The following is a 72,089-nucleotide window of genomic DNA, read 5'->3' on the forward strand; positions in this document are numbered from 1 at the left end:
GAGTCCGTTTGATCCATTTAGGAGTTACAGATAGCCCAGGGGAGGCTGCCCCTCTCCTCTTTTTATTTTCACTGTAGATGTCCTAACCATCTTTAACATCTCAAGTACCTCTGATGTCTAATCTGGGAAGTCATATTAACTGTCTACCATTCTCTCTGTGAAGTAGTGTATTCTAATGGCTAGGTTAAATTGGGTTCCCTTAATTTGGTAGATATTCATAGATTCATTGTTTATTAATAAGCTAATGACCCAGGGGGCCTTTCTAAGCCTAGTCAAGTTTTCCCAAAATAGTAATGATGTCCTGTATGCAGATAGAACACTGAGGTCCAGGTATTTATAAGCTACCTTTGTCCATAAGGGGCATGGGTGCCAGGCCCAGTGTAAATTTCCTACTCCCCATCCACTAGTCAAGGTTGTGCTTAAACTGGGTAATAGGCAAACTCAGCTTCATATGGATAGGAAGACTGTCCCATAGGAGGGGCAGTCTCTTAAACACATATCTGTCACTCCAGCACGTTATGTTTAAGTCACAAGCAAAATTCAGGTCCCTAAACCTTGTGTTTCTGGTGCTGTTTGACTTAACAAATATGCAGGAGATTCATAAGTGTGGGGTTTGCTGATGCCCTGCAAGCCAGCTATAGCTTACCCCTCAGCAGTGAGTTGGAGACTGAGTAGAGGGAAAGGGCTTTAAGGTGCTCTGCATATGGCAGGCTTGTTATGCCTTGTTTTGTAAGGAACCACTGAGGTTGCTCTAGTTGCTGCATATGCCTGGTCAGGTTCATACTGAAAGGAGCATTTTACTCTATGATTGGTCAGACAAGGGTGGAGTACAGTAGGTTAATGACCTCTTTAGACCTAGATGCCATGCCCTTATGTATATGCTGCACAACATAAAAGGATTTCCACACCAATGTTGCCATGTTGTAGTTGAATGTAAGGCTACTGTTTATGTGCGTACCCATATCCTTGACAACTGGGTTGACTCTTAGGGGCGTATTACCAACATAGTATTTAGCCAGGATGGTTGACTTCCCAAAGGGTACAATTATGCATTTCCTACCATTGAGTTTAAGACCATGGCTTTGGCATCATTTGTTAGTCAGGGATAGACCTTTTTGAAGAATGCTAGTGACTGTAGGGGAGTTGATGATAATTCCCACCTTGTAATCATCTGCAAACTTAGTCAGCCATAAACCTTCAGCATTTGTTTCCATTTCAGAAAAATAGATACTAAAAAGGAGAGAGCCAAGTACTGAGCCCTGAAGGACTTTGTTAGTGACTGGCCGCTTGGTGGAGGTGGCCTTACCTGTTTTGACCTCTTGGGTCATATCATTGAGTCAGTTGGCTATCTAGGGGGTGAAAAATGGGTTTATACCTAAATTAGTGAGCTTGTCTATAATGCTTGAATGGGGTATTGTATCAAAATCCTTGGCCAGGTTAAGGTAAGCTGTGTGCACAGTCTTGCCTTCATCCAACGCTTTGCTGACCCTTTCAAGAAAGTCCACCAGATTTAATAGGCATGACCTCCCTTTAACAAAGCCGAACTGTCATGAGTCCAGCATTAGCAGATTACCTATGTCCTCATTTAACATGTCCATAATGATTTTTTCCATGGTCTTACATATGAGGCTGGTCAGACTTATGAGTCTGTAGTTACCTGAATCAGTGGTTGGACCTCTTTTGTCAAGGGGAATGACTGTAGCCATCTCCCATTCCTTGGGCACAAAATCTGACTGTAGACTCCAGCTGAAAAGTGATTCAAATGGACCAAAGAGGTCATGTTTCATGCTATTTATTAAGTATCCCAGGATGTTATTGGGGCCCATCAATGCATTGTTTTTGGCCTTGGAAAGTGCATTGATGACCTGTTCCCTAGTAATGGTTGGGGGTATTGTGGTATGCAGTATTTCCTTTGGACTATTAAGGGGGAGTGCAGGCAGAAATTTAAACTGAACTTGTCAGCCAAAAGGTTGGCAATGACCTCCAGTTTAGTGTAGGTGATGCCATTTACACTAAGTCCTGCATATTGTTGTGTATTTCCCCCTGAGATTATGGACATAGCTGTACAAAGTTAGGTGGTTGCCGTTTGCTTCAGAAGCTATTTTTTCTTCAAATTTAGCCTTTGAAGTATTAATTAACTCTCTTAGCTGCCTGTTTAGATTGGTCAGGGGACTTTTCTTTGTTCCTCCTATACTTGTCCAAGATATTTGTTTCTTTTGTTGTATAACTGATTGATACTGGGATTCCACCTTGGCGACTTGTCATTTGGGTTTGTCTTATTCGTAATATGAGTGGGCATAACTTCCTCTATGCAGCTATCAATATGGCTGTACAGAGATTTTGTGAATAGTTTAGCATATGCTATGGATTTTACTGGATTTGGGGTGCTTGGAATTTAGCCAAGGTGTTGCTTATTAGACAGAGGTTAGCCTTGGAATAGTTCCTAAAGGTTTTTGGTTTCACTGGATCTCTGTATTTAATTTTTATTTAAAAAAAATACTGCTTTATGTTCAGATCTAATGAGCGAAGACATTACATGGTGTGAGAAACACCCCATGTTCATTCATGTACAAGGTCAAGGATTTTTTGTACCTGGTAGGAAGAATGGATCAACTGTTCCAAGATGTTAACAACAAAAAAAAAAGCAGGCTTTTGGGCTTGCATATTAAGTAGTAGTGCAGGATTCCCAATATAGGGGAAGTTGACATCCCCTTGGAATTAGTCCCCTCCTGTGCAGTAGCTGGTCTAAAGGTGTGAAAGGCATTATAACCTTACATTGCTTGTGTAGTCTCCACGACTTTAAACTATTTCACCATTACTACATAGATGTCGACATTCTCCAGGGACAGGAAGATTTGCAGGGAGTGGAGTTTCTTGTTAAGATTTTTTGCATTGAGCAGTACCATCTTCAGATATTCCTTCATAGGGGGTTATCAATTTGGTATTACCTAAAAAAGCACTATGGGAGTAAAGATCTTTACCAATATCTGAAAGCCTAGAGAGGATAAGTGCAGACCATCCGTGGCAAAGCAGCGTGGTCTGTTAACTGTGCCTCCCAGATCATCAAATATTGTACTTCCTTGAACTAACATCAGAAGCTAAGCCAACTGTTAAAATCTTTTGGCAGCATGGCATCATCCTTGGAGAAGGTAGTATGCTGCTCAGTGCTAGGCTAATACCTGCCTGAGTCACATAATCAGTAAGCTCAATCATGTCTCGCATCATATAGTCAAGGGAGGTATGTCTCCTGTTATTAACACCCACATGGACTATGACAGACTCATACTGGTACTTGTGGTTCAATGACCTGACTGCCTGTGTGACTTGATGGATCCTAGCCCTGGAAAGGCAGCTAACAGTGACTCTCTCCTTACTTACTCTGGTGAGAGGGACAGTGGTGTGCCTTACTATAGAATCACCAGTGACCAGGAAATTTGGCTGTGCACTGGTTTGCCTTAAGGACTTAGCAGTAGAGTCAGTGGATATAGTGTTACTATGTGTAGCTGTGGGTGGTGTTTTAACAGAGTGTTAATGTGATGGCTGAGGACCAATTATTTGATTGTGCTGTGCAGGAGGTCATTGTGTTTTGGGTAGGTTACCTGTAGGTGCCTCAGCACAAGTAGTTTTATGTGTAGGGTCTTTAACCTGTGCAGCAGGCATGATGCAAGTGCCACTGACAACCTCTATAGGATTAGTTTTGGTTTTCTGAGAGAGTTTTGCCTCCAGCATTAAAGTGTATTTACACCTTTTGCATACTTTATCTGTTTTATTAAGAATAAGTGTACATGAAGCAATTGCTACAATGCTTCAGAATACCCATTTCAACCAGACTGACCACAGAGAGAGTCAGGAAGTGCATATCAATGGCTACTAATCTACTAGGGAGGAGTGAGGGAAATTTAAATATTGTATAGGTCAATAAGACAAGGAACTTGATGAGCAATGCTCATCTATGAGCAAACTAGATGCACTAGTAGTTAAAAAAAATCAGTCTAGACAGTAAGAGTATTTTAAAGGAAGCTTGCACTGCGAGAGTTCAGCATCTACAGAGATTAAAAGAACTAAGACACTTTTAGAATAACAGACACAATAAGGCTTCAACCAACAATTCAAAGCTATCCTGTCCTGCCACAAGAGTTTAGACAACCTTCCTAAAATAAAATAACTGGTTTGGAGCCCTGGTGCTTAAACCAGAACAAAGACACTTAGAATAACAGGCACAATAGCCTTTACCAGCAATTTCCAGTTCAGAAGGGTGGAGGCTACCCTCTCCTCCCACAACCAAGAGTGTAGACACAAACCTTCTTAATGTAAAATATCTGGTTTGGAGCCCAAGTGCTTAAATCAGAACTAAGACACTTTTATAATAACAGACACAATAAGCCTTCAACTAGCAGTTCTCTGTTTAGAAGGGAATAGGCTATCATCTCCTGCCTCAAGATTGTAGACCACAAACCTTCTTTATTTAAGACAACTAGTTTGCAGCTCAAGTGCTTATTTTTTTAGTAAGTGGGAAAGTAGGTAACAGAAGATAATTCCAGTTTAAGAAACTAAGGTGAGGCCTTCCCAGTTGATCTGTCTGTTTTCAGTAGAATAAGTTGATGAGATGAGACTGAGTGGATTGTACAAAATCAGATTTATAGTAGGGGTGGGCAACTCAAAAACACCAAGTTTAAAAGCACAACAGCAACAGGGCAGGCAAGTGGGAAGAATAAATGCAGACAGAGATCAGCAATAGTCAGGCAGAGATCAGCAAGTCAAACAAGCACTACAGCTAAATAAAGACACCATTAAATACTTGTACCACCTCTTATCTGCCTTTCCTACTCATGCATCCCCTTTGATGCCTTTTATGCCCACATTTACCCTCCCATCTCTCATCTTGTCTAGCAAAAAAGTCAAGCTCCGTAAGGTTCTCTTCATATTCCATTCCTTCCATTCCCCACACTGTCCTAGCTGCCTTTCTTTGCACCACATCCTAGCAATGAGACCTGTTTTTCCCCCACAGGAATTTCAGAACTGTATGTAGTGTTCCAGCTTTGGTTCTACAGGAGTCTTGTAAAGGAACATCATTGCCTTGCTGTCCTATTACAAAACTTGATCAAGTTAGTCTGACAGGACCTTCCTACTCTGACTCCCTGCTTCAGTTCATTAAGTTCAGGGAAGCTCATCAGCCTTGACTTAAGGACTGTCCACATTGTTTTGCATGCTACTGAAAGTCAAGCTCAATGGTCTTTAGGCCTCTGTGCAGTTTCTTGTTCTACCTTTACAGATGGGCACCATAATTGTTTGCTTCTAGTTGCCAAAGCCACTCCATTCCTAAACATCTTGTTGAAAAGCTTTGTCAGAAGTTGGTAGTAGCATAGCAGTCCTTTTGAGGCTGATCGGTAAAGTATTTGAACCTTGTCTTCCCTTAGTCCCCCTAATATGTTTCATCAGCTCACACCTTATTTATCCATCAACCCCTTCCTCTGGCATAACCTCCCCAGAGTTGTATCTTACCTTTACCTTTCCTGAGGAGCAATGACAAGAAGTAGTCAATTAAATTATTAGCTGCTTATTGACCTGTTTAGATCACTGGCCTTCCCAAGCTAATTCACATTTTTTGCCTGCATTTTTTCTGTCTCTTATATATCAAAACAAGGCCATTTTTCTCTTACTCTTACAGCAAGCTACCAGGCTGTCTTCTAGCTCTTTTGTGGCTCTCATGCACTTTTCTGCCTTGTTTCTTGTCTCCACATCACAGCTAGCCAGCTAGTCCTCTCCTTACGCTTCCATTCTTTGTAATTTGTTTCTTTTTCTCTTGTCACTGTCTTGACTTCCCTAGGGAATTATATGGTTCCCCTAGTCTCTTTGTCTTTGCAGCCATTCTCCCTTCTTTTTTTACCTTCCAAATATCTGTCTTTATTATACTCCAGAGCTATTTTACTTTGCTATCCTTCCATATTCCCAGACCCTTGCTCATTAACTTCCCTATCCTCTCATATAATCAGTAATTCCAGACACTTTTCCTTGTCTATTGTGCATGGCACAGTTCCACTGTAATCTTAATATTTAGCATTTTCTTCTTTGAATTCCATCTGCTTTGTGGAGTGCTTTACCATAAAGCACCACAATAAAAGTTCAGGTGAACTGAGCTTGTCATTAGAACTCTAATAGTGGATCACATCATTTTTGCAGAAAATGACTTCATGGGCTCATACAATCCTGATTCCAGACATTGCCTATTGTCTGAACCTTTCTAAGTTGAATACCTCATGTAGTATGTTTTCTCTACCCACCTTGATAATGAAATGCTTTAATCTTCCTCAAGCAGTGGAGATCCCCACAAGCATAACCATCTTGTTCATTCCTGCCTATCCATTAATCGTGTAACTAACCAACTCATCATCCCTGAACCTTGGACAGCCTGTACGGGGTACATTATTCCATCCATCCCCTTTTGCCTCTAGCACATCTCCTCCATTGTTTCATACCCTATCATTTGTAAATTCCCTGTATCCTAGGATCACAGTATCCCATCCTCACTGATCTTTGGTTACACTTTAGTTGTTTTGACAATTTCAGTTTCCCTATCAGGTACCAGTTATTCTGGTCAGCCATATTCCTGCTTAGGCTTCAGATATTCCTGAGTACAACCCTGTCCCTACTACAAGTACATACCTTCTTCAGTTTGTCCTCCCCTCTTCATTCTACTATTTAGTCATGGCTCGTATTGTGTGGCGCACTCACTGCCCATTTCCTTATTCCCGATATGCCTTCTCTGTTTGCTCCATTACTTTTCTTTCTTACCCCTTACTCTCCCTTTATTGTTATTATTGTCCCTGGTGTCTTTTTCTCACCTTGTTACTTTCTTTGGCAGTTTGTGTCACTTCTTATCCTCTGTACCTAGTTCCCATCACAGTTTTTCTAGCTTACTCTATTTACTGCCCCCCTCAGTTGCTTCCTCATTCCTTTTGTAGCCTCCAGCTTAATGTATTTTAAAGCATATTCGTATTCATGCACATTTCCATCCATTTTGGCAGTGTTGTGTCCTGATGGCTGAAACTGATCTTGCTCTTGCAAAATAGCCACTTGTCCTTCCATTCCCCAGTCTTTCCCCCACTATCAGAATCCCTGGCACACCTTACTCTTCTCCCAAAGCCAAAAATTAAACTGCTTGTCCACAAGAAGGTAAGGTGGGGAAGGAGGAAAGAAAACTTGGAGGAAGGTAAGAGAGTTAGGGTAGGCAGCAATGGCACACAAACATAGAAGACAGACAATACTGACAGAGGAGGTGCTGATACACTGAGGGAGGGGGGAGCAGAGTGGAATGTAAGACATCAGACAAACAAAAACAATGGTAATAGGGAGGATTGGGCAACAAACAAATGAAGGCATGGACACAGAAGTGGACACTGGGATAGGGTTGGTATTACTAGCAGTACCACCCTGCAGAACTTCCTAGCAATATTCCATTGCCCATGCATGTGCAATGTGCCTCATAGGTGCTCAGGCACGTGTACAACATGGTGTAGATTTTTCCATGAGAATCTGCTCATGGGCATGACATGTAGAATAAAAAATTCAAAGACATTCATGATCTGAATTGTTATTTGTATAACCATTATACTAAGAGACCTGAATCAGTGTCATACAAACCCTTGTAGTGGCAGACACCCTCATTTGCAGTACAGAAAAAGATGTAAAGCTACAGGTTCACAACAAGCTTCAGCTGTTGAGGATAATCAACACTGTGGAAAGCTGAATGTCTACTTGCTGAATGTATGTGCAGCATTTTCCTGAGTACTACTTAGCTGTAGATGTAAATGTGTGTTTCTCAGTAGAAATTTTTGACGAGGGGAAGGTGTAAGATTTGTTAAGTGTTTTAACAACAGAAAAGTATTTATTGAAGCAGAGATATAAGGGTTGCACAAAAGCTACCAAGATTCATGGCAGGCACACACAAAAGCAGTTGTGAAGTGTAACTCTTAAACTGTGTATAACAATAAGATAGTACCACCACATCAAGGTTATATCACTACAGTGACATCCTACACAGTAATGCGCATGTGGATGTCTGTGTGTGTGTTTGTCAAAGGTGACCGCATCATGTATTACACTGTAATGATGTTCCTGTGGAAGGGAGAGTGTTAAACTGTGCACCAGAAAGTACTGTAACATGAAGGGAGGAAGTCTTAGCACTGTTGATTGTTTACCTATTAGTGACAGAAGGTGATGAAATAAATTCCTGTATTGACTATTAACACTTCCAATGTAGTGAACAGAAAAGGACCTTTAGTGTGCATAGAGTAGGAGGACAAGCAGCCCATAAAGGCATACTTATCTATGCAACAATACGTCTGGAAATAGGAAGAGTAGAAAGAGCAAGGTCTCTAAAAAGGGAAGATTGGGAAAACCAACTTCTTGGATGCGGAGAGTGAGGTGTTGTTATAGGCACTCCATCTCCATGGCCAATGGTTCTTCGGCAGGAGACTGCTGACTGGCCCTATCATGAACAAACTCGACAGGATCATGTGGTTGGCATCACTGCTTTCAGTTACAAGGTCTGCAACTATAAGCAGGTCAGATGTAGGGCCAGCAACATTACATATGATGCAGAAAAATGGGCTTCTGCTTTGCATGGAAGATAAGGCAATGGGAAGGGGGACATCAGTGGGCCACCTTTGGCAGAGATGAAGGAATTTTTGGCCTTGCTGACATGGGGAACAGAGCTCTCACAGTCCCACTTTATGGTGTTGGACCTCAGAAATGAGCTACAGCATCCTTCAAGAGTATGTGTTGGAGATGCACTATATGGGTATTTCTATACTTGATATCACACAAGGATTATATGATTGCTCACTTTATTACTGCATATTCACTGTCATACTCGCTGACCCTGATGCTATAACAATATCAGGGATACGATCTCTATGAACACCTGCATGAGGTAAGATATATAATCCAGTACTGTTGGTAAGCACTATAGTATTAAATCTGCACTGGGAGTAAAGCAAAAACACAGAACCCATATACTGAGAGTTATGGGTACCTTATCAGAAAGTATGAAAGTGACCATCAGTATTTCTCAGGGCTCAGTGGTAGAACCTCTCCTTTTTAGTGTTTATCTCTCAGCTCTCCAAGCAGAGTCAAGACCTCTGCAAACAAAGTCTGCAGACAGCTGCAAACTTGACAAGTCACCCTATGATACCCCAACCTCCATAATGAACTCTCCTTAATAAATTTGTGGTGTACTAAAAATGTGCTCAAGTTAGATGCTAAAATGTGTAGTATCATCACTTTTGGTAGAACCCCCCTCCCCGCATCATTCTGCACACCACTACAAAATGAAAATGTAGACAGGGACCTAGGTACTTGGGTTGATAGCTCCCTGTCATTTGACCTTCATGTGATAATGGTTGTCAGGAAATCCTGTTATTTAGCCCAGCTAATTGCTAAAGGAATTTAATCAAGATGTAATCACTTCCTTATACTCAGCTTTGATCAGGCCAATTATTCAATACAACTTAGGATGTTTTCACTAAACATATCAAACAATTAGGAAAAAAAGATCTCTAACCCAAAATATCACAGGTCTAAAGTCCCTCAGCTACCATGACAGGCTAGAAGCTTTATCCCTTTATTGAATGTCTTATAGACTTTTCAGGGTAGATCTCTGTCTCACTTACCATGCCATTGGAGACCTGATTGTCCTGGACCTCTTGTTTCCCCATGGGTCCAATATCTCCATCAGTACCAGAACCAACAACCTAAATCTTCACCAACAGATAAATAAAACATGGTGGAAGGACAGGTTTATAAGCCAGTGTCTCCCAAGCCTCTGGAATAAGCTTCCCCTGCATGTTAAGCAATGTAACTCACTATCTTCCTTTACACAAACTAGATTATTGCATGGTTGCCCATAAATTTACTCTGGAATTGACTGGTATGGCCCTAAGGAGAAAGGAAATGAAAAGTGAGGCAGGGTACTTCAAGACATAAATAGTCTTATGGCTCAGTTCTCTTGGAATATCTATACAGCTATGACTCTATGACAGTGGCCCATCACAAATCCTTTTGCAGTAATCCATTCCAGCTCCACATCATACACATACTGCAGAAATACATCTCCATTTTCTACAGCACTCATACATTTCCCTGTGGAAGAAACTGCACACTTGTGCTCCTTTCACCACCCATGCAAATTATGATAACTGTTCCCTGCCCTTTGTACTTTTGTTATTTGGGTTGCATATGTCTGATATACAGTGTAGCCAGCCTATGCATGGGTAAGCACATTCTGATGTTGGTTTTGCATGCATCCTTTTACTGTAATGTATATGATTTACTAGGGGTCAGAGATATGTGTCAGTTGCTACCCTTTGGACACTGCCATAACATACTGCACTTGCCTTCGTCTATCATCTTTATCCTTTGTTGCTGGTTCCTCCATTGACTCTTCATCTGGATCAACATCCATTACCTGGTGTACTGAAAGATGTTCATCCTACAACTGACCTACATTACAAAACTGTCTTCTAAGTATCTTATTTTGTACACATTGAAAATACTTCAGTACATATGCCAGGGTCATATTTAAGGTGCCACGTGATATATCCAGGCATTGAAACTGTCTTCAGCAGCTCAAACATACACTGTACAATGACACTAGTTTGTGATTGGACCTAATTAGATCCATGGTTTGTAACACTCTATGAATTTCTGATGGGGTTTATCAGTCAGGGCTCCAGGGTATATCTAGCATCACCAATAAGATGCTCCTGGGGGAAGTTACATCATACAAACCACTGAGACAGGTTACACTCATGTCATATCTGGCTGGGTGTCTTAGTAACTGCCTGGATGACCTGCAGAAACACAGTAGATGATATACTGTGCATTGCAGATCACCTGGCAGTTAATGGAGTGATAACCTCTATAGTTCATACACCTTTGTCCCAGGTCACTGGATTGGGGCATTTATTTCTTTTTGGATAAAGTCTAAGGCCCCCAGTACCACAGGAAACCACATATTATCTCCCATATACTGCAGCATGATATTAAGGAACTGTTAGAGCACCCTTGACGCAGATGCCTGTGATACTCTCCACTGTGTTCCCTTTTGGCTGCTGAAAGGTCCCTGCAGTTAGTATATGTAAAGCCATACACATTTGTATACACCAGGATGAGAAATCCATGACTTCTATGGACCTGCAGATGAGACTGACATATGTCTACCACTCCAATATGGTGTCTCTGTCTGCACTGTAACACTCTACAATGCTGGTGCCATGAAGGCCACACAGCATCTCCAAGGTCAATGACGTATATTACAGTGGCTTATAGCAGTTGTAATAATAGCCTGTTGCATATACGTATTCACTAATGCTGTGAAAACTCTTAGCATTTTTCTGTGATTCCCCTTGCATGTACACAAGAATTTTGCTGTGGTCATTAACACTAGTGGTAGAGAGCACCACTGTACTCTTTATATGTTTCTGAATCACACTGCCATATTGTTTTACTTCATTGGCATGCACAGACCCCTTCATTATAATACTGTTACTCACTGCCAGCTCATTATCTCGCCATTAACATATACCTTGAACAGTAATGCTGCTAGGCCTCCACCACTTACTCTGAATGCATTCCTGAATCACATATACCCTATACATAGCTGCTCATCACACAACATTGTTCACCTCAGTGGCGCAAATGTTTCTGAATCCCAGAAAGTATGTTCAGAAGGTTTACCATCATTTGAATGTAACATAAATGTGCAAATGTTTGTTTATTCGACTGTATAAATTGAAAACTACAGGGCGAACGCATTAAAATGTTGAAAATCATAATAATAATCAGCGGAAGTTTTTTTCAAGATTTTTTCACACACCACCACATTTCCTTACTTTTATTGCTTCCAGAGACACTCTGTGTAACTAAACTTGTGCCCGCAACCAGTAATCCAGTCAGTGTATGCAATAACGTGATTACAGTGTCATATTATGCATTTATGCATTAAATAGAGTGTTTTCCAAGCATAGCAGCTAGTAACAAAAGAACTGGTATGTGTTTACAGGGCATTTCCAAACCTATGACAGTACTTGTAGTGAATGCAACCATGATGCATTTCTAATAAAAGAAAGTCACCACAATTACGTTACTAAAATGACCAATACTTTGCTACTAACTTTACAAATCCTCTGCGAGTAAATTCATTCCTCTTACTTAATAGGTTTTCAAATGCAGCTTCCATTAAACTGTTCCTTTTAGGTGAAGAAGGTAAACATAATAAATGCCTACTTCTAAGATTCTCAACATGATTCTGTTCAAGCTGTATGGCATGTAGAATGTCAAGCAAATATAGAGTTTTTTCCCCCATCAAATTACGTAGTCTCCGATACCATCCCTCCATGGCATTTTGAATATGAGGGTATCCCATTCCACATATGTCATGCTGGTTCCAAAAAGAACTATCAAACATTGGTGGTAATCTTTCTGATGTTATTCCATGCATGCCATACCTACGTGGCCTACCATAAATATACGTTTCTTTAAAAAATGTACACAATGCCATCTGGCATGTCATTCTCTATTTCTGCAAATGTACTAGCAATATCAAAAGGTGTAATGAATGCTAATGCAGGTATTTCCTTGCATAACATAGAGAAAGATACATTACTGCCAAATTCTGACACCAAGTGCAATTTTTGAATATGCCTCCACACAATCTGGCAGAAATGGAGCCAGCAGCCTTTAGTAGTGGTATTACTCAAATGCCTCTTAATTGAATTAACAGCTGCTCATTCAAAGTCTGTCAGAACCATATTAGACAATAGTCACAAATCATGTAATGTGCACAGTTCAAGTATTAAACTCCAAAACATATCATAACGTTCTTCTGATTTACAGGGTAATATCCCATACACTACTGGAACAACTTTCTTAATATCACTGTTGTCCAAAGCACAATGTATACTATAAATCTGTCAACATTCCGTGGTATTTATTGGAAATATACCATCTGCCAAAGTGTACTCGGAAGCACACAACATTTGCAAATTATCAACATTGGTGATAATAACTACATTGCTGTTATGTTGCATATCAGCGCTATGCTTTATTAAGAAAGACCCAGTCTTAATAGGTAGCATTTCTGGTGTTAACTCTCTCAGGGAACGGAGCTCCTTAAAGGTGGCTAATTTCTTTTTGTACCTATATCTGCCAACGCTCTGTTTTTAGGCTGACATGTTAGGTAATTCATTGACAACAGCCATTGAAGTGCTAGCTAGCAGTTCTGCAATAATTTTGCAAGGGTCCTCTATAGACTGTTCTGCACAACGTTTCTGCTGATGTCTTACTTTTAATACCTCACCTTGTAACACTTCGGGAGCATGATAATGTGGATTACTTTTTAGTAACTTATAACCCTCAGTATCAGTTTCAGTTACACATCTCCCTTTACGTCTATTACTGTTTTTACGTATGCAGCACCAGTATTGTTTTAGCTGTACACATTTTTCCAGGTAGAACTGATAGCCATCAATAACTAGTAACTAATGTCCTTTTGTATCCTTAGCGTACTATAGACATTATTCAATGTGCCAGGCGCATATTCCACATACCAGCTTCCTCAATTTGTAATGATATGGTTATATTTTCAAAGACCACAATCCAAGGCACTCAGGACAATGGATTAAGTAGATTAAACACCTTTAATGTCCAGTAAAATGATAAAAAACAGTAATGTAAAGTAAGGTATTAATTCTGCAGGAACTAGTAGGAATGTGCCTTCCTCGCACCAGCATTTTCTTGCAGCGTTTTTGTTACTACAGCACCCTGTCCCTAACCAGTTTATTAACTGGTCTAGGCAGAAATATTTCAGTTCTTTACTGATTTGAATATAAAAGATAGCGGTGGTGGTGCTGCGGTAGCATTGTCACCTCACAGTAAGACGTTTTCCTGTTCGATTCTCAGCTAAAGCGTTTTCTGTGTGGAGAAATGTGTGAATGGGCGTGCCTTCACTGAAGGTTGTGCGTCAGGGCTGGCAACTCGGCACGTAAAAATCTACTGCCAGTCATTAGCGGACCAGATTTCCGCTGTGGCGACCCCTAACCGGGAAAAGCCGAAAGACACAACAACTGATTTGAATATAAAAGAGCTCACAGTTTGATTTTCAGTATTTAGGTTGTATTTTTTCCTGTTCTAATATTTATTTACTTCACTCCTGACATCATTTTCAATACAATTTGGCAGTGGTTTCCAAAGGTAGAGACCCTTGTCAGAAGCAAATTCTAATGGCAGGCAAACACAATCCCAATGGCAGTCAAGAACATCCACAGTGTCATCTGCATTTGGCATGACAACTGAATTGTTTCATATCCCATTGCACAAATTTAATGACTCCACTAAGAGGATGTAGAAAAATACCCTAAAGATACAACTCATGGTGGAGGAGCAGGTGTTCATCCAACACTATTCCTCCTTAGAAAAAAGGCCACAAGCATTTTGAAAGAAAGAAGAGAGTCTGAGTACTTTTTCCTGTGCTAGACCAACAAATCAAATGTTGGGTCCATCGAATAACATTTTAAAAGTTCTTTATTTTTTTAATAACATAACCTGTTTTATGTTGTTGCCTTTTTTACTAGTTTTTTTAAACAAGAAAGATCTTTATTAAATTATCATATATGGCATAGGCTGTGACGACCCTCCACTGGACCAGTAATCAAGGAGCCTCAATCCTCGCCACTGGCATCAATGGGGAACATACACTGGAAGGATGACAAGTACACACACAGTATTTCCATATCAGCTCTCTGCATTAAGTGCAATTTCCCTTAAGAGTACACAGAGAACACAGTCAGTCTGGGGCTGGTTTCTCACTCTTTCTCCAACTCCCTAGTAAGACTCCCCACTGGCACAACTATAGAGTTGAGATCTCAGCTGAGTGACCAAGTCAAACCCTCCAGCACCCTCTTTGTCCCAACAGTGCTTTGTGTCCTGCCCAAGTAGCTGATACACACACTCTTTGAGGTTTAATTTACACACAAACACACACACACACACACACACACACACACACACACACACACACACACACACACATGGGAAAGGTTGGAACAGATTTACTAGCTATGCCCCCTTCTGCCCAGACTATAAGTTGTTTTCTACTGTCACCAGTCACTCCTGTCAGCTACTTTAAGGCCATTAAGAAAGGGTGTCCAACCTTACTATGTAATATTAATATTAACACAAATGGTAGTTTAACCAAGAGCAAGGCTTTTAGGAGTGGCCCACACAGTGTCACCAAATAAATATGCAAGTACTCTCAAAACTTAATTATCTCTACACAGATCAGCCACAATGAAAGGTTTACATATATTTAGTAATAATCAATAAAAGAACAAGACAATCATATATATATATATATATATATATATATATATATATATATATATATTCACAGTGACATCAGAGTTCAAAACTACAGGAAATATTTAAAACAACATTCCAGGACAGTTTCAAATAAATAAAAAAAATCTAAACTAAGCTTTACTATATTCCTGACTGACTCTAAGAGAATTATACTATAGTCTAAGAACTTACTAATAGAGCAAGGCAGATGTGGTGAATGTATCTTCTAGTTGTTGTCAGGTCCAAGACATAATGCAGAATGCTCTGTCTCAGTAACAGACTTCTCAAATTAATATCTCAAATATTACTGCTGGGATAACTTGCAGAATGACATAATTTCTTGTCATCTGACTGCTAGTTCCCAAGCCAAAGAACCACTGATGAAGCTGGCAGCATTTAGCATCTACATGTACAATATACAGACAAGGACTTTTCCTCAGATCTCTAGCAGATGCTGAAAGTCATAAAACAATTGCATTCCTTCATGCTTTCAAGACTAGTAATAACTTCACCCTAAAAACAATACAGAAAGTTTCCTAGTACAGACATTGTGTCTTTTGCTGTATTGAAAATTGAAAGATACCATATTTTATGGCCTAGCCATAAAGTAATTTAATTTCAGTAATTTTTCTGAAGTTAGCCAGCCTCCTGTATTCCAGTTTCCACTGTTAAAATATGTACAGTTAAACAGTTACAATAGAGCATGTACATTTCCATTCTCTTCCGGTAGAGCACACTGTGGCTACATTTCAAACAGCACTCTGCAAATACCCTTTTCAACACACACGTCTGTACAAGCAGTTTGATATACATATGACATATAGTTCTTATATATTTTTAACACAAGCATCTTGTATAAATCCTTTCGATATTCACCAATGACATATAATTATTTATAAAATTCCACCAAGCTGGGTTGGCAGTATCTCCTTTCGTCATATAGGCCATGTTAAATTTATATAAATGAAAATAAATCATAGTGACACAGTCTCAGTTGGAATCATTATACATTCCAAACCGTGCCAGCAGAACTGTAACTGCAAACATTATACATCACTTTTAACATATGTCATTTTTAGATACATTACATAGCTCATTCAAATCCTGCCTTCTTTTAAACCTCGTTCCTCCTCTGCATGTATTGATCCCATATTTCGCATTTTTGCTACGTAATTAGCTCTTTTCTAGACATCCCAATTCCAGTTGTTTTATCTTTGTTACTATCTTCGCTACTTCTAGTATAGATGGTTTAGATTTTGATTTCCATTTTCTGGTAAGTGCTTTTTTGGCAGCCATCATAATTAGACTCAGCAAGACCTTACTATAAGTCTAGGCAATTCCAATTCTGTATCATAGCTCAAAAACATCATTTCCCTAGGTACTCTAATTTGCTCACCCAGCATCTCCAACAGAGCAATCTGCAGAGAATCATTAAAGTCTGGCAACTCATTACACTCCCAGAAAATATGCTCCCAGTTACCTCTTTCTTCCCTATCACACTTCCAACATTTGCAGTCTGCCTGAGGAAAAATTCTTTGAAGTCTGTTTGGGGTATAAAAAACTATGTAAACACTTCCAGGCAAAGATCTTTAATCTTCTAGATTTTGTTGTATATTTGGGAGACATACATATATCCCCCATTGTTTCTTTTTGAATTGCTTATCTAATCTCTCTTCCCAATCCTTTCAAACCTCCTCTGATTGATTTTTATAGTTATCATGCAATATTTTATATGCTCTACTAATTATTCCTTTTTATAATAGAAACCTCTGTTCTACATTCTACTAAAAACTCTACCAGTGCTGGTCTTTCATTTAGGACCTCCCCCTATTTCTTTCTCTTTGCCTATACTCTGATATCAGTCCTTGATATGGAAGGCAGTCTCTAGGCTGCAGTCCAAATAATTTCTTGGCGTCTTCCCATTCTATTCCCTTTCCCTCTCTAGTTATTTGCACCTAGTACCTTGGTTCCTTTGCCAGTTTTCTCCAATAAATTCCCACCCCCTCTTGCCTATTGACTGTATCCCCAATTGTATTCATCCCTATCAGCAAAATCTCCTTTCTCCATTCCTGTATTCGCTTAGTTCTAAGAAGACCTTCTGCTACTTTATGAATATAATATTCTGTGTGATTATTGTTGTTCACTTTAAAGGTCTGCATCCAAAATCCAAGTCTCTCCCTGTTACTTAAGCTTAGCCCTGGTTTCATCATCATTTCTTTCCACTTTAAATTATAGTTTTCTGCTTGTGCTATGTATAGGAGCCTTAACTGTGTTACTCTGAAATACCCCTTCAACTCGGGTAATCCCAAGCTGCCTTATTCTATTGGAAGAATAAGCTTTTCCCACTTGACTGTTGCTGTCTTCCCCTCTCAGATAAAATCCTTCAGCTCTTTATTAATTGCTATCCACAACTTCTCCTCTGGTTGATAAAAATATGTGTGACCAGTGTATAACACTAAAGGGACTAAAAACATTTTAACTGCTTGCATCTTACTATCGATATCCTTATAACAGAGCTTCCATTTTCTTAGTTTATGTCACATCTTTTGTTTAATCTCTTCCCACATATTCTTACCTGCCACACCAGTATAACTTTTAATCCATACTGTTCAATACTTTATTTTATCATGTCCCCATAAATATGGATGTTGCTGAACCAATTCTTATGCAAATACATAATTTGCCATTATTGCTTTTGTTTTAGCTTCATTAATTTTGTATGCAGAAAATGTTTGAAACTGTCTCAATATGTTCCACAGCACTGTAATGTCCCTTTCTGGTTTTGTCAGATATAAAATAATGTCATCTGCAAATAGAGACTACCATATCAATTATATCCTTGCATTTCTGCGTTCCTTATTTTCTTTGTCAATGGTTCTAAATATAATGTAAATAACAAAGGGGAAGGAGGACATCCCTGCCTGGTTCCTCTGCTCAAGCAGAGATTATCAGAGAGAACCCCACCCACTTTAATTTTTGCCTCCTACTTTATAATTTTATCATGGAATGCAAATACTTCCATTGCTCTGCTCATAAAAGCTTACCTTACTCTGTCAAATACTTTCTCTGCAGCAATACCCACCAGCAACAGTGGTATTTTCTTACATTATGCTTCCCTCTGTATCATCACTGTTCTGTTTATGTTCTCAAATGTTTGCCTTCCCTCCACGAAGCCACATTGATTCATATCTATCAATTTTGGCATCACCTTTGCCATTCTTTTACTCATTATAGACATAAACACTTTATAATCATGATTTAGTATTGAAATGGGTCTGTATGAAGCTGGATCTGATGGATTTTTACCCTCTTTAGGTATTACAGCTACTACCGCTTTCTTCAAGGATGTTGGTATTCCTCCTCTTAAAATACTGTTAAACAAAACCTTCCAGATCTTTATCAGTTTTTTCCCTCCTTCTAAACTTCCGCAGGAATACCATCTATTCCTGGGGACTTTCCTGTAGATTGGTTATACATCATTTTTATCTCATCTCCTCCTATCCTGTTCGTAATTGAACCTCCTCTCCCTCTAGCCTTGGCATATTTAATTCTGCCATAAACATTTCCATCTGTTCCTTTTCTTGATTTCCATATTTCTCTGCTTTATATAGACTTTCATAGAATTTCCAAAACACTTCTACTACTTCTACAGGATCCCTTGTTATAGGCTCCCTAAGCTTGGTGACAGCCCTTTCTACTTTATGTTGTCTGAGTCATTGTGCTAATTTTTTTGTGCTCTAAAGTTATTATAAAAAAACAGTTGCTTAAGTGGACTTTCAAGATAGCTGCACACTGAGTAACAGCTTGTTTCTAGCTCTCCATGTGTGAAAACAGAAACTCAGCAGAGAAAGCCAGCAGACTTGTGTTTATGAGTACATTTCAGTAACTGGCTAGTAAGTACACTGCCTGGATGCCAGGAATAAAGAAATACAGAAGACCTGGAAAAATCAGCTACAAAAAGTGAGGGAGAAACACTGACTGGGGAAAGTTCTGCAGCTGTTCAGCAAAAAGCAATGCAACCTTCAGACATGACTTCCAATAACCTACAGGAAGAGATAAGATAATTACATACAGACCTGGCTAAAATAAACAAAACAGTAATGGAGTATATCAACACAAACAACAAAAGGCTGGAAAAAATGGAAGAAGCTTTAAACAGATATTTAGATGAGATGATAAAGCTGAAAAAATCTGAGGTCGAAATGAAGAAAAAGCTGCCTGAATATGAGACTGCTCAGGAAGAGATGTTTCAAAAAATAATAGAATTAGAGAACAGGGCACATAAGGAAAACCTGAGATTTTCAGCTATGCCAGAGAAGCTGGAAGGAACAGACTCCATTAATTTTATGAGAGCACAAATAAGTAACTGGACTGGTATTCCACAGCAAGATTTGTTAGTTGAAAGGACACATCATGTGTATACTCCAAAACTAGCTATAAGAAACCAACTTAGACCTTTAATAGTAAAAATGCAATCCTACCAGCAGAAGAAGTTGATTCTGACAAAACTGTGGCAGAAGGACAAAATATTAAAAGTGGGAGACAGCAGAGTGTTTGTGGAGAATGATTACTCATTGAACAACAGACAGAAGAATAACTTCATTTCACTATTCAGAGAATGTCGGGACATAGGTGTGAGATTCAAACTGCTGTGTCCAGCTGTCTTTAAGGTATTTTCCCTGGAGGGACAAAATAATTTTTTGATTGAAGTGCATGCTAAGGAGGAAATGCAAAAGTTTGTCCAACAGAAAGTGAGCTGTGAAACAGAAGGAGATTCTGCTTTTTGTTCCTCTGGTAATAAAGACCACAGACAGACTGTACCTGTCAAACCTTTTCCAGTATTTCTATGTAAAATGTTGGAGAGAAGGAAGGGAGCACGACAGTTGACTAGAACAATTTAGAGTACATTGGAAATGAAGCAGAGACAGGATTTGGGCAATAGGGAAGAACAGTAATACCCCTAGGATCCCACCTGTATCCCTGCTGGATAGCAAAAACAGGTGCTGACTTTGTGGGAACATGGGTGAAATTTTGACTAGGCTTATAAGGGCCTCCAGGCCAATAGCCTAGTATCATCCTATGAACCTATAAACTAGTAACTTAATGTGGGATTACAATACAATAATTATATTTGTGAAATATGACAGAACAAGAAAATCTTGAAATATTGGACTTTTTCAAAATTTGTTGAATTTGTGGGGGACTCTAAAGTATATGCCCTACTTCATGTCATTAATGTTCGGAAAAGTGCTTTGGGGAGGATTAGAGAGGGGAGAAAGCTAACTGTAAGTAAAGAAAACTCTTTCTTTTCTTAATAGTACTGTATTTGTGGTGCATGGTTTTCTTTGTATGCTATTTTTAAGTGTAATGGAGATTATAAATATGTTGTTTCACTTTTTCTCCCCTCTTCTCTCTTTCTTCTTGTACAGTTTTGAGAAATACAGGCAATGCAATGAAGAAAAAGGAGCCTGGTTAAAAAGGCATGACAAAGTTAAAATTAATGTGCTTTTTTCATTCATACATGGGAAAATGACTGGATTAAGGACCTTAGACTGATTAGTTTTAAGAGAGAGCAAGTAAATGAAAAATAATATTGAATATTAGAAGGCTTTTTTCTAGCAAATGCATGTAAACTATGCAGCAATTCTGCAGCTGGTCTTCATGTCTCCATGAAGACAATCTGATAAAGAGGAACTGGAGACAATCTGGTGGAAGGGGATTGGCCAAGGGGGAAAAAAAAAAGAAAAGAGAAATTGGCTAGGACATAATCTCTGAAAACAATCAGAGGTTTTCCCCAGCTGTGAGCACTTTAAAGATTATACAAAACCAATTAGACTTGAAGTAAAGTTTTCTCAGTTTTTTAATGCAGTGGAGATACTAATATAAACACATGCTTTTTTCTTTTACTCCCCCCTTCTTCTCTCTTTTTCTTTGTTCAGTTTTAAGAAATGTAGGCACTGCAGTGGCAAAAAGAAGAAGAGGAGGAGGAGAAGGGGAGAGAGGAAGGGTCTGGTTAAGAGAGTATGACAAAAGAAAAATCAGTGTGCCTTTTCCCATGCTTGCATAGGGAGATGACTGGGTTAAGACCCTAGGCATTATTCAATAACAGGTTTATTACAATGCATGTAAATGAAAAAGAATATTGAATATTATAAGTCTTTTTTGTGGTAAACAAAGTACCATTAGCAGTTTTGTGTCTGGTTTGCATGTCACTAGAAGACAATTTGATAAAGAGAAATGGCTTGGAGAAAATGTTTACTGAAAGCATTCAAGTGTTTTCTCAGCTAGGAGAGCTATTGTATAAAGATAGACAAAATCAAATATCAGTTACTAATACCACAGGCTGTACCATCCATCTTAGCATGACTTACCTTTCTTTTGGTAAACTCTAGTCTGTCTGTGTGGCTATAAACTTAGGACTTTTGTTCTTATTAGGAAGCAAAAAACTTCAATATTTGAAGATGCACATAGTTTTGTGTGTTATTATTAAGTTATTAGTTTTTTGGGGGGTTGGGGTTGATTTTTCTGTTTGAGGCCTTTGAAAAAACAAAATGTTATGTAAGATGTCACATAGGCACAAATTGATATAACAAGAAACAACTGTATGAAAAACCAACCTACCAAAATGCATATGCATGTAACATAAAAGTGGGAACTAGACATTTAACAAAAAAGCAGTTATACATAAAAGGTAGTAATAAGAACTGTATAATAAAATGATGCTTTCTGTAATGTCTTTCAATCTGAATGATCTTACAGATATATTTAAAAAGAAAGAGTAGTGAACTGTACTAAAAAATGTGGAGTGCAAATAGCTATGCCACAGGAGACACACCTGGAAAGAACTGAATATGTGAATTTGATAGAGAAAGGTTTTCAGGATGGTTATTCAGTGGAATATCTGGGGCAAAGGGAAATAGGAATACTTATGTTAATTGCAAGAGAAGCTCCAGTAGTGACAGAAAGGAAAAAAAAAAAGATAATAATGGAAGATACATAGTACTAAGGGGCTACTTGCTGGGGAGGAGCATTACACTGGCATGCATTTACATCCCACCTAAAACTGCTAAAATGGAGCTTAAGAAAATTCTGGGAGAAATAATCAGCTTTCAGCAAGGAATATGACTTATAGGTGGAGACTGGAATTTGGTTTGCAACAGTGAAGATGTGCCTGGGGGGCCTAGAAGGGAAAATATAACAAAGAAGGGTAGATTTTTGAAGAAAATTATGGAAGATGTGAATTCAGGACTAGAAGTTCGGAGGGAATTTACATATTATTCACCAAGATACAAAAACTGGGCTAGGCCTGATAGATTTTATATCTCACAAGAACATGTGTATTTAATTGAAAGTCTTGAAATGCACCCAATAACTATTTCAGATCATGCACCAATAATAACTAAAATACAAACGCAAGGTAATGAAATAAAAATGAGACACTGGCCCTTTCCCATCTATCAGTTGAAAAGAGAGGAATTAATTCAAGAGCTACCAGAGAAGGAAGAATTTTCTTCTGAAAATATAGCTAGGGAGTGGATAAAATTAAAGTGGAGTTTAAAAGTAGGGGGGAAATAAAAGGAAGGGAGAAATGATGAAGAAGTAACAAGAATTATTTAGAGGGACTGAATTTCTCAGAACAACAAAAGGAGCAACTGCAGAATGCTAAACAGAAAATAAGGGATTACCTCAATGATGTGCATGTGTTTAGAAAGATTGTTGTTAAGCAACTGTTTTTTGATAATTTTAGTGCACAAAAATCTTTTAGCACAATGACTCAGGCAACAGAAAATGGAAAGGGCTGTGACCAAGCTTAGGGAACTAGGGATATTTTGGAAATTTTATGAAAGTTTATATAAAGCAGAGAAATATGGGAATCAAGAAAAGTTACAAATGGAAATGTTAATGTAAGAATTAAATATGCCAAGGTTAGAGGCAGATGAGGCTCAATTACTAACAGGATAGGAAGAGATGAGATAAAAATGGCTATGTATAACCAATCTACAGGAAAGTCCCCAGGAATAGATGGTATTCCTGTGGAAGTTTGGAAGTTTGGAATCTAGGAGGGAAAAACTAATAAAGATCTGGAAGGTTTTGTTTAACAGTATTTTAAGAGCAGGAGAAGTACCAGCATCCTGGAAGAAGGCGGTGGTAATGGTAATACCTAAAGAGGGTAAAGATCCATCGGATCCAGCTTCATAGAGGTCCATTTCAGTACTAAACCATAATTATAAAGTGTTTATGTCTGTAATGACTAAAAGAATGGCAAAAGGATACCAAAATTGATAGATATGTATCAGTGTGGTTTTATGGAGGGGAGGCAAACTTTTGGCAATATTAACAGAACACTGATGATCCAGAGGGAAGCAGAATGTAACAAAATACCACTTTCATTGGTGGGTCTTGATGCAGATAAAGCATTTGACAGAGTAGACTGGGACTTCATGAGCAGGGCAATGGAAGCATTTGTTTTCCCTGATACAGTTATAAGGTTGATTAGAAATATATATGAGGGATGAGAGGAGAAAATTAAAGTGAGTGGGGTCATCTATGATAACCTCTGTTTGAACAGAGGAACCAGGCAGGGATGTCCACTTTCTCCTTTGTTGTTTGCATTATATTTAGAACTATTGGCAAAGAAAATAAGGGACTGAGAAATTCAAGGATATACTTGGTATGGTAGTCAGGAAAAGCTGGCTGTATTTGCAGATGATATTATTTTATACATGACAAAACCAGAAACGGGCATTACAGTGTTGTGGAACATTTTAAGACAGTTTCAAATCTTCTCGGGATACAACATTAATGAAGCTAAAACAAAGGCAATAGCAGTAAATTATGTACCCACACACAAATTTGTCCAACAATATCCATATTTATGGGGACATGATAAAATGAAGTATTTAGAAGTATGGATTAGAAATTACTCTGTTGTGGCAGCTAAGGATATGTGGGAAGAGACTAAACAGAAGATAATACAACAATTGAGAAACTGGAAGCTTTGTTATATGGATATGGATACTAAGATACAAGCCATTAAAATGTTTTTAGTCCCCTTCGTCAGGCATTGGAGAAGCTGTGGATATCAATTAAAAAAGAGTTTAAGGATTTTATGTGGGAAGGGAAGACAGCAGGGGTCAAGTGGGATAAGCTGATTCTTTCAAAAGAACAAGGTGGACTAGGATTACCCAATTTGAGGAGGTATTTTAGAGCAACACAATTAAAGCTCTTTTACATAGCACAAACAGAAAACTATAATTCAAAGTGGAAATGAATGATGATGATGATGATACAGGGAGGAAGCTCAGGAAATAAGGAGAGAATGGGATTTTGGATGCAGACTCTTAAGGAGAACAACAAAAATCATATGGAGTATTATATTCATAAAATAGCAGGGAGTATTCTAAGAACTAAACCAACATGAGAATGGAGAAAAGATATTCTACCAATAGGGATGACTGTGGTTAGGGATATAGATAATAGGCAAGAGGAGGCTGGAATTTGTTGGATAAAACTGGCAAAGGAGCCAAGGTATTGGGAGCAAATAACTAGAAAGGTAAAGGTAATAGAATGGGAAGAGGCCAAGAATTTATTTGGACTGAAGGTTAGAGATTGCCTTCCCTATCAAGGATTGATATCAGAGTATATGCAAATTGAAGGAAATAGGGGGCCCCTAAATGAAAGACCAGCATTGATAGAGTTTTAAAAAAAATCCAGTGCAGAATCTGCCATTAAAAAAGGAATAATTAGTAAAGCATATAAAATATTGCATGATAATTATAAGAATTAATCAGAGGAGCTTAGAAAGGATTTGGAAGAGAGATTGAATAAGCAATTCACAAAGAGACAATGGGGGATATATGTATATCTCCCAAATATGCAATAAAGTCTAGAAAATTTAGGATATTTGCCTGGAAGTATTTACACAGGTATTTTTATACCCCAAAGTAGACTAAAGTGGCGTCATTTTGTTTGTTTTTCATTTATATAAATGTAAGATTGCCTGTGTCATATGTTATAATTTAATAAAGATGTTTGTTAAAAAACAGTTGCTTAACAGTAGTCTTTCTAAACTTGTGCATATTATCAAGGCAATCCCTTATTTTCTGTATAGCATTCTGTAGTTGCTCTTCTTCTTCTTCTGTGAGATCCCCCTATATTGCAATACTTTAATATTTGTCATGTCCTCTAAATAATTCTTGTTACTTCTTAATCATATCTCCCTTTCTTTTATTTCCACCCTATTTTAAATTCCACTTTAATTTTATCCCACTCAGAAGTTTATAACTTCTCCAATAGCTCCTGAATAATTTCCACTATCCATTCCTTAAAGTCCTCTCTTTTCAACAGATAGGTGGGAAAGTGCCAGTGTCTCATTATTTCAGTACCCTGTGTTTTTGTTTTAGTTATTATTGGTGCATGATCTGAATTAGATATTGGGTACATATCAAGACCTTCAATTAAATGCACATTTTCCTGGGAAATGTAAATTCTGTCTAGCCTAGCCCAGTTTTTGTATCTTAGAGAATAATGTGAAAATTCACTCCAAATTCCTAGTACTGAATTTACTTCTTCCGTGCCAAATATTTTTATAAATATCTACTCTCCTTTGTTATATTTCCCTTTCTGGGCCCCCCAGACACATCTTCACTGTCGCAAATCAAATTCCATTTCCCACCTATAAGTAATATTCCTTGTTAAAAGCTGATTATTTCTCCCATCATTTTCTTTAGCTGCCTTACAGCAGTATTTTGTGGAATATAAATGCATGCCAGTGTAATCCTCATCCTTTGCCAGTAGCCCCTTAGTACTACAAATCTACCATTATTGTCTTTTTTATCCTCTTCTATTACTATTGGAGTTTCCTTTGCAATTAATATAAGTACTGCTGTCTTCCTTTGCCCCAGGTATTCCGTTGAATAACCACCCTGAAAACCTTTATTTATCAAATTCACATGTTTAGTTCTTTCCAGGTGTAAAACCTTTCTTTATCATAGATTCATAGGTTCATAGGTAGGTACTAGGCTATTGGCCCTAGGGCCTATATAAGCCTAGCCAAACAGAACCCTGGCTTTTGCCACCTAAGAAAATTATTTTCCTGTGTCCCTGTCAAGCAGAGCCACAGAAGTGATCCCCGGGGTGAATTTCCTATCTCCCGTCCAATCATCAAGATTTTTCTTGAAGAGTGCTAATGAGGAGCTTTGTTTGATATAGATAGGTAGTTTGTTCCAGAGTATGGGAAATCTCTGGGACAGGAATCTATCCCTCCAACATTTTTTTGTGAATTTGTTCAAATTCACATGTTTAGTTCTTTCCAGGTGTGCCTCCTGTAGCATAGCTATTTGCACTCTACATTTTTAATATAGCTCTCTGCTCTTTCTTTTTTGTATTTATCTGTGAGGCCATTAACTTTTAAAGACATTATAGAAAGAATCATATTCTTGAGGGATTATTCCTACATTTTTTATGCATAACAGCTTTTTTGTTAAATGTCTAGTTCCAGCTTTTGTGTTACATGCTTGCACTGTTTGGCAAGTTAATCCTTTATACAATTGTTTCTTGTCATCTCCACTTGAGCCCTATGTCACATCTTGCAAAACTTTTTATTTTATTAAAAATCCTCAAATAAACACACACACACACACACACACACACACACACACACACACACACACACACACACACACACACACACACATGCACACTTGCACATGCGCACACACACATATACAAACAATAGTCCCCTAAAACATACTAACTTAATAATAGCACACAAAACTATGTACATCTTCAAATATTGAAGTTTTACCTCTTAACAGGAACAAAAGTTTCAAACTGACAGCCACACACACAGACTTGAGCTAAACAGAAAAAAAGATTATCCATGCTAAGACACATGGTAGAGCCTGTGATTCATTTAAGTGTCTGGTTTTGCCTTATCTTTATAGGTCTCCCAGCTGGGAAAACACTTGAATGCTTTCAGAAAACATTTTCTCAAAGCCATTTCTCTTTATCAGATTGTTTGCTAGTTACATGAGAACCAGATACATAACTGTTTACTAGCAAAAAGACCTTATAATATTCAAAATTATTTTTCAATTACTTGCTTTCTATTAAAACTTGTTACTATATAAAGCTAAATGTCCTTAACCCAGTCATTCCTCTATGCAAGAATGAGAAAAAGCATACTAATTTTTCTTTAGTCATGCTCTTTTAGCCAGATCTTATTTTTACATTTCAGTGTCCAAATGTCTTAATACTGAACATGAGAAAGGGAGAAAGAAAAAAAAACAGAAGCACCTACTTATATTAGTATCTCCATTACACTTAAAAAAAAACTGAAACAACTTTGCTTTATAACATGCAGAGAAAATCATGCACCACTTTAGTAATACTGTTAAGAAAAAAAATTGTTTTACTTGCAGTTAACTCTCTCCCTCCTCTTCCCCTTTCCTGAGTATTTTTCCAAACATCAGTGACATGAAGTAGACCATATGCTTTAGTATCCTACAAGTTTTGCAATGCTCAAACAAGTCCAATATTTCCAGATTTTCTTGTTTTGCCCTGTTTCACAAATATAATTATTGCTTTGTAATCCCACGTTTGTCAGTTTCTAAGTTACTGATTTTACTCTCCAGACGTTAATGACCTGAAGTAGAGCATATGCTTTACTCCCCTACAAGTTTAACAAAGTCAAAGAAAGTCCAAGATTTACAAATTTTCTTATTCTGTTTATCCCCATCTCCCAAACTGTGTCTTTCGTTCATCACCAGTGCACTCTTGATTCTAGTCAATTCCTGTGCTTTTTTTCCCTCTCTCAAGCATTTTCTATTGAAACACTGGGAAATGTTTCACTAGCACTGAGGTCTTTATTACCAGAAGAACAAGAATCAGAATCTCCGTTTGTTTCACAGCTCACTTTTTTGTTGGACAAACTTTTGCATTTCTTCCTTAGCATGTGCTTCATCAAAAAATGTTGTTTTCCTCCAGGGAAAATATTTTGAAGTTAGCTGGGTACAGCAGTTTGAATCTTATGCCTGCTTCTTACAGCAATTTGAATCTTTTGCCTGCTTATTGACATTCCCTATATAATGGAATAAATATTCCTCTTCTGCCTAGTGTACAGCGAGTAGTCATTCTCCACAAACACTCTGCTATTTCCCACTTTTAATACTTTATCCTACTGCCACAGTTTTGTCAGAATCAACTCCTGCTGGTAAGATTGCATTTTTACTATTAAAGGTCTAGGTTGTTTTCTCAAAGCCAGGTTTGAAACATACATATGTTGTGTCCTTTCATTTAAAAAATCATGTTGTGGAATACCAGTCCAGTTGCTTATTTGTGCTTTCATGAAATTAATACAGTCTGTTTCTTTCAGCTTCTGAAGTACAACAGAAAATCTCAGGGTTTTCCCTATGTGCTCTGTCCTCTAATTCTATTATTTTTTAAACATCTCTTCTTGTGCAGTCTCATATTCAGCCAGTCTTTTCTTCAATTCGACCTCTAAGTTTTGCAGTTTTATCATCTCATCTGAGTATCAGTTTAAAGCTTCTTCCATTTTTTCCAGGCTTTTTTTTTGGAGTTGATATACTGCATCAGTGTTTCGTGTATTTTAGTCAGGTCTGTATGCAATTGCTTTATACTTTCTTCAAGGTTACTGGAAGTCATGTCTGGAGCTTGCACTTCTTTTTGCTGAAAAGTTACAGAACTTTTCCCAGTCAGTCTTTTTGCATCACTCTTGTAGCTGATTTTCCTTCAGGTCCTCTGCATTTCTTTTTTTCTGGCATACAGACAGTGCACTTACTAGTTAGTTACAGAAATCTACTCAGAAATCCAGGTCCACTGGCTTTGTCTGCTAAGTATTTGTTTTCACATTGGGAGAGCCAGAGTTAAGCTATTACTCAATGTGCAATCATCTTGGAAATAGATCTGGGAGATAGGAAATTCACCCCGGGGATCACTTCTGTGGCTCTACTTGACAGGGGCACAGGAAAATAATTTTCTTGGGTGGCAAAAACCAGGGTACCATTTGGCTAGGCTTATATAGGCCCTAGGGCCAATAGCCTAGTACCTACCTATGAACCTATGAACCTAAGGTTTTAAATGTTCTTTTACAAGAACTAGTAGTTCTGTTCAAATTTCTTATGAAATTTATTTGGAGAATAAAATGCCCAATGCACCATGGAAGAAGTAGTATAATATTTTAATTTCCTTCATACTACCAACAGCACACTAGTGGTTGACACAGGTGACAGTTAAAGGTAGTCTCCTTCCCTTCCTGAATACTTTCTGTACTCTCCTCCCTCTCTTCCTCCATCACATCTCCTCCACATGCGGTTTACTACAGTCAGATTGTAACATTGATAACCCACCTTCATAGGAGCTGCTTGCTAAGATCTGCTTTATGGTACCTATCCCAGTGTCATCCTACCCTAAAAGTTGCTGCTCTGGGCATTGTGTATCAGTACTAGCCACTTTGGCCATCTTTTTTTGTCCAATCTGTGGCTCAGGAAGCTTCTGACTATGTTTTCCTTAGCTTCTCATATATTTATTCAAGGGTAAATTTATTAGGGAACTCAAAATATGGCACAGGCTATCCCAGACTCATCCAGATACCTGCCAAGACAGTCTTCTTATGTGCAGTAGCTCAGGGAGCTGCAGCAAGCCCTTTCCTCTCATAAGACTGCTAGAATATTACCACTGGCTCAGTTTCCTAGTACTCTCTGAGGGGCTTGCAGTGCCTGGTCTCTGTCCTGCTATATCAATGTCAGGCCCATCTGGATATCCAGTCTTACACCATGTTCTTCAAGGCTGGAAGAGTTTCTTCTATGTCAGTAAGGAACTCCAAAGAGGAGAATTATTTATATGTTTTCATCAGCCCTGTGATATGTAATCCAGTCCATTTAGATAGATTTCCTCTATCCATGAATACCCAAATTCTGTAGCTATTCCCACAGATAGGCAGTAGAAGGGAGCTGGTTGATGCTTGTTGCCTTTTCACCCCAGTAGTACTTACTGGCTGCTTGCAGGGTACTGGAAGAGGCTGCTAGATAATACTGCAGTAAAAGACATGTTAGCAATTAAATGAGACAAAACTGGAGCCATACACAAACATTGAACTCTATCCTCTGAGAGGTGTGCAGACTCTTCAGGCATCCCAATGGTTTTTGAGCCACTTGAAAACCCATCTTACAGCAAAGGGGTTTACATTCAGTTTGCTAAGTTTATAGGTAATGTCTGAGTGTGGGATTGTGTCGAAGGCCTTGGCCATGTCAAGGTATGCTGTGTGCATAGATTTGTCCTCGTTAATGCCTCTGGTCACATTTTCAAAAAAATCCACCAGGCTTAACAAGCAGGATCTGCCCTTGACGAAGTCAAATTGGGTCAGATCCAGGGTTTGGAGGTCACCTAGGTCTTTATTTATGAGGTCCATGATGGTACATTCCATGGCCTTACAGATGAAGCTGGTCAGGCTTATGGGTCTATTATTCCCTGGGTCTGTTGCTAAGCCACCTTTGTCGAGGGGAATAACTGTTGCTGTTCTCCATTCTGCAGGAACATAGCCTGTGGTTAGGCTGTGATTGAATAGGGTACTTAATGGTGATGCTAGCTCATGTTTTAGTTTGTTTAGAAGACAGCCTTGGATTCCATCTGGCCCCATAGAGGTTGTATTTTTTGCATTAGACAAGACTTTGCTGACTTGCTCTTTGGATATGTAGAGGGGTGAGTTGGGTGCAAGATTTGTGATAAGTTTGGAGGGGATGAGGGAGTGAAATTTTCACCAAATCTGTCTGCCAACCGGTTTGCTATCTCTGCAGGATCAGTGTGTATGATACCGTTAGTCACTAGTTTGGCACATGCTTGGGTCCTACCTTTTAGGCTGAGTACATAGCTGTAAAAGGCGTTATAGTTATCCTTAGCTGTGATTGCGAAGTTTTTCTCAAAGTTACCTTTAGAGGATATGACATGTTGTCTTATTTGCCTGTTGAGGCTGAGGAGGGTGCTTTTCCATTGTTGGGGCCTCGCCTTAGTTTTCTTAGACAGCATCTTTTTTGCATTTGTTGTAAAGCTTGTTGATGCTGGATGTCCACCAGGGCAGCTTATTTTTACTCGGGGCTCAGGATTTGATTCTGTTTGGAATGGCAGAGTCTATACACTTATACAAATGCTTGTACAGGGCTTTGGTGTAGTTACCACTTCCAGCTGGGGGTAGGGCTTAGAATGCTTTTATACCTTCCCCTAGGTATAGTTTGCCTTGGTGAAGTTTTTTAATCTGACTTCGCCCTTTGTGAGTTTTGGTGTTAGTGCCAGTTCGAAGGCGACTGATTTGTGGTCAGATTTAACTAATGTGGGTCTGACAGATGTGGTGGTGCATCTGTTTGTCATGTCAGTGAGGACCAGATCTAGTATGTTTGTTCCTCTTGTTAGGGTTTGAACAATTTGTTCCAGGCCATTTCAGTTAACAAAGTCAAGAAACATTTGCACTGTTGAGTTAGGACTAGAGTGGATTTCCCAGTTGATGGTGGAATGATTGAAATCCCCAATTATCGGTGTGTTTGGCAATTATTTGTATTGCTTCCAGTTTGGCCAAGTAGTCCTCGTGAGCATCATGATTCATGAAGGGGCATCTGTAACTACCTATGACTTGAATGGGGGTCTTACCCACAGTAGTCTGAACTTGGAGTAACTCCATGGAGGTGTCCTGTCTAACTAGTCAGGAGGTGAATTTATCTCTAATATAGACAGAAACACCACCTCCTTTATCATGTGATGAACACTGTAGGCTGGGGGAAAACATTGTTATGTAGCTTTGTGCTGTACACTGAAATATATGGTGCTCTCTTATTTGTGGTGTACCCATCTGAGTATTAGCTATTAAGTTAACTAACTTATGACTCTTTGTGGAGGGCCATCTGTGAGTTCTACTTATTGTTTTGCCTAACTTATGAAAGTTAGGGACAGTATTTCTGCAGTGATGTAGCCTGGGAACTTGGAGCTTAGTTTTTTCTAATTGTATCTAGTGTCCTTACTTGAAAATTTTCAGCTTTTCTCTGTTGTTATAAATTGCCAGTGTTTATATGGCCCAGAGCTCATTTTCTACAAGCTGCTACACACTAAGATTCAAAGCTAATGATTGTGACAATGTTCCACCATAACTGGCCAAAAATTATCTTTAAGACCTGCGATAAGTACTTTTGTGTTCGTATTGTGTTTTACTATAACAGCTGTACACTTGTTTGGTGATTTTCTACTAATCTAGCAAAAATTGTTTTGATTTGTATTCTAGTGAGAATAGAGAAAGAACCTAGTCATTTCTTGGCCTATAATTACTGTAGAATCTTCAAGAGTATCAGTTTGCTGTTGGCCGTATGTTTGTTTGAATATTTTCATCTTTTCTGTGTTGTTCTAAATTGTTTGTGTTTGCACAGCCCAGAACTCATTTTCTATGAGCTGCTACATTCTAAGCTGCACAGCTACTGACTGTGGCAATTTTCCACCAGATTTGACAAAATAAAACCTACAAAACCTGAAATAAAGTACTTTTGTGTTCTTATTGTGTCTTACTTTGATAGCTGTGCACTTGTTTGGTGATTTTCTACTAATCTAAGCTAAAATTATTTTGACTTAGAGAATGGGCTTACTGTACATCAGCACCCAGATTGGAGAACGAGCGTTCTCTAGCAAGGTATTAATGTACAAGTAATGCACGCTGAAAAAAACGGGTCCGCTGCTTCACGACAGCATATCAAGCCACTATGGAGCTCAGACTGAGAAAACAAAACAACCGCCATTTTTTTATATTCACTAAGTAGCACTTCTGTTGTTTAGCAAGTGTAAAATATATTAAAAAAAAAAACAAAAGTGTGCGTGTGTTTATGTCTGTGTGTGCTAGTGTATGTGTGAATGTGAGTAAATGTGAGAATGATCGAGCAGTTATTTTACACTCACTAAGCAATGCTTTTGCTGTTTAGTGAATGTAAAATATAAATATAAAAGAAAAAAGTGTGTATGTTTCTGTTTCTGTATGTGTGTTTATGTGTCTGTGTGTGTGTGTGTGTGTGTGTGTGTGTGTGTGTGTGTGTGTGTGTGTGTGTGTGTGTGTGAATGTATGCATGAAAGCGAGGTGTGTGTGAGAGTGTGAAGAGTGAGAGCGATCCAACACCGGCAGCAGCAGCAGCATTCAAGAGGTTTATGCACCTCTCTTCTCTAACACTAGTTAAATGGCTCAAAACAAGAGTGTACTCCTGCTTAAAAAAAAAATGAATTGGCTGCAATAATACGATTTGTATTAGCATGCATTTTCTGAAGGGCAAGGGTGTGTGAGTGGGGGGTGGTGTCTGTGGGGGAGAGGGTAAGGGTGTAGCTAGGCATACTCAGTGTACTGAAATGAGTCCCTTTTTTATCTGAGCATCTCTTGCAAATGTCAACACTCAAGAAGCACAGAATGTTTAGAACTGTGCAAATGAATATTCACAGTATAGCGGTACACAAAGAATTCTTGTGCAAAAGGAATACACCTCTATGACTAGCTTTTTATGGAAATAAATTGTAACAGCTGAAAACAGCGTGCTTCTTCCCATGTATCTGGGGGTAGCTTGTCGAGGGCTGAGTACATTTTTAAAATGACAAGTAGGTAGTGGTGGCAGCAACATTAGGTTTGCGTACAAAATGTAACTCTCTGGGTACACTCCTGAGAGGGAGAGACAGTGAGATAGATGGAACACTGGCAGCAGATAAGAGGTTTGCATACTTCTCCACATTTTAGCTCAGGAAATGTGGATAAAGCCTGAAATAAATGGGGAACTAAAGCTCCAAAAATAGGAACAGATTTTAAATAAAAAATAAATAAATAAAAAGCAAGTTACATAAAAGGATTTGTGTTAACATGAATTTTCTGAATGGAAATAATGTCTGAAAGTTAAATGTATGTCATTATTTACTGGCTTAAATCCCCAAATGACTGGCAAGAAACCATTTTAGCAGTAAGGAACCAAAAAATATATTAAATATCTAGATATTTTTAAAAATTATATATTTTGTAGGTAAAATGCTTCCTCTAACACCATATGTACTACAGCAACTTAGAAACATTAGGCAGAGGAACTGTTTTACATCCAAAAAATATAAAAAAAATAATATAGTAATAAAAGAAATATAAATAAGTAAGTAAAATACGACAATTTAACAGAGAACCCATTCTCTGAGTGCAATAATGCCCTCCATGGTGTGTGTTAATGTGTAATTAATGCCCTTCCTGGGGTATAGAAGTCGGGCCATTTAAAAACTTGAAACTTGAAGATATCAATATCTCTGAATTCAATAATTTTAGATCTACAAATCTCATTAAATTCTATGATGAAGTTTCAAAATTTGCTTGCTCCAGCATAACTGTAGACATCTCCTCAGCTGGGAGATACACTAAAGCGTTTTATGCTTGCTCAGATAAATGTATAGAATTACAGTATCTACCACATCTAAATATATTGGGAAGTTTAAAAGCAAATCATCTGGTGGTCCAATGACATAAATAATTTCTTCAATAAAAGAAAAGAAAAAAAAACTTAAAGTATACAGCAGGTCTAAGGACCCTCAAATTAAGGATAACATTACAATACTGACTAAAAACATAAAAAAAAATATTACATGAACTTGTGTTAGCATCTGAATCTAAGAATAAGTACAAATACTTCTTTAGTTATGTTTTGAAGCTAAGAAATAGCACTCAACATTGCTCAGAACTTATTCGAGATGGCACCACTTACTCTGAACCGGTAGACATTGCCAGTATACTAGCTAACAAACTGAGCACCAGTTTCACCTCAGAAATTATTACTCAATGCCCACTTATCCTTGAAGTTCTCAGACCCCCCCATCCTCACCAAAGATTATGTACTAAACATCCTCTCAAAGAACAGAAATACTTCCTCTACAGACCTAATAATATACAGTACCTGACTGTTTAATAAACAGTCCCAAGCAAGCTGTGGTAGAGCTATTTCTTAACCTATTTAACCTGAGTTTAGCCATAAAGAGACTAAAGACTGGCTACATTATAAATATACTTTTAACTGTGGTAACAAAGATAAAAATATTCACGCCAATAATAATACATATCGAGAGAACTTAGAGCTTCTCGCTAAACTTATGGGTAAATTTCAAACTCTGGATATAGAGAACAATTATTTAAAAGAATGTATTTCCAGAGAGATTGTACCCAAAGGTTTACGAGTATTTAAATTCCCAAACAACGTCACTATGGGATCTGTGTTTCACAAAGAACTAATTAAAGTATTTAATAAATGTGGCTTGGATGTTTTAAAGCTTATTATAAGGGAAAATACCCGAGTACAGGAGGAACTACACAAGGACATTGAATCATTAGACCAGTGTATTAAGAATGACTTAATTTTTTCTATAGAAGATGAAAGAGATAAATATTTTAATATTAGGAAGGACATAGATAAGGATAGTGATAATTTAATACAAAGGAAAATAAAGAAATTGGATAGGGACATTTATGCATATAGTAATAATTTGAGTTATCCCAACCCCCCACATAAACGATACCCTCGGGACAGATTTGAATATCAAGATAGTAGGAAGGGGGCCAATGTGAATGGTGGTGATATTAACCCCATAGATGGGGGATATGAGTATGAGAAAGAATTTCCACCGCTAAGGAGATCTGAAAGGCTCATGAGCAAACAAGGGAACACACAGACACATTTTCATTGGAGGGGGGGGGGGAGATACTAGAAGTTCCCAGCCTCTCTGAAAATCACTCTCAAGAAATTACTAACACAGGTAATAGGTGGCTATTTGAGAATTTTGCCATATATAACTTTAGTCATTTAGATTTAGAAAAAGAACATTTTAGATTATTATCCAAAGGGTTAAAATTCATCCCTTATATTAAGGGTGATATAGCTAAGTCCTTATTGGATATAAACATATTTCTAAGGAAAGTTAACTTAAAATAATGTTTCCTAATACTAAAACAGAATTTGATCATGAATTAAAATGCAAAACTATTTTCAATCCACCTCTACACCCCCAATTAAGAAATCTAGAAAGAATAATGGAAAGAGAAATTAGGAAGGAAGAAGAATGTATTAAGTACCATGCCAACTTAGACAAAAAAGAAAAGCAGCTGTTATATGATATGAAAATTATCCTAACTTAAGAATTATGAAACCTGATAAGGGGGGAGATATTGTTATTATGGATAAGATAGAATATGATAGCAGAATATACGCTATCCTTTGGGATATTTCTAAATATAACCAGGTCTCTAAAAATGAAATTAGCATTGCTTACTATAAAATAGATTTAAATTTAAGAGACATTGTGAATGAGGGGCTGATTGATTACAACACTTTTCTATTTTTGCAAGTAGAAAAAACAAAAGTACCCTCTATTTTTGGAATCCCAAAAACACATAAAAATGAGATGGACCCCCTGCTAAGACCCATAGTATCAGCGGAATGATCTAAAACTCATCCACTAGCTAAATATGTGGATATAAGGATTAAAAAACTATGGTAGAAAGGGAACATATATTAAAAGATTCCTGGGACCTTTTAAAAGTCATCACAGGAGTAGGGCATCATAATGATCTACTTTTTATAACTATAGATGTTATAGATTTGTTTTCCTCAGGTCCCTATACACAGGGGACTAATATGTTTGAAGAAATAGTGTATGAAAGTGAAATTCTATCTGATAATGAAAAACAAGTAAATGTTTGGCTGATGGAGATGGTATTAAAAAATAATTTTTTATATTTCAATGGAGAATTTTTTAAACAAATTCAGGGGGTGGCCATGGGACCGGCTTGCGCCCCAACCTATGCCAACCTAGTACTAGCCAAATGGGAGGAAAAATTTGTATTAAAATCTCCCTTTAATACTAACTGGATCCTGTATTGCAGGTTTCTGGATGATATAGTCATATTTTGGACAGGAGGTCATGAGAAATTTGATGAATTTATGGTTTATTTAAATGAAACCACTGATTTCCTGAAATTTACCTATAGAATATCTGATAACATTCTACAATCTTTGGATCTGGAAATTTATAAAAAGGGAGAAGTTTTAGAGTCTAAAATATATAGAAAACCTACCTATTGCAATACATTCTTACATTATGACAGTGCACATCCAATGCACTGTAAGAAAAATATTATAAAGGGACAATTTGTGAGAGGTAGTCGCTTGACTAGTGCTGATGTAGACTTTATTAAAGAATGCGAACTACTGGAAAAAATGTTTTTGGACAGGGGGTACCCAGTTAATCTGGTTCAGAAGACAAGGCAAGAAGTAGAGAGAGGTAGAGGGGATAGATATACCCCGATAGTAAGGTTAACAAATTCCAAGATGGAGCAAAGGAACATAGAAGCAATGAATAAAGATAATTTTCAATTAGCTTTAACTTTGGAATATAATGCTCTTAATAATAATATAAGAAAAATATTTCTAAAGGAATGGGATAGGTTTATTAATGTTACAGATATTGATAAATTGGAGGGAATTCCATCTAATATAATTTATAAAAATTCTCAAAGTATTAGGAATAGTCTGGAAAATAAGAACACAAGATCCACCTATAGTACAAATAAGGTAGGTACATATAAATGTGGCCGCTGTTCACAATGCCCCTACATTATGAATCTAGATACATTTTATTTAGAATGTAGAGATAAATGAATTATTAGTAATAGCTATTATAACTGTGAATCCAAAGGTTTAGTGTACATGGCCACCTGCACTGCCTGCAAATCTTTTTATATATGGAAAATAGAAAGAAAATTAAAAAGAAGGATCTATGAGCACCTTAATGATATTGGGATATGTAAAGACACAAATGCTTTATTTAAACACACTAAGGAATGTATAGGTGCTAGATATAGATTCATGGTTATAGAACAAACTCAGAAAGATATTAGGGGGGGTCCCTGGGAAGAGAAAATTGAATACAGGGAACTTTGGTGGCAGGTGACCCTGGAGGCATACAACCCACCAGGGCTGAACGAATATATTAGTATAACACCTATACTGAAACTGAGGGCAGCTAAATTGTGAACCTATGAATGTAGTTGTAATTATTTTAATAACCAGTAGAGGGCAGCTTTGGGATATACTGATATGTATATTTATTTATTTATTTCACCCATTATAATAAGGTAGTAGAATTTATATCCTTTTTAATATAAATTGGATTTTTATGAATTTTTTAAGAAATACATATAAAAGTGTTTGATTTTTTTAGTTATATATGTATTTTTAAACACTTTTTAGTAATAATTTATTCCCTGTTTTTAGCATAATTGGGATTTTATCTATGTATCAGAAATAGAATTACAAAATTCTCTTTCTTGTAATATTTTATTATGTCCCATCTAATGAATGAGTTAAGCATTTTTTGTTAGAGTTGTATATGCGTGTACTAGTCAGCTTGTTTTAGTCCTTTAAATAAATTGTTCTCTATTAATTTTAATTAACGAGTTAATTGGTTGAAGTATATAAGAATGTCATTATTTTCACTGGTCATCTGAAGAAGTCTGGATGCTACACAGACGAAAACGCGGATGTGAATAGCGTTTATGTTTTGGTGTTTGTGCGTGCTTTATCAAATAAACTTTTGGAACGGTGCTGCTTTTCGCTCTCTGTGGATTTACATTTTTAATTTAACAGAGAACCCATTCTCTGAGTGCAATAATGCCCTCCATGGTGTGTGTTAATGTGTAATTAATGCCCTTCCAGGGGTGTAGAAGTCAGGCCATTTAAAAACTTGAAACTTGAAGATATCAATATCTCTGAATTCAATAATTTTAGATCTACAAATCTCATTAAATTCTATGATGAAGTTTCAAAATTTGCTTGCTCCAGCATAACTGTAGATATCTACTCATCTGGGAGATACACTAAAGCGTTTTATGCTTGCTCAGATAAATGTATAGAATTACAGTATCTACCACATCTAAATATATTGGGAAGTTTAAAAGCAAATCATCTGGTGGTCCAATGACATAAATAATTTCTTCAATAAAAGAAAAGAAAAAAAAAACTTAAAGTATACAGCAGGTCTAAGGACCCTCAAATTAAGGATAACATTACAATACTGACTAAAAACATAAAAAAAAATATTACATGAACTTGTGTTAGCATCTGAATCTAAGAATAAGTACAAATACTTCTTTAGTTATGTTTTGAAGCTAAGAAATAGCACTCAACATTGCTCAGAACTTATTTGAGATGGCACCACTTACTCTGAACCGGTAGACATTGCCAATATACTAGCTAACAAACTGAGCACCAGTTTCACCTCAGAAATTATTACTCAATGCCCACTATTCCTTGAAGTTCTCAGACCCCCCCATCCTCACCAAAGATTATGCACTAAACATCCTCTCAAAGAACAGAAATACTTCCTCTACAGACCTAATAATATACAGTACCTGACTGTTTAATAAACAGTCCCAAGCAAGCTGTGGTAGAGCTATTTCTTAAACTATTTAACCTGAGTTTAGCCACTGGCTTTGTCCCTGAAGTTTGGCACATACCATTTGAAATGCTACTTCAGAAGAGTGATCCCCACCACTGACCCCAGGAATTACAGGCCCCTCAGCCTGTCAACTCTCACATGCAAAACCATGTCTGTCCCTCTCCCAAAGCTGCTCTGCGCCCGCCCGCGTGGCTGCGCTGTGCATGCTGTGCTGCATAAAACCGTTTTGTTTTATTATTTTGGTTTATGATACACTATTTTGTATGCTTGTATGTATTAGAATAATATATTGCTGTATATGTAAATCTTTGTAAACGCAGTGCTTTAGAGCCATAAGGCAGTGCTTTAGAATTCCTTAGCTTGGCTGCTAGTCCCTAGATGATTTCTATGAGCATTATGAATGCGCTATGAACGCAAATGCTTACTTCTTTTGTCTTGTGTTGATTTGTTTGTCTTGTGTACACACAGCATATTTTAGAGGAACAGCATACTTAAGCTTGTGTTCATCTGGTCTGGTGTTCATGCAAACGCCAATGCAGATTGCACAAACTCTTCCGAATTACTGTATTTTAGCCTTTAGCCTCTGTGTGTAGGCATAATGCTATTAAAATGCCATATTACTTTGAAGAGAGAGATTTCTAAACGAGTCTGCTAGTCTATATATGTTAGCTTTGCTAATACATACTTTCTGGAAGCACGCTTAGGTGCAGGTCTGGATTTATTTCCATTGTTTATATTTTTTTTTTTACATATTTTGGTTTTGGTAATGCATTAACTATAACTTTGTTTAAACTGACTTCCTCTATGCTAATCAGCAGCTATCAGGCTATTTTCTATTTTTCTGTCCTGCATTTAGCTTTATTAAGCGACTCTGTATAAAGCTCTCGTGTTTACTGTTTTTGTAGTCAGTGCAACAGTGTAGGTACAGCTGTTTATTCACTGTTTTGTGTGTCTCGCATTGCATATTCCTACTCTGTGCCTTCTAACTATATAGCTGCTCTAAGTGGAGCTGTCTTATTGCACCTCCTAGCTTGATTGCCTGTATATCATTGACTGATGACTATATGACTACTGATTTGTATATGAATGTCTTTTACTGTCTTACAATCCTAGTTTTGATTTGTTTTTTTTGTTTTGCTTGTTTTATAATAACTTGTGTTGCTTTTGCTGTTCTCTGTGTAGATCTCATATGATTCTGTTTATTTTAACATTTTTTTTTTATTTTTTTTTTTCTTTTTCTCCTCTACCCACCTATCCTTGATTGACCCTTTGGTTTTGGGGTGTGGGTTGTATCTCACTACTATTCTCTACTAGGTCCTCCCTGCCTTAATACCCTTGGAAGCAGGTCATTCTTGTCTTCTCTTGCTTCCCACTACCACCAGAAGAAAGAAAGTTATGTCTACCTTCATCATGCTGGTTAGGTTTTAATCATCCATTCCTGCTAAAGTTTACTGATTGCCACTAGCCAACAGCCTGCAGCTTGTCTCCTGTCTCCTCTCCTAATCCTTTTCTCTCCCTCCTTCTCCTTCCTTGCTTCTATTGCTCTCCCTTCCTCCCTAGCTCTTTCCTGATACTTTTTCTAGCTTTAGATTTACTTTTTCCTTTCCTCTGCCTCTGGTTCTAGGGTCCTGGTCTTGGCCTGTTCTCATGGCTCACCATTCCTCCCCCACCCCACCACTCCCCACCCCCACCCACCCCCAATTAATCCCACATATTTCTCTCTAACAATCCCCATCCTTCTCTTTCCACCCTTTTAAACACCCCCTCCACACCTCTCCATCTACCTCTCCACCCACCTCCTCCTCCACATACCTCCTCCATCCATTACCCTCCTAACTTCTTTCTCCTATCACCTCTTTTCCTTAACATTTCCTTCACTACTATTTTTCTCTATCTTAATTTCCCTTTTACCTACCTACCTTACCATTCTGACTCTTTTATATTCTTTCTCTTTTATTTATTCTTTTAACACTTCACTGCCTCAAGCAAACTCTGGTCTTATCAGTCTTATGCTAATCTCTTTCTCACCTTACACTTCACCTCTAATAATGACCAACCCCTTATCCACACACGCTATACTCTCATTACTACTCACCTTCTCATCTCCACCCTTAGAAAATAAAAATAAAAATTCTTCCTCCTTCTCAAGAGCACACCTGCTCCCCTGATGACTCTGCTTAGTAAAAAGACGGTGATTCCTCACTCCTAACCCCTGGCCCCATAACCCCTTCTCCACAAACATCCAGACCATCCTCAAATAACACCCTACTGTTAGGTCATCTTAACAGTGTGAGGTAAAAACAACAACTACCCTACCTATCTACATGCTCTCCTAGATACTTTTAGTTTTCTCTTCTCTTCTCAAACTCTGGCTTAAGCCAGCTACCAAAGACACTGAAATTTATATGTATGTACCTACCTCCATATATATATATACCTAACCTATCTTATTTCTCTCTCTATCACCTTCACCTACCCTCAACTCTATTAATTCTTGGGACTTTAATATAGACTGGAATACACATCAACACTGAAAATCCCACCTCTCAATCAACCTAAATGGGTTTCACAAAAACCATTATACTCTACTACAAAAACCAAGTAACAAAAAAAGCAAAAAATTTTTAACTTTTTAATTAATAAACAAAATAACATAACTTAACATCACATACAATGTGGGTACCTGATGCGATCAGTGATCATATTGTAACCTTTATTATCACAAGAGAGAAGAATGACCTCCCTTCCCTTCCTAATATAAATATACGATCTACCAAAAAACAAAGCGGACCTATTTCAAAGCAGACTCAGAGCCTGTAACTGGAACCCTTAAAAAAATACTTCCACTTTACAGTATCGTTCTTTTCAATTCTACTTTTCTTTTCTTTTCCCAAACATACATGCCCGTTCTCATTAGAATGAGGGAGGGCAAAAACAGCCCCTTGGCTCAAATGAAAAAAAAAAAAAAAAACTCCATACACTCTACAAAGTCTGGGGAAATGGAGGCCTTAGAATAAACTCTGATTTCCCTTTTCACTTTCGCCAACTAAGAAACCTGACCAAAAAGCTATATTAAATGACAAATGTATTCATCAGCATCAACAACCCTACACAACCTCTTAGCTAACTGTCCTAGCTACAACTTTTTTTACCAAACCTACCACAATAGCCCTTTCCTTTACCTGTACTTACAATAAGCAATCACAACACTAACCTCTTTCTGCACTTATTCATTGACCTTTCTTTCAAAAGCTTCCTCATAACCACTCCACTTTTCTAAGATCCTGAACTCTCTCATTTGATATCTCTTCCATAAATGGTTTAGCCTGGTATTCCCTGCAACAGACAACAGGCTCTCTGGGACAACCACATTCCCCCTCTCCTCCCATTCTTATTGGATCTCTCCTCTCTATTCTGATATTCTTAGCCCACTTCTCTTTCCCATCCTCTCAATTTAAGTGTCTCTGAAGCCACCTGCATTCAATACGCTGATTTACTCCACAATTATTTCAATCTAGTAAACATCAACTGATTCAATAACACTCTAATCAAACTATCTTCTACACAGTAGAAACACAGTAGAAAACGTGGTTTACTAGACTCCTTAATGCTTTTACCAACCTTCTTAACTTCACTACCACCATATCCCCCTTCAATACACATTTTACCATCCCCATCAACAATAACTATGTAACAATATACTTATCATCTCTAAACTCTACAACTAACCCAATTATAATAACCTCAAAATCAAATCTGCATCAACAACATTATCAAATCTATCAATCAAATGGGAAGAAAATACATCACCACTCATTTCACCCCATCACTCTCTTCCACTTATCGCTTCACCTCTATCTTATCCACTCATCTTATTCCTGCTGTCTATCTAACTCAAAACTAACTACCATAACTTAAAAAAACAAAAGCCCAAACCAAATAACATTGCCCGCTACGCTGCCTGGCAACCCCTTCTAGGCCCACTGCCGCCTTTAATTTATTCCTTCAACTTTCAACTCTACAAAAACTTTTCTACAAAACACAAAATTCTATTGCACACAATTCTTTGTACCATTTTACCCACACTCCAATTCTTCACAGCTTTCACTTACTAACTATCTTACCCCCCTTTCGCCCTCTCTTCTAAAACTTTTGAGAGCCATAACTCTTGCTCACAACCATCAAAGCTCACTTTTTTCACTTCTACCACAGGCCAAGTACTCTCTAGGCCCAGGATATAAATCTTCAAACACCCCCTCTCCCTCAACAAACAAAACTGCAAACTGTACTATCAAAATCACTGTTTTTGCTCACTACCCCCTGACCTAACCTTACTCCCTCCCCTTCAATTATATCCCTCTCTTTTATCTATACTATTCCTTCTCCTTCAATCTCTTGTACCTTTGTTCTTTTGTTCTGACCTATATTTTCTTACCTTCCTTGTGTTCTTGTTAGTTTTCTCTCATCTCTCTGACTACTATCTCATTCCTATCCCTCCTATCTCCAATTTAATTATCCTCTCTCTCTTCTTTCCCCACTTTATTTTTGGTAGTAGGGAGCATGGCATAGCCTGAATGGAATTTATTAATTAGCCCAAGCAGTCTATCCTTGTCCTAGTCAGGACTTTTTTTTAATGATAATGTACCTTCTTTGTGTGAATTGATTTCCTGGTTTTATTATTAGCAATTTGTACTCATTCTGTTTTTACGATTGTTGTGTTCCTTGTATTCTTTCTTATTATTAAAGTATGTCTCACTGTTTATGTTCTATGTTCTACTGAAAATGGAGATATATCCAGCTAGACTAGCCCGGTTAACAAATGTAAAATAAAATAAAATAAAATAAAAAATAAATGAAGCATATTAAAACTGATCTGAGTAACTATGACATTAAAAATCTCATCAGGCTAGACCCACAGAGGTTTGACTTTGTCAAGGGTAGATCCTGTCTAATGAATCTGGTTAACATTTTTGAAAGACTAAAACAAGCTGTTGATAGCAGTCATGCTGTACACATCATACTTCATATGATGTGTACAGCATGGCTCAATGCATTAAAAATAGATCCCTATGAGGTAAGATGAACAGCAAACTGGTAAAAAGGACAGGACCCATTCAGTGCAAGTAGCGCATGTCTCATTAAAGAGAGTGAAGGCAACTAGTCATGTTCTGCAGGACTTTGATCCAGGTCCCCTTTTGTTTGACATATATCTTTCTGACCTCCAGACCACAAACCAAGACCACCAGCTGACCAAGTTTACAGATGACTATAAACTGGGGGTTATTGAAAAGTCTCTGTCTGACACCCAAGCCTTGCAACAAGAATTTAAACTGGTAAACACCTGTGTACTAACAATGGGCTTAAATTAAATGCTAAAATGTATATTTGCATTTTGGAAACTCTCTCTTCCCACAGCATATTACATTGACAATGCCCCATTCCAGAATGAGAACATTCTTAGAGACACTGGTACCTGAGTTGATAATTCCCTCTTCTTTGACTATTATGTAACAACAGATATGAGAAAGTCCTTCTACTTAGAACAGCTGATCACCAAGCAAGGGGATATCTTCAATATGCGAAAAGGTAATTTTCTCATTATATTCAGCATCAATTAGGACAATTATTGAATACGTCTCTTTTGACATATCAAACAACTTGAAATCTAGAGGTTCTTAACTAAGATCACTGGCTTAAAAACTGTAAGCTAACATAAAAGACTGGAAGCACTATCCCTTTATTCAGTTACTTACAAAATTCTGAGAGGGATCTGTGCCTTGCCTTCTGAGCAATTAAGGACCCAATGTTCCTGGATCTTTTGCATATCCACAAAGCAAATAGTCCCACAAATACCAGAACTAGTGATCTAAATATTCACTGGCAGATAAATAACAGCACCTTCCCCACCTCTAGAATAGACTCTCACTGCAAATTAAGCACTGTGATGCATTATCTTCCTTCAAATGGGAACTGAATGATTAGATGGGTATTTACAAATTCACTCCTGACTTGACTGACCTCAAGAGAGAAGGATTCAGTCTGTGGGTAGGCACTGACAAGGCATAAATGGTCACACGACTCAATTGCCTTGTATTTCCTATGATCCTATAATCTTAGTTTTTATTGCCTTTTATTTTATTTCTCTGTGTGTGCCAACATATATTCATTTTAATCTGTATTTGTGGGGATGTATATATTTGCAACATTTTCTTTATTTTTTTTAAGTAAAGTTTATTTATTAGCCTTTAAGCTCTTGTGACTGGCATCCATTATTATATTATACTGCTATTCATCTGAAAAGAAGGTGAGCATTATTTACATTGTTATTTAATAAATTGTGTGGCACACATCTCCCATCAGACTTAGACCTACTACAAGTGAAAGTTATTAACTCATTACAACCATGTGATACCTCCAGGTGCTTCTGCACTTATATCCTACTAATCCCTCTAGGAGTGAAATATTGCTTGTTCATATTTGTATTAATAATTCCAAAACTATGCTACCTACATCATATTAACAGATTTCATCTTAAAGCTTGAACAGTGGCAAACCTAAGTGTGTTGATATTTGACCTCTGTCTAGTGCAGGCAAAGATAAATTAATGAATGTTCATATAATATTTATTTATATTGTCATAAATGTCACATTTCTCTAAATATCTCAGCTACCAAGTAGAAGAGACAGAATTGCTTAGCCTCTCATGGAAGCTCTCAGTTGGGTTAACAAAATGCTGCTGACAGTATATGTTCTCGGAGTATAATAAGTTGGCAGACTTTAAAAAATTCCCCTATAGAGTACTCTGTCAGGAGTACTGGGTGAGCAAATGAGTGCAACTGAGGAAATTATTTTTTTGAGTCGGGATACAGGATCTGAATCGCCAAGATATAATAAGGCCTTGTTAAGTTTAATTCTTGTGGCTGCCAAAAAAGCAATTACTAGAAAATCAAAATCAAAGTCTAAACCACGTAGACCTGAAGTAGTGAATATTGTAAAAGAGATAAAAGATCAGGAAGTGGGATCTTTATTAAAGGGCTGGGGTAAATTATATAGAAAAATATGGAAAGTGTTGAAACAGTACATACAGATACATTTTTTGTAGGAGAATGAGGTTTAAGAGAAGGCAGGAAATGAACAATTTGTGTAATATTACTTTAATTATATGGTTCAGAACAACAATGTGAATTTGTTGACATGGTTTATTACTTTTATATAAATGTAAGTTTTCCTATGTCAGAAATAATAACTCAATAAAGGTGTTTCAAAAAAGGTTTTGATGTACCTGGAAAACTTCCTCATAGCCTCTGACCCTCACAGTCTGATCTATACTGGAGACTATACCTTTGCCTTTTTAAGCACCTGACAAAAATAGTGAATAGGAGGACCAAATCTCAGCTGACATTGATTCTAGTACCTAAGGATTTATTGAAAACAATTGAACTAAAACTCATTTCAACATCAGTTTGTCACTACCACTTAGTAACTTTACTGACCTAGCAGTTTACTGAATAAATTAATCTTCCTTCACAGTAGAATTAAAAATATGTAATAAAATATATTTTAGGGTGGCTTCACCCCTCTTCTCCATTTATTATAGTTTGTGAACTTTTGCTTTATGTTTAAGTGCAATTTAGACAATGCATTCATTAAACTGCACTGTCAGAAAGATGCATATCATTTACTAACTGACAATAAACTCATTCCAATGAGCTGTTAATGATTAGTTGACTGTATAGCTGCTTATTTATATCACTCTTTATAGTATGCCTTCTACAGCCTTGTAGATGCAGGAGTCCTTAAAGTCTTTCTGCAGTTATCAGGATTCATTACCTACTTGCAGTTTGTTTTCCATTCTCAACAACTAACTCATCCTGATAGGTACTAAAACTATTAAGCCTCATTGCTAAGGCCAGTCCTATGCCATACTGGCCAAGACTTTACAATACAACCCTTACAACAGACTCTCAAAACTCAATGACTTTGGAAGAAGCCTCTTGGTGCTTCAAGTGTTTTGGTTGCTCCCTTTATCTTCTCTTGTCAAATATAATCCAAAAAAGTATATATTTTACATTTAAAGTATGTTCTTCGATGTTGATTACAGCAGTTTGTCATTTTTGGAGTTATGGCTTCAGATTTAGAGACTAGAGAAGAGTTGTTTTTCGAAGGATGGACAGAATGTAAGTGGCACTTTGCTGATCCTGAGCTTCAGTCCACTGAAGATTGTAGCCAGTGGATGGCCATGAGGTTATGCAAAACAGATATGAAATATGTCCTGGGAGCAGTCAGGCAGCAGACAGAAGTTGTGTTTGGGCTTTCCAGTCTCTATCATATCTAGAGATAAGCCTACTAAATTCCTAAAAGAACAATATGATTCTATGATGCCATTTCAACAAAGAGTAGTTAATGTGAAAAATAAATCCATAGACCTAAGCAGCCAAATAAATTATAGTAAAAAGAAGTTGGCATGCTGTAAGATACAGAAGGAGATTCTGTGCAACATAGCAAAGATTTGACTAAATAGAAGAAATAAAAGAAGCAGCACAAAGTTCTCATGTACAGGAAATTAAATGGGATAAAGTAAAAACCAGAGAAATAGAAAAAATTAAGAGAAGTTTCTAACCGGAATTCCTCAGGCCCAGATGCAGTACCTAACTTCTGGTTAAAAGTATTAACATCTTTACATGAAGATTTAGCCCTGAGTAAAAACTACATATATGAACATCCCAAACAGACACCAACCTAGTTAACAACAGGAAAAACAATACTCCCCCTTAAGAGTGAACCTGCAAGCTATCCTAAAAACTATACTGGAACTGATGCCGAAAGAGTTTATAGACATTTAAAAGAAAACTCAATCATGGCAATAGGACCGTGTCCCCCCTGGGTTGAATGATACTATTTCTATTAGCAGTAAATTAAAGCTCAGTGTATTAGACAGATGAGATGTTATTATTTTATATATACATATATATATTTTTGGAATATTACTTTTTTATGCATTAATTAGTTGTAATTATTATTTTTTTAGTTAATTTTCAGTTTTATTTACATCTGTATTTTTTTGTATTATGTTCAGTTGTAAAGATCTGTGTCATTAATTAAGTGTGGGTATTTAAGATTGAATTGATTGAAGGGTGTGGGTGTAATATAAATGCTGAACTGTGAAATATATCTTTTTATTGTCTGATGAAGTTTGGTCAGTGTGCTTTACAAAAGCGCTTACTTTTGTATATTTTTACTGAGTCTTTTATACAGTAAAATATCTGTTTCCTCATTCTCAACTTTGTGGTACATTTATTCATTTTTCCTGGTTGGTGTAGTGTTTCATGGCTTATAAAGGAGTCCTTACAGTTGTATAACATACACTCTATATTAATCAATTATGTTACAATGACCTTAAAACAGTAAAAAAATATATATCCAACATTCTTAGACAAAAAAGACAAACAGGATATGCCACACCCCTCTCATATTCATCATAGTCACGCAAAAACTTTTTTGTTTTTCTTTTTTTCAGAATGGTGCATTTGTATTTTAAATTTTTGGTTGGTTTGTAGCATTATCCAGTCGGAGGAAGTCATTTTGATGACGAAAGCGCTTACTGTGTAATGTGGTTCTGATTAAACGCTGTTTTTGGGTGATTCATTACATTCGTTTAGTTTGTTTGACCTTAAAACAGTGGCAAACCACTTTCAGCTAAACTATGATAAAGGACAGATTATTATCCCAGGCGTAAAAATTCTAAGGGGAGTTATTCCAGGGTGATTCTGTCACTGCTGCTCTTTTGTCTTGCCCTTAATCCATTAAGCTGTCTACTTAACATACAAGGTCATGGTTAAAATGTGGCTCCTAGAAAACAACCAAGTGTAAAGACTTCTCGTCTTCTTTTTGTGGTTGATTTAAAACTGTTCATCAGATGAGGAACTGAAAGCACAACCGCAAGTGGTTAAAATTTGCACAGATGATATAAGAATGTAATTTGGTCTTGAATGTGCAAAAGCAACAATTAAAGCAGGAAAGCAACATCACCAAGAAAATATCAGTTTGGGATAGGAATGTAACTTCAGCAGGAGGGAGTGTATAAATATTTGGGTACTAAGGAAGGCTTGACAATAAAGCATAAACAAATGCAAACAAAACTCAGTAAGGAATATTTTAGAAGATAAAATTGATAGTGAAAACAACCCTGACATCTAGGAACAAAGTCCAAGCTATAAACCAATTTTCTCTTCCTGTTCTAACTTATAGTTTTGGGGGTGATTAACTGGCCCCCAAAAGGTACTGGATCAGATAGACTGGAAAACAAGAAAAACGATTCACGCTTATCAAATGATATATAAAAAATCACTGTATACCAATATTATATATTCCTTATTCTGAAGGAGGTATGGACCTCCTCAAAATTGATTACATGTATAGATCTGCAGTCATAGGACTGCATACATATCTGATTGCTTCACCAGATCCAACCATAGTTAAAATTTTAACACATGAGGAAACAAATCTAAGATGAATTCCCTGCTTAGTTTAACAGAAGCATATCTGTGTCGAGCGGGAATGGAAATCAAACCAGAAGTTGACAAAAATCAGGGAGTGAATGAATGTGCCAAAAAAAAAAAAGAAAACAAAAGAAATAATATCATGAGAAGGATCAGATGAGAAGGAAAGAAATGTGGAGAAGGCATAAATATGGTTGCAAGTAGAGAAAATTCCTGGAACAACCTCATGCCAATGGGGATCTGATACAAGAAGGGCTAAGGAGAGATGAATTTAAAACCAAAAGAGAAAGGTTAATATTGGTTTACAAAGTACATTGAACATGTGGGAGAAACAGACAAATGCAGGTTTTGTAAAACAGAACTGGAAACAGTTGTACATCTTGTTGCTGGGTGTGATACACTAATGTCAGTGGGCCTATATACTGAAAGGCATAATAATGTGGCAAAACTGTTGCATTGCAGATTGTGCAAACATTACAGTATTGAAGTAGTTGAAAAGCACAGGAAATATGAGCCACAATGCATTATAGAGAATGATTACCCATTACCAACAGTTCAAAAAACAGATGTGAGAAAACCAGATATAGTAGTCCATAAAAAGAAGACAAAAGTACCATTGATCATTGAAACTGCTACACCCAGTGACTACAGTGTCTTATGTACAGAGAGACACAAAGTCATAAAATACCGGCATTTGCAGGCAGAAATTTGACCAAGTTAAAAGAAGGATAGCCAGACAGTTCCAATAGTAGTAGGAGCAGTGGGTCTCATAAAAAAGAATTTACAATCATATTTAGATATGCTACCGATGCATACAGCTCCATATGAATTACAGAACAAGTCAGTTCTGGGCACATTGCGGGTGCTGCAAAGAGCACTTCTGGCTAACATCAAAGTCTGAAACAATACTAATTTCATGAACTTTAATCTTTGACTTAGGAATGAGGTCCATTCCCAACATACTAGAAAACCAAACAATGTGGAGAAATTAAAACTAAGATTAGGCAAGGTAGATAAATCTGTGTTTGGCCAGGGATTTTAGAAGTTGAAGAAAGAATTGACAGTGTAAAGTTTGTGAAAACTACAATAGCTTGGATTCTCTGACAGATCTCTGGGCATTGAAAAAAGCTCGCACATTGCTGTCATAAGTGGCTAATAGGGTTGACAGTCACCCGAGAGTGATTTTTGTTTCAGTTTGTGGCTTGGTACGTGAAGCAGCAGGCGTTATCACAATTTCGACAAGGTGGCATGGGGGTAACACAGGATGGAAGACCATTGTTTTGAATCTTGATTTTTGATGCAGTAGTAGTTAATCCACAGATAATTGACTGGAAGCCTAGCCGCACCCCAACCATTTCACATAGTACAAGAATCAGCCGTGATTAAAGACTACGCTGCATACTGTGGATTCATATTGTGAAATGCCCTAGCTCTGCTCCTTTTTTACCAAATAAGATCATATTAGGCTCTGCCAGTCCAGAGTGGAGCAGACATTATGGTATTAAGGTTATTTTACAACCACAGAAGTATTTGAAAAAAAGAATAACTCCATGCTTTTATGGATCACCATCAACCTGATATTATCGCATTAATTAAGGAGTGGCTAAAGTCTCAGTGCCATCTAGGTGTCACACATTTAGACAGGGCAAACTTCATAATATCAATGGTGTTAATGCATTGGTACCTGTATAAATACACTCTGGTTTCCAATGGTAGCTGTCCGAGAAGCAGTCATAAACAATATTATACTATGGAGTACTATAGTCTTGAAATATGTCTGTGTATATATCCTATAACAACATGCTGGGCACAAAATGTAAGGTCAGACAGGTTAACACCATCCCAGGAAGGATGCTAAGGGAGGTAAGCAGGGTCTGAACTTAGGGTGAGTGCCCTAGTGATTAAGGTACAGGAAGGATTGGGAAGAATGTTGGTGGAACAATACAGCATACAGCAAATCAGGGCCTTGGAACATTAGTGATGTAAGACTGGAGGACAGAATATGAACGATACTGGAGGAACAGAGTTATAATCATAGAGAATCCGAATTTGAATTTGCCACTACCAGACTGGGAAGTTTTAAATTGTGGGATGGAGAAGAGAATCGACTGAGGTATTAGACCATGGGGGGGCAGGTCAGCCATCTGGTGCAGGACAGTATCAGAAAGGATATAATTTTGGATGTGGTCCTACCTAAGGTCCTCCACCTCAGGGTTGTCTTAGTGAATGTGTTGTTAGCCAACAGTGATCATGCCACTAATGTAATTTAGAGTGTGGGGGGTAAGAAGACAAGAAAAAAAGACAAATTTGTTGGATTTTAGATGGGGGACTGTGACAAGCTGGAGGAATGTCAAACAAGAACTAAGGGACTAGGACAAATTGAAAGAGAAAACTAGCACATCTGCAGGGCTGTGGATAAATGTTTGAGGAGCAGGGGAAAAGGCAGAAAGAAAGAGGAGAAAGTCAGTGTGGCTACAGAAGAAATCGAGAAAAGTAATTAGGAAAAAGGCATGACATGAAAGAGGTGGAAGTGGGGAGTAGGATTTTTAGGGTGGCAGAATAGAAGGAGAGAAGAAAAAAGGCAGAAAAGAAAATGGGGGAAGCAAAGGTGCAAATTGAAAGGGCAATGGCAGAAGAGTCACGTGGAGGACTGATAGCATACTTAGGTATATATCAGAAGCAAAGAAAGGAGGGAGAGACACCTGGCCAGACTCAGCATAGATGAGAGGAAGCTCATAGAATAGCTAGGCTCAGCAAAGATTGGGAAGAAACTTGTAGAAGAATGGGAAAAAGCGAAAGTGTTTAAAAAATACTTTCCTTCATTTTTATGAAGAAAAGCAAAGGGAGAGTAGCATGCCGATAAGGATGTAGGACAAGTGGGAACAGCAGTGGACAGAGAAGCTGAGAGAGAACTAGCTTTCCTAAAGAAGAATAAAGCACAAGGATAAGCTGGGATGCTCCAAGGCTCCTCAGGAGTCTGGACAGAGTGCTGGCAAATCCCAGATGGAAATTTTCAATACAGCACTGGCTGCTATGGAAGGATCTGAGGACTGTAAGGCAGTAAGATGGTACCCTTGCATGGGCCAAGACAGGAAATATTAAAAAACTAGAAAAGTATAGATCTGTTAGAGTGACAGCCTTGATAGGGAAATCGTGGAGAGAACCCTGAGTGGAAGACGGGTTGCTGTTGTAGAGGACAACGCTTTGGAAGACGACAGGACAGTGATTATTGTGGGTTCATGACCAGAAAAGAACTGTCACTCTAACTTGATCTAGTTTTATAACAGGGTTTCAGGTGAACTTGATAGGAGAGCACCAGCAGAAATGGTCTAGTTGGACTTCAGGAAGGCTTTTTGACTCATTCTCCCACAAGTGGCTACTAGGAAAATTAGACTGATTGGGGTCAGATCAAGCCTAAGGAATTGAATTGCCACCTTGATGAATGGGAGAACAGAAGTGGTTGTGATAAGAAGAACACTGTCATGAATAAGGAGATTGGCAAGTGACATACTACAAGGATTGGTTGTGAATCCATTACTCATCACTGTGTTCATGTCAAGCGTATCACAGGGAACAAAGAATAGGACCAATCTGTTTGTATTATTAAGAAATTAAAATGAGCTAACCAAGAGTGTGACTTAATGACTACAAACAATAAAACAGTTGTAGACAAACTTTGTAACAGCTTTTAAAGCCCCCCCCCCCCAAAAAAAAGGCATATTTGGAGCTGCATCCCAACTGAAAAACAATGTCACTCTTTATCTCAGGAGATATGATTGTTGCATTGCTAATCAAAATTAAAAATCACTGAATATATGGGTTTGGACAATATTTTTTGTATTTTTCTAGATAAAGTCATGGATAACTGGTTAAACCATTTTGTATTATATTAAGCAAATATCTATCAATGTGATAAGCTCCTTATCTGTTGCAACATGCTGCAATTCCAAAACTCAAATGAGCTGACCACACTATAGTTGTTGATGGAAAGGATCTAAGCAGGGATCTGAAAAGGCTGAAAGTGGGCTAAAGGGTGTCATTTGAGGATCAGTGCTGCACCCAGGCCACAGCAATCCTTGTGTGAAGTATAGGGAGACTGGAACCAATGGCAAACAAACATGAAAGGAATCTGGGGGAGTTAATCACACCTGAAATGGACCAACGGGAGTTAAGTGAGAGAGCAGTGGTAGTGTCAAGCATAATGTTAGAGAGCAACCTCATGGGGGGATAGACACCACAAGTAAAGAGGTAATGCCTCCATTATACTGTGTCTGATCAAGCCAAATTTATGTATTTTTTGGAGTAGTTCTACAGGCCATACAAAAAGAGTGATGTCATGATGCTGGAAGTAGTCTAGAGGAAACCAGCTAGAAGGGTTCTTGATCTGTCCAAGCTATAAAAAAGTCAAAGCTGCCTTACAATTAGAAACATTAATAGCTAACTCTGATGGTGTAGCAGAATAAAGCAAAGTCCTAACTGTGACCCAAATGACCCAAGTTCCCATAATGGCTTGGGTGCCTGATGGAGATGGTGTAAGGGAAGGGGTGAGTGACAACTTTGCCTGACTTAGATGGAAGAGGGAGCGGCTTTTGTCCCTGTACTTATTGCCATAGTAAAAACCTAATGGAGATAGGAGATCACATTGGAGTGCTGGATTCAAGGGAGGGTAGAGCAGCCTTGAGGGGTTACTTCACTCGTAGAGGCAAATGACACATGCTCACAGTGGTATGGCCAGTGCACACCAATCCCTAGGGCAGCACAGGCCATGCACAGTAGAGTTAGGGACCTAAAATGACAAAATCAAACCAACCCTGAAGGCTGCTTTAATGATGGCCTCTGCAGGCTGAACCTTGCCCTCCACTGATGGAGGAGCAAATGAGCCAGCTGGTTGGGAGTGGGGTGCTGGTGATCAGCAGGCAGCAGGGGCAAAATACTGGGGAAAAATTAGAACCATTAGCATTTCAGCTTCTATGCATTTTATCTGTTCATCATAACTATATCTGGATGCCTCTAAAAGTCTTACTCTTATGAAGCAATGCTGTAGCCTAATAGTTTATTAATGATTATCACTTACTTTGTAACTCTCATCAAGAGATGTAAGTGAAAACATAACAAGCAACCTTGAATAATACACAAATTGTTTAAAAAAGGTACATTCTCTGAGAAAACTGCCTTTTTTAAGCAACATCAATCTTCTAAAGCTTCCAATAACAAAACAGAATCTGGATAGCATAACTGTATTGCTGTGAAATGCTAGGAGTTTTAACAAAAACCTTCATTCATTAAAAGCACTCCTTACCCTTCTAAACATTGATATATGCATCATTATGGATACCTGGTTCAAGACCAATGAGAGCACTGCATCAGTGCAGGGTTCAATGCCTGCCACACATTCAGGCCCACTGCACGAGATTAAGGCAATAAAGGTGGTAGTGTCTCCATAGTCTTAAAAAAATCACCTCTGGACTCATTAGACAAGATAATGTCCTGGAACTCATCCACTTCCAACTCACTATCAGCAAAACCTCTTATAATATAACAGCTAACTATAGTGCCCCCTCTGTGTCCCCCTCTGCCCATACCTTCTACCTAACTAATACAGAGTCCATCTGCATTAAGCCAAACACCTTTTAAGAGACTTCAACTTCCCCTTTGTCACCTGGGAGAGTTACACATTCTCAAACATGTATTCTCAGAAATTTCCGGACATCATTAACACCTAAGGGGTGTAGAATATCACCTCTCTAGCAGCCTACATACAGCTTGCATTCCAGAGCATTTTCTGAAAAGTAAACTTAAAAAATCATAAGATAAAATTATAATCCATATAAACCCAAAATTTACACATCTGGCTAAATGTCATATCTTGGAAAACATATAACCTAGACAGATATTGTTAGAATATTTTTGTTAATCAGACTTAAGCTTTTACATGACAAGAAAAAATTCCTCTATGAGTCCATGTTTATTGAGTTATTTGCAGAAATATGAAAACATATGCTTAATTATATAATTAGCAATATAAATCACACTGAATAATATCTCAAGATATGCCGTTTATATTGCAAATATGAAAGAGGGTTTTCTTCAACAACATCTAATGTTTCACCTGATGTCATGCAGTACTTTGTAAGTCACTAATTTTTGAAGTATTAAGTACATATGTAAACGTTTTTTTTTATAATTACTAACAAACAAGTAGCAATATCTAGTATAGTGTGACATAAATGGACTCTGCCAGTGAACTTTCCTGTCTCCCACTATGACATGTCACAGCATACCCTCAACAATATGTAGGGCTCCCGGTTACAAAAAAAATGAACATAAATATGAAAATATGAATAATGAGTGACAAACAGCAATTCATTTCTCTTCTCCAAGGCATCTTAGATTAGCAGCCTTGGCATCATTTTGTTAATAACTCCTTGCATTTTCTAATACTGCGGCCACGGTGGTGCAGCGGTTAGCATTGTCACCTCACAGCAAAAGGTTCTCCGGTTTGATTCTCGGCTGGGGTGCCTTCTGTGCGGAGTCTGCATGTCCTCCCTGAGGTCGAGTGGGTTTCCTCCGGGTGCTCTGGTTTCCTCCCACATGCCAAGGACATGCTGCAGGTGGATTGGACACACTAAATTGGCCCTAGGTGTGTGTGTGTGTGTGTGTGTGTGTGTGTGTGTGTGTGTGTGTGTGTGTGTGTGTGTGTGTGTGTGTGTGTGTGTGTGTCTTCTGTGGAAGATTGGGTGCTGGGCTGGCAACTTGACACTGTAAACATTTACTGCCAGTTGTTCTGCAGACCATTGTTCAGCTGTGGTGACCCCTAACCGGGAAAAATCTGAAAGAAGAAGACTTTCTAATACTGGCTATTATTAGCTTGTAAATCACTTAGTAAAAGAAGCCAGACACAAAATAGTTCTGGGCATCATGAGGAGCTATGGGTGTGAATTGGAAGTATACAAAAAGGTGCTATAGGCTTGAATTAATTAATGCAAACTCTCAGGACCAGCTATTCCACACTCCAGGGAGCAATATATTTCTGAATTTGGTCCATACCAAATATGGGACAGCTTTGATCCCCACCAGTTTCTCTTCTACTTCCTCCATGGTCAAATCAGACCACATGTCAGTCACATTCACCATAAGACTGAAGCCAGAAGCATCCTTCAATATCTCAGTATTCAGATATTATAGCAAGAGTAATCTACTAAAACTGAGTAATGGCTTGGCTAGTCCATCCCACTACTTATATGGAATGCTTTACTGTCAAATTCTATGCACATGTAAATAGCTGCTAGATAAAACTGTCTCCCTCCAAAGTAAATACAATGCCAAATTTAAAAAAAAAAATCTGTATGGTGGAACCCAATCATACCCATGCTTTATGTTGTGTCTTTCGGCTTTTCCCGGTTAGGGGTCACCACAGTGGAACTCTGGTCTGCTAATGATTGGCAGTAGATTTTTACGTCCCGAATTGCCAGCTCTGACGCACAACCTTCAACGAAGGTACGCCCATTCTCCACACAGAAGACGCTCTAGCTGAGAATCGAACAGGACAATGTCTTACTGTGAGGCGACAACGCTACCGCAGCACCACCACCGCAGTATATACCCATGCTATATAATAAAAGAAAAAAAAACTCATTGAAAGCAAAAATACGTTTAACTCTCAATATGCCAAAAATTGTTTTGCTAAACTAAACAGGGAACTCTGGATTTTACCTCACTATACTGTCTAACATTATACTGTCTGCTGCTATTTTCTTTACCATCAGAAAGAGTGTCACAGGGGGGGAGGTTGGCATAATGGTTAAGGTGTTCACCTTACAGACAGAAGGTTCAAGGTTTGATTCTCACTTGGGGTAACTGGCTAAGCTTAAAATGGCCCACAAGGGTAGTTAGCCTAGTACTAAGCTATGAACTATGAACAAAATATACTTTACTTGTGGTAAATTAATCTTTGTAATATTGTCTTAATAAACCTCACCTTAATTCTAAAAGCAGCTCCACTATTTGTTTCTCTTGAGAATACAACACTTTATCTACGGTCCTGCTCCATTCCACCCTTGCTGTGCTCAGGCATTACTATGCTTCCCTACCCTCCACCCAATACCTACCCACCCCCACTACACCTACATTTATACTTCACAACCCATGCCCACCTCTCACAGTTAACCAATAATAACCTTTAGAAACACCTCCCCATCCAACATCACTATTACAACCCTGTCTCTTATACTCTTATAACCTTCAATAAAACACACCAACCACCCTAAACATACACCTCACAATAACATATCAGTCATAAACTACAACAAACACTACTCCCACTATCATGAAGTACAAAACTTCATTTTTCAGTCACCATAACACTCCTCAGCCTTCTCACACACATCACAATCTTATAATTCCACTTAAGCTCACCCAGTTTCTCTACTACAAATCCACAACCATAGTAGTATTCCAACACACCACATTTTTTAACCATATCTCCAGAACTATATCCAGAGTCTGTATTATAACAACAAACGATCAGATGATCGAACGTTGTTATATCGACCTCTAAATGTCAAAAATCCAAAACAGCAAACAACCAAAACAGCGACCCCCCCCCAAAAAAACCCACTAAATGAAGTGGGAGGCTTCTCCCCCACACTCTCCATGTGGAGTGCTGTGCCCCTCACCCCCCTACTTAAATATCCCAACTCCGAGATCGCACTACAGTGGAGGAAACAGCACAACCTGGACGTTCAGCCCAGTGATTTCTTTCCCTGGGAAAAAATTTGCTGTTCCGGCCGTTCGCTATTTTGCTGGTTACACATTTAGTGTTCACTCTAACAGCCTTCAATCATCTGATCGTTCGCTGTTCTAAAGTAGACCCTATATCCACATTCACTACTAAGCACACACACCTTTAAACACTTAAAGATCAGTAAGTCATCATTCTCCACCTATGTACATACACATAAAAAGGCTAGATATATCTACACATACCTGCATCCCGTAACTAAGCCAATCCAAAGTGGGGACATCCACCCCAACCCTGACCCACGCACCAATACAGTCAGACCCAACCACACCCCTTCAGAACAACACAACTCCTCTCACAAACCACAACTCAGTTCACAATCTATTTCTCCTAAACATGAATTTTCAAAGCATATGCAACACCCATGATCTCCACAGAAGTCTCTTACACTATAACTCTGACATACTGTTGAAACCTGGCTAAAGCCAGAAATAACTAATAATTAAATACTCCCCTCTGGATAGAACATAATCAGGTCAGACAGCCTAAGAAAAAGAGGGAGTGAAGTAGCAGTGATTTTTAAAAACACCCTAAACATCATTCAACATCCTCAAACTACCCCAACATTTCAAAATGATGAAATTCTCATTTCTCCACTCAAACTCAATAACAGTAAATCAGTCTGTCTAGTAAAGCTATACATTCACCCTGGAAACAATCTAGCCACAAGTGAAGATGTGCTTCAGTGGCTTTATCACAATATAAAAAAGAGACCATAATCTTAGGTGTCATAAACATTGAGTAGAAACAAATAACAAATACCTCACCTGACCTAAACTAATTCAGATTATCACAACTATTAAATATCACAACTATTAAATATCACTACCAGGAACTACAAAACATCTAACAAAGAAACCACACTAGATTGGATTCTTGCACGTAAGCTCCACAGCATCAGTGCCACTGGAACCTTACCAGACCACATTAGTGACCATCTTCCCACCTACACTATTAGGCAATGGCTAAAATTCAGAAGCAAGAAACATACAAACAAGTCCATCTTCTGGAGAATTTCAACCTTGAATGCTTTATAACAACTCTAAAGCAATATAACTGGAACTGCCTAAAACATTACCACTTGATGAAGTAATTGCTGATTTTAAAGATAACTTCCTGACCATCCTAAATAAGCAGGCCCCACTCAGAAACCATTCCATTCCAGCACCGTGGCTAATAAAGACTACTAAGCAACTACTATTAAATACAGAATAGGCCCTGGAAAATATATACAAAAAATAAAACTCAGTTAACCCTACAGGATTAGAGATATCTCAAAAATCTGGCAAAAAAACAAAACAAATACTTAATGAAAAGAAAGAATATTTCAGAATTCTACAAATTACGCACCAAAATAACCCCAAATTGTTCTGACAGTCCTTAAAGTCATTGCTCAACCCCAGGCAACCCACCAGGATCTCTAAACACCCAGGTAGTACAGCAACTGAATTCAACATCCACTTTATAAATTCTGTCTTATCACTAACCAAACAAAATTCCACCTCACCCCTCACTTTTCCACATCCCCTTACCAACAGCAAAGTACTGTTTAAATCTGATATTGTACACAGCTCAACAATAAAAAAATACCTACTAAAAATCAAACCAACCACCTTGGCAGCTGACAAATTAGCTGCAGTGTACCTCAAATTAACAGCAAAAGCTATAGCATTTCCAGTCTCCATATTTATTAATAGATCCATTAAAGAAAGCCATGTCTTCAACATCTGGAAAATATTATATATCGTACCCAAACATAAAGGTGGAAATTCAGCTGATCTAACCAACTACCATCCAGTAGCCATCCTCCCACCCCTATCCAAGATATTAGAAAAATGTATCCACACCCAGTTGTTCAAATATCATCAACCATACTGTCCATTAATGAACATGGCTTTTGGCCTAATCATAGCACCACTACTGCCCTTTTAAACTTCACAAACACAATTAATCAACTCTGAAACAACGATAACCTCATCTCAACAGTCTTCTCAGACCTATCTAATGTGTTCAATAAAGTCTTGCACCACAAACACCTTGAGGAACTAGCCTCTCTAGGCCTCAATACCACATCACTAACCTGGTTCCACAGCTACTTATCCAATAGGAAAGAAGCCATGAAATGGCAACAAGACTATTCTGATTTCCTCACAGTCACAGCTGGTCACCCTCAGGGATCAGTTCTAGGACCTGTACTTTTCAATGCCTTTATCAATAATCTACACTTCGCTACTAAACAAACTACCCTAGTACAATATGCAGGTGATGCCACTCTCATTTGGTCAGCCTAAACACTAGCCTCCCAACAAGAAATCTCCCAAAAGGCCTTTCTAGCCATAGAATCCTGGCTAGATAGCTCAGACTTGCTCTTAAAAAAAAGAAAACACAACTGAAGCATTTCACCCCTCAGACCAAAAACAATCTTTTCATATCCTATCAGCCAACAAAACAAAAATACAGTATGTCACACAGGTAAAACTCCTTGGAGCAATGCTCGATGATAATCTCAGGTATATTCAACACCTAGTCCCAGCCATCAAAGAAACAAACTGGTAACTAGGATTCCTCTACAGGGCTTGGAAATTTCTCACTAATAATGTAGAAAAAAACATAGCACAAAACATACCTACTTCCATCCCTACTCTATGCCTCACCCATTTTTACAAATTTTAACTTAACCATCAAAAATAAACTAGAGAATGTCTATAAGAAAACTGCATAATTTGCTACATATAATCCTAAAAAAACACTATTGCATAGCACTAAAAAGCCTTAACTGGCTAGAACTTAAAAGACACCTGAACTACCATCAACTTATTACAGCCCATAAACTAATAAACTCAGAAAAATGCCCAGCTCTAAAAGGAATACTACAGCCCTCTACTACCACTAAATGAGGTCTTCACTCCAACAACAAAGCTTTTTGATCCATGACAAAATCAAATAACAATGCAGGAAACCCACTATATTTTAACCAGGTAGTAAACATTTAGAACCAACCCCCCACGCCTCACTCACACACAGAAATAAGACAGGTACTCACATTGCATGGCTTCAAAACATTAGTAAAGAAACACCTGCTGAATAACTAGCTGTGCTCATGAGCTACCCCAGGTTACCCCCCCCCCATACTCAGCCTAAACTTTACCATCAAAGTTATACTCCCTTTACTTAAACTTTCTGTACCCTAATCTTACACATGTAACTACATATCTATCACTAAGAAATCTCACTGTATATTCTCTGACAACTATCTTTTCATTGTTCTTCTACAGACTGCCACTTCACACTTTACCTACTTTCTCACTTGCAAAACTTCCATTTCCTAGGTAACTACCACTACCTCTATTTTCTTTAATACTGGTCTGTACAAGCTCTGTACCTCAATCAACCTAATGTTTCATATAACTACTTGTTCTCTTAAATTCTACCTCCTGCTAAATCCCTTCCTGTCTTTGCTACCCTTCTCTATACTTCCAGCTAATAAGCACATTACATAATGCATCCACTATCTGTATATTTTTTTTGTAACCATCTACCTCAAGAAAAAATGTATTTCCTTAAATTCATAGGCTACTGTATGTTATATAATTTGTTCTAGATGTATTCATATAATTGTGTTGTCATGTAAACTCAATGTATTTTACAAAATGTCATTGTTTTTTGGGGGGTTTTTTGTCTTTAAATGTACTTGCCTAATATATGGAGTTTTTCTCTCCAGGCCTGTGCTGAAAATGGGGTAAACCCCAGTCAGAACTTCTTAGTAAAGATAGAGAAATAAATAAATTAATAAATAAGAACATAGGTAATTTATAAACTCTTGACTTAAGCCCAGTTCGGATTCATCCAGGGCAGATCCTGTCTACGCATCCTGGTTGACTTCTTTGAAGATTACTGAAGCAGTGGATGAGGGAACATTAGTATATACCACATATCTAGACCTTGAAAAGGCATTCAATACCACCTCACACTCAGGTATCACAAATAAACACTCCCAATTAAATGTAAATCCCTATGTAACTCATTAGATAGCAAATGGCTCACAAACAGAACCCTGGAAATTAGAATGGGCATCTCTACCTCCTCAGTCCTTGGGCCACTCCTCTTTGGCATTTTCTGCTTGGAGGTGAAAGCAAATGCTAAGGGTTTGTGGCTGATCATGTTTGCAGATGACTGGAAACTCAGTGCTATTATAAACCTGGTTAGTACCCTAGAAGAAGCACTGCTGAATGCACTAAATTAAATTGACAAGTTTGAGCACACAGTTGTCTTTCTCTTTCTGTCTGTACATAGTACCACTCGTTCCCATCCCAGCTGGCAGATGCAACTTTGGTGTAAGTTGCTATGACAACCATGCACTTATAAGAGTACTGCTGTTATCCTTCGAAGAAATGGAACTGAGATCAGGGTGAGAAAAATCCAGAAGTGTGCAAAGAGTCCCCAAGGGCCAGAATAAATATCAGGGAGTTTCTAATTTTGAGGCAGTTGTTTTAGAAGCATTCAGAACTTGTAGCATATGCTACCTGTTAGTTCACAATGATGATGGATGCTGAGGTTCTTTTATTCATTTCAGTAAGTGTTGGGACCCTCTGATTGTCGCTGGATGGGGACAGGTCATAATTTCAAATGTGTACAGCCATCTTTTTCTGTCATATAAAATGCTTTTTCCTTTTGAAATACTCATAAAAGATTTGCAGATCATGTAATTCATTTACCTAAAAGGATTTTACTTGTTCAGTCAAATACAATAATGTTACTTCTGTTAACTAATTTCAAATTCACATGCAAGTAAATATGTCAAGACTTTTCTGCAGCTAAAAGCATTTGTTATAGTGTTCTGTGTTTTTATTAGAAACCTTGCTGTAAATAGTATAATAGCATATTCAGTTTCCTGTCTATTTTGTGGTCATTCAGAACCTAAGGGTTGTTATGTGTCCATAACAGTACAACAAACTAGTTATGAACAACAAGCTGTAAGTACAGATGAAAATCAGTAAATAACTGGAATTTAGTAACTTTATTCTCCCAGCTTATCTCTGGGTATAGCAAAATATATCCTGCAGCTTTTTGTATGGTAGGAAACAGCTGAAAAATTGTTGCAAGCATTTACACTGAAGTAAATAGTAAGCGCTTGCTTGATACGCTCTCCTGAACAGAGTCATGTTTGTGCCATTGACTTAGATAGTACCTCCTGTTATGTTTTAGGTGTAATCCAATGCAGACAGGTGACAGAACAGATTGTTAACAAGGGAAGAACACAAAACACCTGCTAATATTACATACTCAGTGCATGGTTGCATCTTCCATTACGTACTTTTCTGCATAATGTTACTGAAGATGGTTCAGTGAATAATAAAGATGTTTTGGTGATCCTTGTTACTAGCAAATGTTTAAAGGCCACAGGGAACACATGTCTCTGTCAAGAGTAAGGAACGCTAGCGCAGTCTGTTGTTTTGTGAAGTTCCTTAAGTTCCTGCTCCATCATTTTTTTTTGACAATCGCTCCACTAAAAAGGGTATGTCTTAAAAAAAGTCTTGCACATTATGTCAGAAAGCAAGTAGTTTTCTTAAAGACAGTATTTAAGCAAAAACTCAGAAACTGTCTTCTGCTACAGTTGTCAGTGGCCAAAAGGTGACTTATATCGAGGGAAAAGGTTTCTCATCTTTCTTATAACAGAGTTGCATGCTCATTTTGTTACATGTACTTACCCATAAATTAGAAAACAACCTCAGACGATATTATAATTACTTATATCTTTATAACCAAAGAAAATTCCAAATTACCCAGTTATGGAAGAATTAAAAGCACACTATCGCAAGTAATACTAATAAGTCAGCCACTGAATCCTGAACTTGTCACCAAACCCATTAATTCAAACACTTCTAATAAAATTCACACTAAAAACATGCACAATAAAACATTCAAGGTTAAGCACTTTCGTCTAAAAATAAAAACATCTGTATGGGTTCTGAAGATGTCTGTATTTTAAGACAAATGTTTTTAGTGTGAGTTTTATTAGAAGTGTTTGAATTAAAGGATTTGGTGACACTAAAAACATTTGTGTTAAAATACAGATGAAAACACTTAACCTTGAATGTTTTATTGCGCATGTTTTTAGTGTGAGTTTTATTAGCAGTGTTTGAATTAAAGAATTTGCTGACAAGTTTGGGATTCATTGGCTGACTTATTGGTTGTTACTTGTGATACTGTACTTGTATCTTTAGGTAACTAACTATAGCCAGTTTTTAAACAAATTGATGATGGTACTTGATGGGGAGGAGTGACATATCTAACAGCTACTGCGCTCATTTCCTGACCTAGCAAAATGCCAGTGGTTATTACATGACATGCTGGAAGGGAAAAATGGAAGGAAGAATGAAGCTTCTGTGTTTTAAGAGGAAAGAACAAGGTGCACAGTCCTGTCACCCTCATCTAATGATGCACTGTGAATCTTGCGGTGCCATACATTCCTGCATAGATGATTTTTTGAGACTTTGTCGTAAACACTGTGGGCTGCAGCTTTGGTAGCTGACTGTGTACAGTCTGAGCCACAGATGTGATGTGGTACTGTCTGAGTGTACTAGGGATTAGCCTCAAGGGAATACATGAAAAATCCATTAAACAATTATCTCTTATTGCTGTTTGACAGTTTACTTAGCTTTTCTTAGCTGTACTCTTGAGCATGCCTTTTTAAACAATAACTCTTGACTGTGCCCCTTTCAGTATCAGGAAACCACCCAGCTTGATGTTCTAGACTACCTTTCAGATTTCCCACCTCTGAAATGCAGAGCCTTAGATAACTAAAGGAATTCACAGGCAGTGAAACTGACTTCATCTAATATAAACTCTGTTCCATAACTGAGCTGCATTTTAGGTTATTCTACTGAACTTGGTTAAAAGAGGTCTAGACATATTGCCGAGTTTATATCTACATTGCTTAACTGTATTGATTCATTTTGTTTTATGACATGTGTTATTCCTTGCATTCTAGTGGCTTTACTGCAGTATATGTGCAGTGTTTCCTGTGAAGCAGTTGGTATCTGTTTTTCCTTCCAGCTGCATCACCCATGACTTCTCAAGGGGCAGTGACATGACAGAGATTAGAAGAGGGAATCAGAATTGCCACAGAAGGATACCATCTTCCAGAACCTTCTAATTCCTGAGTTGTCTAAGACTGTTGCCACGTATGCAGCAATGTTATCACAGAACTGGGCTACATTAATCATGTAGGTGACCTCCTTCATTTATTTGACTCCCACTCCCTTTCTGTGTGGAGAAGCTACTGTGTAAAACGCAGCTGCAAAGCACACGGATGCCATATGCCTGTGATAATAGCATATTTTTATGTCAGGTAAATCTGCACATCACATGTGCTGCAATGATTTGTTACCTTAGAAACAGATGCAATGTTGTCCCTGTTTAGAAAATGAACTCTTTCTTTTCACAAAGCTCATTTTCTGATAGCATAATGTCTTGTGCATATATACTGGGGTAGATTTTAAATTTCTGCATGGTTGACTTAGTCATTATACCTCTAAACATAAACAGGAGCACCTGCATTTAAGTAGTTGTACATTTTTTTTTTTACAGAATAAGTTGTTTATATTTTCTTTTTCAAATGAAAAAAAAAATACTACTACCTACAATTTAGTTAAGCAAAAAGGCATGACACATTCTTGGTAACCAGGGATTTACCCACACCTCATGTGGTGTGTAATGAGATATCATCAAGTGAATTAACTGCCTGCGAATGTAAATTCCTCAGCAATCTACACCCTGGAGTGCTTCACGATATTTTTTACAGTGAACCAAATTTAACTTGTTTAATTTTTTTTTTTTTAATACATGCCATTCGTTAGCTTTGTGTCATTGCAGGCTGTGACATAGCAAAGTGATGGGATAGCACTAACAAATTTCTGTGTGCTACAATCCTTTATTTGCTCTGCGAAATGAATTGCCAGACTTGTTTGATTGCTCAGAGGTCTCACAGACATTGACTTTCCTTCTGCACTCATTTCATTTTTGCTACGCATATAAGAATCTGTCGTAACATGTTCTTTCCCCAAGAGCATCATCTTTTATTTTGTTAAAATGTAAGTTTTTTCACACTGTATCTCCATTCCAGAATTCAAAAGCAAATTTGTAGACTCCCAATCTATCTTTATATTGTTAGACATCCAAACAGAACAAATGTTTATGAGAATGGCTTTAGATTTTTCTGTAAGTTGTGACCTCTCTGCAGGATATGATGAGACTGATTTTTGCTCTGTAATATCCTCCCTTAAGGCAGTTCATTGAGGGTATAGCACTGTTATCTGGGTCTTCAAATTCATTTAAAATAACTGTATGCAACCAGGCTGAAGGCCCTTCCAAAATACAAAAAGAAAAGAGTCACTGAATGATGCTTACCAAGTTATATAATGAAAGAAAGCAATGATTTTCGTCTGCTTTGACACTTGACAGTTTAATTTGCAGTAACAGGGAAGTTGCATCCTATAGACCTGCACCGGTCTTCCTTATGCTCTCTCCTTGCATGGTACCTGACTGTATCAACAAGCAGTACTCCATACACAGAGCCACTCTGAGGAAAAGACCAAGTGCATCAGACTTTCTCAGTCACAGCAGTCAGGCCGAAAGTTCCATAGAGGGGTTGTGATGCCGCACACTGTTAAAGGGTATGGAGTGCAAGCAAAAAAACAAATGCAGCAGAGCAACAGAATATCTTTCAGAATGAGATTTGTACTCCAGTCACTGTGCAACAGGCCAGAGTGCAAGTAGAACATTCCAGAGCAGGGACAGTGTAGGGGAACATGACAGTTGTATGGTGACTTTTAGTGCAAGTCTGCATAGTGAGAGTCAATATCCCTGAAGAACACTTTCAGCGCTAATTGACTTTGCCCTTTTCCCCACTGTTGTGTGACTGTGGAGTTAGTATATATATTAGTTGTGGGGTGTGGGGATCTCCCAATGGGGATGTGCAGGAACTTGCACCCTTGAAAAAAAATATTTTATAGATCTCTGAAAGTGGTTTTCAGTGATTTTGATTCATAGTATTAGGATTTACTGAAATTATATTCAGGTGACTTGACATGATTCTAAGGTGCACATCCAGCCCATGTTAAGGCATAACTGAAGGGATGCCAGGCATTGTTTTACCTCCGCCTGAATGTGATCCTCCCCACCCCAAACCAGCATGAGCCTCCATATATTGGTAGGAGGTTTATGCTGTATAATACTAGTTTCATCATTGCCTGACAAAGAGTCTATGTGCAGAAACATACCTTTACCACAAAAAAAAATTACATTTTAAAACAGATTGCTGTCTGGAAGCAACTCTATCACTAGAAGATGTAGATGTCTGTGCAGTCACAGAAACCTGGTTTAAGACCTCAGAGAGTACCCTGGCCCTGCAAGGCTACAATGTCTTCCACACCTTTAGACTGCAAAACAAATATGTGAAAACCAAAGGAGGCAGTGTTTCAATCTATATTAGAGATAACTCCACCTCACATCTAGTTAGACTGGACAACTCCATGGAGTTACTCTAGGTCCAAGTTATGGTGGGTAAGACCCCCATTCAAGTCCTAGCCAGTTATAGATCCCCTTTCATGGGTCACGACACCCACAAAGCCTACTTAACCAAACTGAAGACAATCCAAATTTTATCGAACATACTGGTTATGAGGGATTTCAATTATCCAACCATCATCTGGGAAACCTACTCTAGCCCAAACTCGCTAGCACAAAGGTTCCTTGACTTTGTGAATTCAAATGTCCTGGAGCAACTTGTCCGTACCCCAACAAGAGGAACAAACATTCTAGATCTGGTTTTCACCAACATGTTAAACAGGTGCACTGCTATAGCTGTTGGATCCACATTAGTTAAAACTGACCACAAATCAGTCACCTTTGAACTGACATTAACACCAGAACTCACAAAGGGTGAAATCAGACTAAAAAACTTCACCAAGGCAAACTGTACCCTGCTAGGTGAAGGTATAAATGCATTCCAAGCCCCACCCCAAGCTGAAAGTGATAACACGCCAAAGCTTACACTAAAGCCCTGTACAACCACTTGCATAAATGTATAAACTCGGCTGCACCAGATAGAATCCAAGCCAGAGCCCAAGAACAATCAAGATGCCATGGTGGACTTCGAGCATCAACAAACTTCACAATAAATGCAAACATTTGCTGTCCAAGAAAACAAAGACAAAGGACCAACAATGGAAAATCACCCTCCTCAGCCTTAACAGGCAAATAAGACAACTTGTCAAATCATCCAAGAGCTCCTTTCAGAGAAACCTAGCAAATACTGCCAAGAATAACCATAAGGTCTTTTACAACTATGTACGTAACATAAAGGGTAGGACCCAAGCATGTGCAGAACTCGTGGCCAATGGTATCACACACACTGACCCCACAGAGAGTGTGAACCTGCTAGCAAATAGGTTTGGGGAAAATTTCACTCCCTTATCCTCTCCTAACTTACAACAAACCTTCCCCCAAACTTCCCTCCACCTTACTTATTTGAAGAGCAGGTTCTCAAAGCCCTGTCTGAGGTGAAGAACATGGCCTCTATGGGACCAGATGACATCCCAGGCTGTCTTCTAAACAGGCTAAAATATGAACTAGCATCACCACTAAGTACCCTTTAAAATCATAGCCTAACCACAGGGTTTGTTACTGCGGAATGGAGAACAGCTAAAGTTATTCCCCTCCACAAAGGTGTCCTAGCAACAGACCCAGGTAATTACAGACCCATAAGCCTGAACAGCCGCATCTGTAAGGCCATGGAACGTATCATTATGAACCTCATAAATAACGACATAGGTGACCAAACCCTGGACTCTACCTAATTCGGCTTCATGAATGGCAGATCCTGCCTGTTAAATCTGGTGGATTTCTTTGAAAGTGTGACCAAGGCCATTGATGAGGGCAGATCTGTGCACATAGCATACCTCGACTTGGCAAAGGCTTTCGACACAATCCCAAATTAAGGCATTACCGATAAACTTAGCAAACTGAATGTAAACCCCTTTGTTGTAAGATGGGTTGCCAATTGGCTCACAAACTGGACACACACTGTCAAAGTGGGTGACTCCACATCAACCAGCAGACCTGTTGCCAGCAGGGTGCCATAGGGATCAGTGCTGGTCCCCCTACTGTTTGGTATATACTTCTCAGAAGTTCAGGTCAAAACTAAAGGGTTGTGGCTGACCAAGTTTGCAGATGTATGCAAACTAGGTGTAATCATTGCATCACCAAATGATGTCAGTATACTCCAAGATGGTCTCACACAGACCAACGACTAGTGTATTGATCACAGTCTCAAACTGAATGCAAAGAAATGCATCATCATTCCCTTCGGCACAAACAATGTCCCTTCACACTATCAAATCAGTAACAATACCCTAAGTATCCATGAAGTGGTAAGGGACATGGGATCACAGATTGACCGCAACCTTAACTTCACCCACCACATGTCTACTGTTGTAAGGAAAGCTTTCCACATAGCTCAGTTGATTAGAAAAGGCATCACCTCAAGAGCAAAAGAAGTTATAACCCCCTATACTCTGCACTTATCTGGCCCATAATTGAGTATAATGCCTCATTTGGTATGCACAATACTAAGCATCTACAGCAATTAGAGAAACTTCAGAGGTTTCTAACAAACAAGATCAAGGGCCTCCAGCATGTGCCTTACATGGACCGACTAAAATCCCTGTCACTATACTCCGTGTCATATAGACTTCTTAGGAGAGACTTATGCCTGGCCTACAGAGCAACCCAAGACCCAAACCTAATGAACTTACTGCATACCCATAAATCAAATGGGTCTAGGACTACCCATTCCAGGGACTTAAATATGGCCTGCGACATACATAGGACATGCTGGAGGGACATATTTATCTCCCAGTGACTGCTACATCTTTGGAACAGACTACCAATTCATGTGAAACAGCACCTCTATGACACTGTTCAAGTGAAACCTGGATGAGTGGATGAGGCACTGTACATTCTTACCAGGGATAGCACACACAACCCTCCTGGACATGGCCAGTCATCACTAAATGCAATCTTGGGTATTACATTGGGTTGAAATGGCTAGGCTTAAAATGACCTCTGGGTCGATAGCCTACCAAGCTCTTATGATCCTACGATCCTATTATAAGATTTGTAAATGTTTCCTGTCTTGTAACTTAATACTTTTCCATGATAAACCAAGATTCTTGTATATGCTACCGCTTTTTTTTACTCTGTATTTTGTCATTATATACCAATCATTAGCGGACCGGAGTTCTGCTGTGGTGACCCCTAACCGGGAAAAGCTGAAAGACACAACAACAACAACAACATTGCATATACTTTTTATTTTATTTATTTATTTTTACTGAGTGCATATTTATACATAAATCTTTTTCTTCTTCGTAATCCACTGGAAATGGATTTTTTATATAACTGTAGCACACCCGCGGGTGTAGCTGAAGTAGATATGGGTTCCTTCCTACCTGACTCTGGGGACAACCCTTCTTTAGGCCCAACACCCCAAGGTGGCAAGTGAAAACAGATTTTATTCTAGGCGACACTTTAGTTTTAAAGGGCAATAACACAACAAACAAATTATTTCAACAGTGCACCAGTTAGCAGTAAGGCAGAGTGAGATATGTATATAATGAAACCATACATTTACCCCCTTCCCCAGAACTCAACAGAAAAGATCTTGACATTCAAACAGGCACACAAATGCAATATCAATGAGCAGTAAAGCTTTTATAATGCAGCAATACAAACACAGAAAAAATGCAATGTCATTGAGGGGAAAAAGGGTTATAATATAACAGTACAGATATGAAAACGATGCAATGTCATTGAGCAGTAAAGATTCTTGA

This window comes from Protopterus annectens, chromosome 13.part0 (assembly GCF_019279795.1).
Source record: "Protopterus annectens isolate FY-2018-M chromosome 13.part0, PAN1.0, whole genome shotgun sequence".
NCBI lineage: Eukaryota > Metazoa > Chordata > Ceratodontiformes > Protopteridae > Protopterus > Protopterus annectens.